The sequence below is a fragment of the Sinohyriopsis cumingii genome, unplaced genomic scaffold (assembly GCF_028554795.1).
Source record: "Sinohyriopsis cumingii isolate HCF-2022 unplaced genomic scaffold, ASM2855479v2 utg000426l, whole genome shotgun sequence".
Taxonomy (NCBI): Eukaryota; Metazoa; Mollusca; class Bivalvia; order Unionida; family Unionidae; genus Sinohyriopsis; species Sinohyriopsis cumingii.
In genome coordinates, this window is record NW_028315897.1 from 7863440 (window position 1) to 7935528 (window position 72089).

General features: G+C 35.7%; 1 protein-coding gene and 1 long non-coding RNA gene across 5 annotated transcripts; one reads left to right on the forward strand and one right to left on the reverse strand.

Annotated features, from left to right (window-relative positions):
• Positions 1 to 6730: 6730 nt before the first annotated feature.
• On the forward strand, positions 6731 to 14460 carry LOC149774136 (uncharacterized). Of its 3 annotated transcripts, XM_089945718.1 has the most exons (5): positions 6731 to 11766; positions 12618 to 12814; positions 13315 to 13472; positions 13668 to 13774; positions 14227 to 14459. In XM_089945718.1, the coding sequence occupies exons 2-3, from the start codon at positions 12638 to 12640 to the stop codon at positions 13408 to 13410; spliced, it is 273 nt and encodes a 90-aa protein (XP_089801844.1). In that variant the 5' UTR covers positions 6731 to 11766; positions 12618 to 12637; the 3' UTR covers positions 13411 to 13472; positions 13668 to 13774; positions 14227 to 14459. The 3 variants fall into 3 exon arrangements, with proteins under 3 accessions (XP_089801844.1, XP_089801843.1, XP_089801842.1); XM_089945717.1 differs by having other exon boundaries at positions 13315 to 13774; positions 14227 to 14460; XM_089945716.1 differs by having other exon boundaries at positions 6735 to 11766; positions 13315 to 13774; positions 14227 to 14429.
• Positions 14461 to 37058: 22598 nt separating this feature from the next.
• On the reverse strand, positions 37059 to 58876 carry LOC149774137 (uncharacterized). 2 transcript variants are annotated; one of them, XR_016417016.1, is made up of 9 exons: positions 58270 to 58876; positions 57633 to 57754; positions 53145 to 53356; positions 50443 to 50557; positions 40065 to 40190; positions 39631 to 39720; positions 37924 to 38779; positions 37622 to 37728; positions 37059 to 37169 (listed from the first exon to the last, which is right to left on the reverse strand). It is a non-coding gene; the product is annotated as an uncharacterized LOC149774137 (long non-coding RNA). The 2 variants fall into 2 exon arrangements; XR_016417017.1 differs by lacking the exons at positions 37059 to 37169; positions 37622 to 37728; positions 37924 to 38779 and having other exon boundaries at positions 38866 to 39720; positions 53150 to 53356; positions 58270 to 58861.
• Between the last annotated feature and the right edge of the window lie 13213 nt (positions 58877 to 72089).

The following is a 72089-nucleotide window of genomic DNA, read 5'->3' on the forward strand; positions in this document are numbered from 1 at the left end:
TCTACCTATAAATAAGCGCAGTTCAGTGCATTGATTCACTTGTTCTCGTCGCTTCAAGATGTGGACCGATGTGCAATCTTCTACGCTTGTGTCTTCCATGATGTTCCGGACGGACATACCCATGTATGTCCGATCCAAGTGGACTGTTGTCCACAGGACAAACACCAGTCTGTGGATACGTAGGATCTACGTAGAAAGACAAGGATGCCTCAAAAGAGTCCTGATTTACGGTCCTACAGTGAAACGCAGCCTAAGGACAAGAAGAAGATCAATGCGGTGCCCTTTATGTTAATGAATACATTAACATAAACCCAAAGGCCCTTTTCAGGGCCAGCCATATTTCTCGAAAAGAGATAGCCTTTCCATTGCCTACCCCCTTTTTTTTTTTTAAATTTAAATTTAAAAAATTTTTTAAAAAAATCCCAAAAGCCCAAACTCTATTCCCCATGTTAATTTCCCTTGTCACTAGACAGTCCCAAACTCTATGTTAAATTCCCATTGTCCCTAAAGTGACCCACGATTTCTCTCCATGTTAAATTTCCATTGTCTCTAATCTGACCCAGGGGTCTTTTTAATGCTAAGTCCCATTGTCCCTAATGTGCCCCACTTTACTACTATTATGATACACTTATCATACCTGTATATGAAATCTTAATACTAACACTTATACTTGCAATACTACTACTAATAAAAACACCTGCATTGATAATTTGATTATGTTCAATTGGACTTGTATCTAAATGATCACCAGCTGTATGAAAAGACATATTTTAATATATAGATATTGGATGGAATACTAGTTACCACAATTGAATAGTCATATGATAAATGATATATTATTTTAAACAATTTATATTTGCAGTGAAACATACTTTTACATTATTTTCACTTAAATTTCATTTATAGAACAGTATACTCTGCATTCATTAAATTACTGAAATGGTTAATAATACAACAACAAATACTGCAACTTCCAGAATCACAAAAATCAAAAGATATAAACAAAAACTTCCCTACATGTATCAACAGTTGTCACTTAATAGACAGAACTATGAAGATTTAGAATAGGATGTTAACAAATTAGGTATTCAAGTTAAAAAGAAAAAAAATACCAAGTAAGCTTACTACCAAAAAATCAAACAATAACAGTGAATTTTAGTACATTCCCAGGAAACAGAATATATGATTTTTCTTAACTTGATCTGATACATCTTAAATCTATAGAAAATGATTCATATTGTATGACTAAAATATTATGTAAACAAAAATTCCATCACTTTTTTCAGATGCAACATGCATACCCCAACCCATCCTTCTTGATCATAAAGTATACCAGCATTCCACTATAAGATGGGGAGCTGTAGTGGCTCAGTGGTTAGCTTTCTGGACCTGTGAAATAAGGTAGGTTCAAATTCTACCATCAGACCAACCTGGGTTAGCTACCATGGTGTGTCCTTGGGCAAGGCACTATACTTAAAGTGCCTTGGCACTAAATAACTTACTTGTGTTGGTTTACCATAAAAGGCCAAACCAATCACAAAAAACAACAACTTTAAAATATGAGTTTTGTCAATACTAAGTAAATGAAAATCATACTGAAGAAATGTTTTTGTTAATACAGTTTAATGGATCTAAAAAATCTCTTTCTTCTGCAGGAGTTTAAAATGTTAAATTAAAAAGGTCATGGTACACATTGCTTTGTTCGTACACATCAGGCTCCGTAACCCATATCCAACTAAAAAATTTAGTAGAGTCTGAATAAAACATATTTTAATCTGGATGATAATATTCTTTCTCCATTCATATATTACACCACCAAGATTGATCCAAATAAGATTACATTTTACTATAACACTGAGGATGAGTATGCCTCTTAACAACTGACAAATGTGGAGAGAATGGAGTTAAACTGAACTTTGATTTCTTTTCAACCATAGCACAAGATGATCATTTATTATGAAAAAACCTGAATAAAGTTGGAGTTCATAACCATGACAGTCTTGATACAATATAAATTCAATATATTATTGTTGTCTTGAGGTATAGTTCTGTATATTACAATCTCACACAAGATCAGGGTATATTTTAGTACCATACAGTTAATTCGGGATTGTATTAATACCTATTCTGGTGAATGAACATTAAATAAGATTTACTATTTTGGAACCAGTTGCAATAAAGTTTACTAAACAAGAGAAAATATGACTTTACTATAATATCTAAAATGTAAAATCTGCAAACAGAATACTTGCTTGACTTTACACTTCAACTATATCATAATATTTATTTGAAATGAATTTATGCAAATGGCATTAAATTGGGTTTCAGGCTGGTAATGACAATGGTAGTAGTGAATAGGGACGGTCTAGGGACTAGGGAACTTCCATGTTAAAAAGGGTATATCCACTCTGGGGACTATGTAATTTAACATGGGAGAAAAAAAAATATCCATTCTAGGGACAAGGGGAATTTAACATGGGAGAAAGAAAAAAAACTATTCACTCTAGGGACAAGGGAAATTGAACATGGGGAATAAATCGTGGGACTGTCTTGGGACTAGGGGAAATGGAACAGGGTCGGGACTCTATTTTAATAAGGTCCTGTCCTGATGGGTCTATGAAAATGGAACAGGCGAAAATTGAAACAGGGAGGGGTCTCTATTTTTTTCTTATTTTTTTAAACAAAAAAATAAAAAAGGGGTAGCCATTTGAAAGTCAAGATCTTTTCGAGAGATAGGAATGGCCCTGAAAAGGGCCTTTGGTTTTATGTTAATATACCCTTAACATAAAGGGCATCTGTGACATCTTCTTCTTGACCTTAGGCTGCGTCTGACTGCAGGACCATAGATTAAGACTCTTTTGAGGCATCCTTGATGCTCCACATAAGATTCTTCGCATCCACAGGCTGGTGTCTGTCCTGTGGATAACAGTCCAGTTGGATCGGACATACATTGATATGTCCGTCCGGAACATCATCGAAGACACAAGTGTTGAATATTGTACGTCGGTCCACATGTTGGGGTGCTGAGTAACAGGTGAAGGAATGCAGTGAACTGTACTTATTTATAGGGGGAGGAAGGATTGAAACGGATTGAGTTTGTTGACCAATCCAAACACGCGTTACAAAATTCAGTCAGCCCACGTCCAATCCGAAGAGAGCAGTCTGTGACGTCACATAGTCTATATAGATTCGCTAGCGCCTGTGCGCAGTCAATCTAAGCGACAGTTTTTCAACATGACGGAAACTCAGAAAACGATCAGTTTGGGTGCACTGATGGTGGAGACTACCCAAGGGAACCCAGACTTACTTTCAGAAGAGGTGAATTGGGATTTTGTGGATTTTTTTACCTTGCAAGAATTTGTTCCTGAACCTTCGTCACCTTCTCCTTCATTACCGCACATTGAAAATTTTAGACAGAGACAGAAAGAAGAATTTGAGAAATTTATACAACAGCAAAAGGAAGCGGAACAAGCTTTTCTGCTACAGCAACAGCAGCAAGAAGAAGAGGTAAGAAAAAAACAACAAGAAGAAGAAGCAGCAGCAAAGAAACAAGGGTGTCAAAATCAAACGGTCATGGTACTGTTAGACATTTTAGCGGAGTTAAGAAGTCTGAAACAATGTATCAGACTTCTTTATTACGGCCGAAGAGAATACGACCTTCCCAAGCTAAACACTCCAACCCTGTGACTACGCCTACTGCACCACCCTTAGTGATTTCAACGAAATCATCATCAACAGTACGCAGTCCAGAAGTAGGCCTTAGCCATGGCAAAGGCTTAAGACAGTTAAAGTTGATTGTTTAAACTCACCCCTTACACCAAAAAAGGCCCTTTTCAGGGCCATCCACGTCTCTCGAAAAGAGATAGACTTTCAATTGCCAATAACTAAAAAAAAACATTTTACCCAATAGTACCTGTCTGTGTATGAGTGTGCTTGAGTGTAGGTTCTTATTTTAAAATCAAAACCCAAAGACACTTACCTTTTATAATTAATTTATTCTTTTATAAATATTTACAATTCACAATTCACAACAGAGCACTTTAAAAAGTTCATAGACTTATTCTGTCTCATTGTTCACTCTCTGTTTTTTTAATTTCTTCACCGTCATAGTCTTTTCCTCCTCTTCCTCCTCACTTTCTTCCCTTCTTTTCTTCTCCTGTTTCTTTTTCTTCACCTGTCTGTTTTCTTCCTCTTCTTCTTCCTCTTCCTCTGAAGAATCTCTCTCTTCTTCTGACTCCTCTTGTTTCTTTTTTGGGCAGTCTGGTGACCAATGTCCTTTTTCTTGACAATAATAACAGGTATCTTGACTTTTGTCTCTTCTAACCCCTTTTTTTTCTTTTTTGACGGTCTGGACACTCTGAAGACCAATGCCCTTTCTTCTGACAGATATAGCAAGTATCTTGACTTTTATCTTGAAAGGAAGGAGAGTAGTCCCTCGGCTGGTCTGAAGAGAATTTTCTAATGACCCCTCGCAAAGCTCTGATGAAACGTTCGATCTTGGTAGTCTCTTCCATCGTTGTGCTCAGTTTGAGAGTGAAATGAATAGTGAAAGGACAAGACACATACCCTTTATATACGCTGGTCTGCTATGACTATAAATTAGTCCATGGTGTTTAAACTTTAGTCATTTGACTTTTTGCTATCGAGATGAAATGATCCAATTCATTTGAGAAGAAAGAAGAAGAAAGTAAGAGGCAGAAACGTGATCTATCGCCTCGTACCAGGGCTGAAGTCTTGGCACAAATTCATGCCAGTGATTTTGAAGAGGACATGAGTGAACCAGAATCCAAACCCTCTAAACAAAGTTTACCACCCTTAGTCAACCCTGAAAAGTACTATGACATTCGAGAGACGGAAAAGCGTCCCTCTAGAAAATTTAGAACTACGGCTTACAAATACACAGTGAAGTTTAAAGATTTCAAGTCTGAAGTACTGTTAGAGAAAGCAGAAGGGTTCATCACCGACATGTGGGATTCTTTGCTCACCACACTCAAGCGACAATGTCAACCCAAAGAAGATGATCGCTTGAGACTTTCCATACAACATGACGGCTTGAAATCCCCTGTTTGGATCGAGTTTAGCAGCCCTGCAGAATTGACCACTTCCAAAGTCATGGACAAGATTCAACACGTGCAACAATCTAATCACCAGTTTGACATCACCGATGGAAAAGCCACACTGGACATGACCCACGTCTCTCCTCCTCAAGGGACCGGACAATGCAGAAAGACCTTATTGGTCAACAACCTTCGCATTACCAAAACAAGTTTTGTCCAAATTAACAATTTTCAAGACCACATGTGTTTAACCCGAGCCATCATGGTGGGATGAACTTATGCCGACAAGAACGACACGGTAGAATGGAAAAGAGCCTGGGAGAACATTCGAAAATCGAACCGAGCCAAACAACGAAATGAAGCAGAACGTCTGTTACAACAAGCATGCCTGTCCAAAGACACATCCTGTGGCAATCCTGAGATGCAAAAATTGCAAGATGCCCTAGCTCCACGATACACCTTGAAAGTGCACCCTCAAGAAGTGCGCGGGTCTCTGTTGTTTCGAGGGAAAGACTTTAAGGATGGATTCACCTCTATCATCACGATGACCATTTCGATACCATTACCACTATCACTGGATTCCTGGGATACAAATATTACTGTGAGAAATGTGACTGATGATGGTTATAATAATCGAGAGCAACACAAACATTGTGGATCGAAATGCTCAGGATGTTTGGCCTCTCAACCCTGTCTGAGCGAAGGGCAAGAACCAGTGCATTGTCCTGCTTGTCTGCGCACATTTGTCAGCCCTGCCTGTTACCAACAACATCTGAAGATGCAAGGTTCACAGAAGAAATGTGCTTGTCAACTCCTGAGATTGTGCCCAATGTGTGGACAAGATCTATGTATCAACAGTACCAAGGCACACGTATGTTCAGGAAAGAAAAAATGTCACATTTGTCACTGCATCGTGGACTTGGAACACCAATGCTACATGCAAAAATACCAATCCCAACCAGAGAAAGAGGATGGTCACAAGAAGAAGAAAGGCAATTTCATCTTTTTCGATTTCGAATGCATGCAAGAGACTGGTATTCACATTCCTAATTTCTGCGTGGCTCATCGAGCGTGCGAGAAGTGATTCAAGAACCTATCTTGAGTTATTGCCCTCACTGCAGTAAGATTCCTGGAGGGCGTGAAAAAATCTTTCAAGGACCAAACACACTGGCCGATTTCACACAATGGGTCTTAGACCCAATCGACAAGACGTGGAGCCAAGAGGACATCGAACATTATTATGGAGAATGTCATCACCATGCCACGGTGATGGCTCACAATTTCTCCGGATACGATGGACAGTTTCTTTTGAGATGTTATACGGAACATGGCATCGAGCGTCCTAAAATCACTTTGAACGGAGCCAAAATCATTTTCATGCAAGTGGGACAAGTGCAGTTTAAAGATTCGATGAGCTACTTAGCCATGCCTTTGAGTCGAATGCCTAAAATGTTTGGAATGACAGAAATGGCTAAAGGGTACTTTCCACACTTTTTCAATACAGAAGCCAATCAACATGCCGTTCTACCCCATTTGCCTCAGGCTCACTATTACGACCCTGACAACATGCGTACCGAACGAGAAACTTTCTACGCTTGGTACCAGGCTCACGCCTCCGACCCTTTCGACTTTCAGGAGGAAATGCTAAAGTATCGTCGTTCCGACGTGGACATTTTACGGCGATGATGTGGAAAATTTCGAGAACTGTTCATGGAACACGGAGGGGTTGATCATTTAAAAGAGGCTTGCACCATTGCCAAAGCGTGTTCCTTAGTCTACCGACAACGATTCATGCTTGAAAACACTGTGGCTGTCATCAGTCCTCAAACGACCAACTATGTCAAACGTCAATACTCGGTCAAAGCCCCATGCTGGTTGCATTACTTGTGCGACAAAGAAGACAAATGGATTCAGCATGCCCGCAACGGACAGGGCGAAAAGATCATCGGAATGCATTCGGTCGATGGCTGGGACTTAGAAAACCCCAAGATCATGTACGAGTTTAATGGTTGCTTATTTCACGGATGTCCCGTCTGTTACCCTGACCGCGGCACTAAACATCAGTTCTTACAACAAACCATGGAAGACTTGTACCAGGCCATTTGTCAGCGACGCCTAAAGTTAGAACAGGAAGGATACCAAGTGGTGGAAATGTGGGAACACAAATACAATCACCGTTTGAACACCGATCCCGAGTTTAAACGCCTCATGGAAAGTTACCAGTTCATGGACCCCCTGAACCCAAGTGATAGTTTGTACGGAGGAAGGACCAATGCCACCTGTTTGCTGTACCAAGCTGACGAAGAGAAAGGAGAAGAAATCAAATACTTGGACGTGTGTTCACTGTATCCCTACGTGTGCAAATATTCTTGCTTTCCTGCAGGGCACCCACAATTGTTCACCGAACACATCGACCTAAAAAACATTCGACAATACGAAGGCTTGATCAAGTGCAAAGTTTTGCCTCCCACGAACCTATACCATCCCGTCTTACCTCACCATTGCCAAGGCAAACTTATGTTTCCTTTGTGCCGTACTTCTGCTGAAACGTGCAACCAAGATCAACCTTGTCATCACACCCAGGAAGAACGGGCCTTGACGGGGACATGGGTCAGCGTAGAATTGTTCAAAGCTCTGAACATGGGATACCAACTGTTAGAAGTGTACGAAATTTGCCACTTTCCCAAGACACAATAATTCCACAAGGGTGACCCCACGCAGAAAGGCATTTTCGCAGACTACGTGGATGCCTTTTTGAAACTGAGCAAGAAGCCAGTGGCTATCTGTCCTGGTGTCACACTCCCGAAGACCAAAAGACATTCAGAGAGAAATTCTGGGCACAAGAAGGCATTACTTAAGATCACATTGAGAAAAACGAAGGCGGCGATCGTTTGCCAGAGTGATGTTAAATTGCTTGTGGGGTAAAATGGCACAATGACCGTGTTTACCCAAGATGGAGTATTTGACCGAACCTTCCCGCTACTTTCAGATGATTCACAACAAAGCCAAATTCATGAAACACGTGGACATCGTTCGTGAGGATTTGATCTTGGTGAATTACGAAGAAGATCTGAACTTTGTAGAAGATGACCCCTTTGGAAATGTCATCATTGCAGCTTACATGACAGCTCATGCTCGCTTAAAATTGTACGAAGCTTTAGAACTGTTAGGGGAACGTGTCTTGTACTTTGACATGGACAGTTGCATTTATATCGATCACCCAAGTCAACAGCACCCTGACATCGAAGGAGACCGTTTAGGAGCCTGGACAGACGAGCACCCCGATGACAAGATTCTAAGTTTCGTCAGTGGCGGTCCCAAAAATTACGGCTACGAATACTGGGACAAACAAGGAGAAGTGCACACGAAGTGTAAAGTGAAAGGACTTACTCTGAATTATCGTACCAGTCGAGTGGTCAACTTTGGCGTATTGAAAGAAGCCTTGCAGTCTAGAGAAAGTGACCACCTATCAACCCAACAAGATTGTACGTTTACCCACACACCACATCGTCAGTCGACCCTTGGAAAAAGTCTATCAAATCGTGTAGCAGAAGCGAGTGCGGCTTCCCACCCACTTTACTTTGCCGTATGGACATGTCGGTATAAAACATTGGTTGTAAGAGGATAGCCACCCACCAGAAGGATGACTTCGCCACAGCAAGAATCGAGTGAGAAATCCAGTGAGAACTCCAAGTTCAAACCCTACCATTTTCCAGTCTTCTTACCTGACTATTGTGATTGTGCCCGTCGATTGGACACATTTCAAAAATGGCCTACGGATAGGGAAGGATTACCTTCTTCGTATGTTTTAGCTAGAACAGGATTTGTCTACTTCGGACCTGAGTCAGGATTGGGATACGAAGTACAGTGTTTCGCTTGCGGACTGAAGTTACGAATGGATCTATGTATCTACAAAGATTCAGCTATTCTGGAACATACTCGATGGTCTCCACACTGCCCTTACCTTTCAATGGCCTTTCCACCCATTAAACTACGGTACAATTATGACGGTACCTTAGAGATGGTACCTTCCAAAACTAGACGTAAACACATTGCATCCTATTTCATTGTTGTTTCTTTTCCACATAATAGCTTATTTTTTTATAAAATGTTAAACTTTACTAATCTTTTTTCAAGATCACTTTAGTTTGCAAAAATATATCTTGTCATTTATTGGCATTCTACATTGAATTTTGTAAACTAGCTATAAACCTGACCTAATTACTCAACTTAACTGCTGACAGAAACAGTCTACAGTAAATGTATTTCATTTCTATAGCTCGATGGATAAACATTACATCTTTTAAAGCTGTGCACAGAATAGGCCGACATATCACGAGTCAGGAAAACATGGGGGTGGTATCCCCTGTGTCCAAAATTAATATCATTTTGAATAGAATATTCTAGTGACAATTGCTTCTTTTCAAATGGTAAGCATTGCTTTTTTTTATTTTCGTCAATCTGTCAAATTCGGTATGCATTTTGCTTTAATATTTGAGATGGAAACCTTAGGTGCATAGAAATGTCAGACAGCATTATACATCATGGATGGTGTCCAACATACTTTTATGATCATAAAACAAAATCCCATTTTTTAGTTATGGCCACTGATTTAAAAAATATTCATCCAAGCTAAATATAATAATAATAATAATGAGGACTTTGTATAGCGCCTAATCTTTAGAGGCTCTAAGCGCTTTGCAACATTAGACAACATAAAAACATACACAATGATATGATTACAAAAACAAACACCATGAAATTAGAAAACATAAAAAACATGCTGAGAATATTTAAGGTAGTTAACATTATTAAGTCATTAAGTTTGTTTTTGTAGTCAGAATAAGTAGTTTTGAGAGCACTCTTGAATGGGATCACTGCGTCTTTGCGTCTAAGTTCAGTGGGCAATTCATTCCATGTTGCTGGGCCCTGGTATGCAAAAGAATGCTGTCCATGTGACTTTGTTTTCATAGTGAGAATAATGAGTATATGATTGTCGGAAGAGGAGCGTAAGTATCTTGCTTGTGTGTACACATAGGTGAGGTCGGATAGGTATGTTGGACTAGAGTCTGTCAGTGAAACGTAGCACAGAGAACTAATGTTGTGTTTGATTCTGGATCGAATGGATAGCCAGTGTCGGGTACAGAGCAGCGGGGAGGTGTGCTCTGATTGTGGTACTCTAAGTATGATCCAAGCAGCTATGTTTTGAACTTTTTGAAGTCTCTGCAGTAGATATTAAGATGAACCAGACAGAATTGAGTTACCATAGTACAGTCTTGAAAGTAGTAATGAACACACAAGTGTTTTAGTGGCATCAACTGAAAGATATCTGAGAATGGAGCTGATGCGTCTCAGCTCAAGATATGCAGCCTTGCATATGTTCATGACATGTTGGTGCAATGTGAGAGTACTGTCCAGAGTAACACCTAGGTTTTGTACTGATTGTGTGAATTTAATGTTGGTGTTGCTGATATTTATTGTGTGAGGTAAAGGATGTGAATGAGAAAGTCTTTGTGTTTTAATCAGAATGGCCTCAGTTTTATCATCATTCATCTGCAGCTTGTTACAAGTCATCCATGATTTCACATCAGAAATGCACATCTCTACACCTTGGATGGTAGCATCAACTTCAGTTGGGTGGCTAGATTTGTATATTTGGGTGTCATCAGTGTACAATTGGTGAGACACTGGATGATGATCTATGACACTTGAGAGCAGCTGAGTGTATAGAGTGTAGAGAACAGGTCCAAGAACAGACCCCTGTGCAACACCACAACATAGATCAACTGGGCTGGAGTGTAATCTATTTGCAGACACAATTTGTGTCCTGTGGCAAGGGCGATATGCAGATTGTACATTGCTAAAAAGACCGTTTGAATTCAGACAAGATGCAAGCTGGGATTGAACAACCTTTTGTAAGATTTTTTATATGAATTGGAGATTAGAAACCGGGCAGTAGTTCTTTAAATCCTTATGGTGTAGTGTTAGTTTCTTCAACAGAGGTTTTACAATGGGAGTTTTGAAAAATGATGGAAATTATGCTGATGAGAGAGAGGTATTAATAACATCAGTTAGTGAAGGCAATACTGGATCTAAGCACTCAAGCAGCAGTAATGTTGGAATTGGATCAAGTTCACATGACTTTGGTGCACTCTAGGATGATTATTTAAAGATGAAAATCTCAAGTGGAAACCTTTCTGGTCAGCCATCTCATCCAAAACCTCCTGAAATGGAGAGTATTTTGCAGACTCCAAGATTTCCTCTTATCCTGCTGGTATGTTCTATTTAGTTTATCTGGTCTCTTTTTATTTTTTATCAATTGCTTTTATACCATGCCACAATTGGAAATTCTTTATCAAAAGTATGTATAAATTTCATCATTTTTCTGTCTGTTTAATAAGATGTGTTTAAGAGTACTTACTTACTCATGATGCTGTATATATGAGATTAGATGTTTTGTTAAAAAAGAATGCATTTTGTGATATATTGTATCACTGCTTTATATACAGTGGTCATTGCAACCAGTATGCATTTTGTTTACATGCCAAAAAATCCAGTCTGATTTCTTTGTTTCTTTTTTACTGCAATTAAGGAGTAGTGATAATCTTTATACTCTTAGCTGCATCCAGAAGGACAACACCATCACCATCCCCATCCACTCTGGAGTGGAGAATATAAAGATTTCTCTCTGCCAGTTCCTCTGCAAGTAGTAAGTATTGAGGATGGAAAAAAATGTACATTATAGAATAATGAAACAAATACTACAGGTGTTGACTTTTATATAATCTCTTATTTCATTTACAGCTCTATAAATATGAGTAGGTCAATTATACACTGTATTTATGAATTTAATTCTCATCTAAGGTAGTAGAACTGTTTTATGTTTGACAAAATGTTGGGCAATTTGTGGCCATACACTAAAAACACATTTTGTAGCATTTAAAAATGCTTATGTTCAATGCACGTACAACTCATTGGTTTCTTGTCACTTCAGTTGATAATAGTCTTGTCATCTTGTAGACATTTTGAATGTTAGTGTTCAATGCTAAGGTCATATACATTGATTCAACATCAAAATTTGTTTGCAAAATGGAAGATTATGACATGAAAGCACAAGCTCTTGTAGCTTAGATACTGTTATTTCAGAACATTGTGAGATGTTAATTAATTAAATTATAGGTCATAAAACATACTGTTCAAGACTTATTTGTGCAAATAAACAATGAATTGTTTTTCATTGATGTGTCGACTGTTCATCATTCCATTGGTTTTTTTATTTTTCTTTCTGATGTATACCATTGTCTTGTGTAAGTCAGACGCCTAAACCATCTACATTGAATGCAGACTTTACAGACACCAGCAGTGAAACAACATATCCAGGGAATAAAAAAATAAAGGATTATAGGGAAAAGTTTTCATATAAACTGTACAAAAACCATGTATTTCATTTCATAAATATATTTCATTGTTAAACCCATGTTCACTGTACAGATCTTTTTAAGGAGTTTATAATAATGATCTTGATCTTTCAAAACTAATGTCATCACAAATCTGTTACAGATTTCCAGTTCAAAGTACTTATGAAACTGGACACAAATATTGAGAATTTGTTGGAGCAGCTGGCCCTCCAAGTTCATACACAAGGCCCAGACACAGAATATAGAGAAGAAATTCTTGCAATGCCATGTGATTCAGTGGAGGAACTAGAGGGCCTTTGCCAGAGGTTGGAGGAGAATCCCAAACTCTCCAAGAAGATGGTAAATTGGGGCTTTATTTTCTATTTAAAAAAACTGTTATAACCTTTATTTGCTGTTGTGAACCTCAATATGCATTATACAAGTTCTGCAGTGCCTGTATAATTATTTTTGGGGGTGGGGTGAACATGTAGTGGTCGGCTGTTTTGTCTTACGGATGTAGGCCAAAACATGTTTAGAGATGAACATGTAACAGGTATTTTACTACATATACACTATTACATATTATGTGGCTACTTTAATTCAATCCTTGAGTGAATGTCATTTATGAAGTTAATAGATTCACGGTGGTTAATTTGGTTTATAATTGCTATTAGTACATTGTGTTGCATAGTTAATGTTATCAAATTTTTTTCAAGTTAGAGAAATTAAATTTGCTTGCAAAACCATGGCAAAAAATAACTATATACAAGCATATTTTGTCACATCGATCATGAAATACTACTACTAATAATAATATCAAAATCAAAAAATAGTAATATTATTATTATTATTATTTTCAGATATGCTACTTGAGCTCCCTTGGCAGGTTTACAATTGGGGATAGTGTCTGCAGGATGATGAAAAAGCTTAAAACAAAAAGACTGGCCAGAGTATAATCCAAAGGGATGTAAAGGGAAAAAAGCATTTCAAGAGCTTGTGATATGTCAGGTTTTGATAAGTAAGTATGGCTTGATTTAAATTGTGTTTTTCATGTGACTTGCCAGAGATTTTTAAATGAATTGATAAAGTAACTTGAGACACATTTCAAAGTACATGTTTTAAAAATATTCCATTGATTATTGCTGGCATTTAGAAAAATGCAATGCATCCTTTGTTGTGAAACTTATTTTAAAACATTGTATTACTCTTGCAGAAGCCTGCTTGAAAACTAATGGCAAAGCAAAGGCAAATGGAATGGAAGAGACCATATCAGAGACCCTCAAATATGCACCCAACCAACGCAGAATGATAAAAAACAAGGTAATCCAAATGACTCTTATTTCATCAATATTGGATTCAGTTTCGTCTTTTAAAGCATAGTATTTGCAAAGCGGATGCATTTCTAAACTGATAACAAAATCAGCTTATCCTATTGCCCAGGACTATCAGAGCTAGAGTCCAGCTAACTACAATATGCATATATCTTGTCTGATCGGACAAGTGCCTCCATTTGGAATTTTTATTCACATGAAATATTTGGATGAAATAAATTCATCTTTGTGCAAATTGATTGCACCATCCACTTGCCAGAAATGACAAGTAAGTGCAAAGTTATCTTGTATCATGGCTTAACGATAGTAAGGGAAGCACAAGTGCAGTGAAGAAAATTTCATACATTTTTATAATGCTGATTAACATGACTTCTGCATATGTAACTAGTGCTGAGATGATATGACTTTATTTAAGCATTACAATTTTGTTTTAATTTGCAGGTGCCTGAGCAGAAGAAGTAATAGATAAACTTTACAGTGGAGTTGGAGACTGATTCTGATTCATAATCTTAATTAAATCTAGAAAATAAACATTAAAGTCATATTAAAATATCTGTTGTATTGTTTCCTTCTTTCATTTTTCTCTTAAAAACAAATGTCTGAACCTTTAGTCTGTAAATTCAGTGGATTCCTTATCAGCCCATCTACTTTTACTTTACACCATGCTACTTAAAAAAAAAAATGAATTATCCCCATTGGGGTAGGTCCCCCCAACCCCCCACTCTACTTTGTCAACTTACCTGCCACATTTAAATCTAATGGAAGGCCCTGCTGTAAAGCCTGTTAGTAAAACTACCCAACAAGAGGATTTCATACATTTGCAACTCCTAGATGGATGGTAATGTTTTCATTTTTGTAATGTAGATTTGGACATTCTTGCCACCAGTATGGAATATGTGTTTCAGAAACACAAGCAGCTTTCATCAGATTTGCATATAGGTTTTATATGTTGTGAGTATGTTGTAGGAAGTTTTTTTAAATAACATCATATGAGATGATGCCAGTGGAAATGGCAGAAAAGTGTCTGTATTGTTCACCAACTACACCTTGTTCTTACAAAATGTGGCTGTTACACATTCCCATGATGATGTCACTGACAGCCATCAGTGAGGAATGCCCCAACAAGCATAATACAAATTGCTTCCATTGTAATTGTTACAATTCCATTCTGACCACTCCGGTGTCCTAGTGGTTAGAGCGTCCGCCTCAGAAGCGGGAGGTCATGGGTTCAAACCCCAGCCAAGTCATACCAAAGACTTACAAAAATGGCATTAACAGCTACCTTGCTAGACGCTCAGCATTAAGAGGTTAGTGTTAGGACTGATCGGCCTGGTGTCAGGATAATGTGACTGGGTGCAACATCATACTACATGTTTGCAGCATGATGCCCCAGTGCTATACATCACTATAAACTGCCACACTGCAGACATCGTAGCAATATGACTGAAAAATTATTCAAGCTACGTTAAAAATCCAATCACACACACACAATTCCATTCTACGATCCAGAACCAACACTAATTCCGTACTACATTTCTTGCATTTCAATCCAATTTTGCTTTTGAAATGTAGTGCCACTCAATTCATAATGAACCCATTCATTTCAAACACTCACAAATACTTATTATTCCTGTCTACAACTGACAAATATCTATATAAAAAACGTGTAACTGTGTTTTATGCAAGGGCATGGAGATGCACAAAAACTTGCACCTGAAGCTTGAATAAAACCCCGACTGTGGATAAGACTTTACCCATCGATTACCCCAGCTTGGGGATAAATTCCGACCGTGGCGATTTATTATATATCCTATGACTGCTCCAGCTTGAGGGCAAAATCCAAGCACATCCCTAAAAAGATAACAAGTATAGCGGCTCTTTACCTTCTGTAAATGCCACTTGAGCTTCCTGATGCTGTTGTATCTGCCATTTCACAGAATCACGAATGTGGATATATTTCTTAATTGCCTCTAGTTGTTGAGCTAGTTTAGCTGTATGAAATTCCTTTGTGCAGACTCACTCATTATTAATATTACAACAGTGATTTAATTACACATCACCTGTCAGCACACCGATGATAAGTCAGTTATTTTATAACACACCAACAAGCTTGCCCCTTGCACCCCCCCCCCTTTTTTTTTATTTGGGCACCTGTGGACATGAATATGCAAGGCTCAAATTGTCATTTTTAATATAAGATCTCAACATTTTTAAGGCCTTAATTTTAAAGACATCCTTAAAACCCCCAAAAGGTTATCAACTGGATCACCAGCCTTCGTTTAGAGTAACAGCAAGTATATATATATATTTAGGTCTAAGGAAACACAATAAAAATGTTTGATTTAACAATGACATATTTGCCTCAGGTCTGTGATCCTGAAGTGAATATTAACTGTCCATTTATTTTCTTGGCTTTTCTTTACTAAGAAATTGATTATAGAGATTTCTGCAATGGTGAAGGCAATGTAAAAATTGGTTACTATAACATACTTTTTACGCCATGTTTGAAAAAATAAATCCAATGGAAAGGTTATAGTCTGAAAATCTTCATTAAATTAAGTTAATATAGGGGAAAAAACTTTAAGAGTTCATAAATATTTTTCAGTGCTGAATAAAGATATAACACTTTCTGCTGTGATTTTAATAGTTTCTGAGAGCATGAAAAATTTCTAGAACTATAATGTATAAATGTTTTCAAAAGATTATATTAATATGAGGGAAAAATCTGTTATGAAATAAACCGACAAGATCTTGTATGAATTCATGTTATCTTTAAATATGATATTTGTGTGAAAATATCTGGAAGAAAAAACAAGATGGTGCCACTCACACATACAATGTGGTTGCCACAGTAGCCATATTAAGAAACTTTTTATCGCTACTTCTGAATGGATAATTGTGTCAGCGTGTCAACATGTGTACAAAATGCTTATGTTGATGTCTAGCAGGTCCTGAATGAGAATTATGGTGCTGTACAGACATCCTATAAGGCCACCAATGTGGCCATCCTGAAAATCTTGGTATAACTACTTCTCCTGAATGAATCGTCATATCAGTGAAAGACTTCTTATGTCTAGTTGGACGTAAATGAAAATAGTACCAATCTAACCTCCAATATGGCTGTTTTAATGGGCATCTGGAAAACCCCTTCCTTGCTACTTCTCCTAGATGGCTGGTCATTTTGACATTGTGCTTTCACTAGATGACATATTTGATGTCTGGTTGGCCGTAAATGGAACTATGCATATGGTTTTGATGTCTAGTTGGTCCTAAATGTGGTTTTTGCTGCTCATAAACTTCTAATGGTATTATAGTTGGTTCCTTAATGAAACTGCTGTACAAAATTAAAAGGCCTTCTGACTTTCTATCAAGTTGGATACAATTATCTTTACCAGCTAGGATTTCTTGATCCTCTTTTTTATACATCAACCCTTCGCATATGTAGTTAGCTAAAACAGTATTTTGAACAATTAATTGCCCTCTTGCAAATACAATCCCAGTTGCATGCTTTTACCAGTGTGAGAGCTCCTTATATAAGTAGCTAAGTATTCAGTAACTGAATTTCCACATCCACATGCATCAACTCAGAATTAAAAGTTGCAAAACATATACAAATTTGAAAATCTTGAGACATGTGTCACTTTGCATGGTGGGTGTTATGATTTAAATGCAACAAGGAAATTGAATTAGGGTTAATTTCTTTAAGCTGTATTCAATCATGGGGCCCTGGATTATAGAATGGTCTAGGCATACACATCACTAATCAACTCTCTCTAGTCCAACCAATGTGTGGATATGAGAAAGCTTGCCAGTAGCGTTATGTGTGTTGATTTCTTCCAATAAATATGTTGGCTGCCATGTAAAGTCTATGATGTCCTGAAAAATGGTGTTAAGCTCCATACAAGCAAGCTAAACAATCAATGATATAATGGAACAGTAGACACCATTTTAGCTAAATATGCCAAGAATTGATTTAGAGACTTGGTTAGTGATGATGACTTAAAATTGGCAAGGGATTAAAAAGATAAAAGAAATGACCTTTCATGGCACTGTAATATAACAAATGAGGAAAAACAAAAGTTTATTGCATTTGAACCTTTTGTTTTTTCACAGTTTCAATTTAAGTCATAAGGCCCCTTATTTTGCCTTACCAAACATATAGCAAGTTATTACCTCAAGCCCTAGCACTAATAATGCCTCACAAGTAAGCAGTCTTTTATGAAGTCTCAGGTCTGAGTATATGTCTAGCAATACTTATGTCCAGTTTGTTTATAAAATTCTTTCTCACATGGTACAGTTTTCAAAGAGACACGATAAATTCAACAAGTGTGGTAATGAAGGGACAGACATTCTTTATTTATGCACACATCCCAAAGGGACATTGCTATGTTTGAATCAACACTGAACTGAAGAATGGAGCATCAGCTGCATCAATTAAAATATTGTGGCCCACACAAAATACTGCAAGGACTATAATCAATTTATGAGTGCAATGGGCATGAATTACTGTAGCAGACTGGAGGAAGTAATCCGAATTTATTAATATCTTGAAGCTAAATATAGTAAAGTTTTCATCTATAATCTGTGGAATCGTTTTTGCACACAGTTTGCAGGATTTGTCTTTGGGTCATTGTTTTTCTTTTTCTTCATCTTTCTAGCTCATGGTATCTTGATAAGTCTTATGGTGCCGTGCAACTGCACTTGATGATTACCACAGCCAGTGACATTGTATCAAATCTTCTGGGATCAGATGATTCAATGCAAATTCCACATAACCTATCACCATCCTCATGTTTGCCATCTGACTTACTAAGTTATTTTGCCTAAATAATAATAAAAACAATCTGGTCTGATGTATTGATAGCGTTCTGAATGACCATAATATATTCTCTGTATCTACCCTAGAAAATCCTGAGTGGATCGCTGTTTGGTTTTAATAAACCAAAGTAATCCAATGAAAGGCATTTTACAGACACAAGTGTCTGTTTCCTGTATGCAGTGATTAAATGATAGTATTATGTCTTTATTTTTTTAAAACTGATGATACATATGATCACCTTCAATGTGCAATATTAGTTATGTTAATTAACGAGTGGGCAATATTTGAATTTCAAAGATAAAAGTGTATGCCATGATCACTTTAGTAGGATGATTTGTCAAGTGAGGTTATCTTTTCTGTTTGAATAAATATTGTTAACTAAACTATTTTCGCAAGTTATGACATAAGAATGATTCAAAGAAAGAAAATTCATTAAATTGAAGATACAAAATGTAATACTGCAACAGAGTCTAGATGAACTATTTCTTCAGAGACACAATCCAGACTCTGTGGCAGCAAAATTATCAAATAGGACACAACTAAGAGACAATCACATTTTCAGTCACAATGGTTTGACAATTATCAATGGCTTGAATTCATTGACTGTGAAGGCAAAGTGATTTGCAGTTACTGCAAAAAAAGTTCCCAAACTGTCACAGATTTTAAATTCTACCAGTGGACTTGTAAGTGTAACTGACAAATTCAGGATTTAATCAAGCAAGTCTTATGATAGTATTATACCTAATAAAGCAAAATGTAGCACAGTATATTCATGACACTTAGGCCAGCATGTACAAAATATTCCTCAAGTTACAGTTGCTAGCACTCCACTAAGAAATGTCATTTTATAATAAATAAAAATGTAATGGAAAAAAAAAATCGATAAAGTGATTGCACTCTTTAACATAGCCTACTACCTAACTCAATAATGAAAATGATTTGGTTCATTATATCTTTGTGTTTTATGGAATAAATGCATACATCTGATTGAATTTTAGGCAAGAGACTGAACTTTTGGGTTAAGTTAAAATGTATGTGGAACAAATGCATTTTCTAAAACTACTTGTATCAGTGTGCATTGTGACTTTTCTTTAAGATAACTCTAAATGGTACTGGGTATATATCATTTTCTTCAACTGCACACTGTTGTCTTCCATTTGATTTGATGACTTACAGCTATACTGTCTACACAGTAGGCCTCAACATCAGGAAAAATTCTGTATACTTCAGTTACAGCTGAAATAAGTTTTGCATTAGTACCTGAATCAGACAAAAAAGGTTGTGTTCTGGTGTGTGAATAGAAATGGCTAAAAGTAATATAGACAAAAGCCATAAGAGTACACAAGTTACATATGAAAACCACCAATTCACTTGCATGTGTGGCATACAAGTTCAAAGATTTGCTTCATGTTTATTTGTGTACACACATTGTTCAACTCCTAAGATATTTTAAGAGCTATTTCTCTATTGTATGCATAATTCATTTACAAATGTGATTAGTGGGCCACACCGAAGGCCATACTATTAGTTCACTTGGCAATATGGTAACTTCAGCTGAAAAGCATAATCATCCATTAAAAGAGCATTATGATATGAACATTAGGTATTTAGGACATATAGATTTTTCTTTTCCAAATGGAGTCCAAGTAATTATTGCCCAATCCAGGTATAATTTTGTACACAAGAACAAAATAAGATAAATCTTCATTTATTTGCAATTGACAATACACTTCTTAATGAATATACACTTTTGCATTTATTTTGTATCACTTGAATAAACAATATTTCTTTCAGTTCATTTTAAACTTTTATTTTATATCACTTGAGTAAACAATATCTCTTTCGTTTCATTTAACACTTAGAAACAGGTTCTTCCAGTTACAATAATCAACTCTGGAAACAATAAACAAACTGGAACTTTTGACCTAATTATATTACATTTACTAGGGTTAAAACAATAAATTCCTTAACATAATAAATTAACAGTTCCAGTTAATCAAACACAAAATCATCTTTTATACAGGGTGTGAACTGTTAATATTTACAGGATAAAGCTTATAGTTTCCAAATTGATTGAAGCTTACATGTTGCAGTTGCTGGCACATATCTATTTCCAGCATGGTTTGCATACATTCCACCTTTAATAATTTTGTTACTTCCCTACCCCACCCCATTCAGTAACAAGTATCAAAAATCAGGCTCATTCTAAGGCAAAGTCTGTAACTTGTGTACCACAGTCATCAGAGAGACAAAGATGCAAAACTTTATGATGCCTGTCAAAGGAAGAAAACAGTTTGTTGTTTACCCAAGTTTTGAACCAGTTAACTTGAATTCTCAGACCATCAATTGCTACAGCCTCACTAATTACAATTGTTAGGGAATAATGAGAACTCACCTTCAGTTATCTGTGTATATATATAATTTTAATAACCAAGAATACCGGATGTCTGGGAACATTATAGCATTCAATGGTAACGTCAGAACTGAGATGAGAGAATTAAACAAGCATAGTACATGACATAATATATCCATAAACTATTGACTGGGAAAAATACTACAGAACACCATTTCTGCTGGCAGTAAGATGTTGAACCTATATGTCAAAAATATCAGGTTGGACATCTAGGACCAGTAATATTCATAATGGGCAGTACCCACCCCCCACCAAGTGAGAAGGGCCTGATTTGTAATCTAAGCCACCCAACCTATCACAGCCTTTATAGTACTTGAAACAAATATTGAGTAATAGTAAAACAAACTCTGAAAGTTATTAAAACCAATTTGTTATATTTCCATAACTCTGCATAGTTAACTGTGCAAGCAGACTTAAACATATCAGTGTATGACAGTTAAATTGAGCTATAGCATCGATTAACAGAAGCTACGAATTCATCAACAAGCAGTGAACAATCATCTTCACAATAAATGTCAAACATTAGCATCCATAAGCTGTCAAGACAAGTTGTTACACTGGATATATAATCATCCATTTATTTCAAACAAGCTGTGAAAAACGAACCTCACGTCCGCTATATGTACGCTGGCCATTGCAAAGGATGCTTTAATAGATTAATGTTTATCGTCGTGTCTTGACAACCATTTTGCGCGCGCACACCGGAAAGTCATGCTATATATTTGTTACTTGTGAACGTATTCGTGGGCAGTACGCTATATATTGTTCCCGTGGCCGTATTCACGGGCAGAATGCTATATGTTTGTTCTTCGTGAACGTATTTTTGGGCAGTTACTTTGTCATCTTCAACCTAAAGGTCAAAACTGCCCATGAAATTTATATATCTGCCCACGAACCGAAAACATGAATAGGACTATAACATAAGTGTATATACTTATTTTCAACATATACATAATTACTATGTAAGAAATACAACCTATGTATATGTATTTTGATTTGAAATGTAAACTATATCATGTCATTCCCGTAAACCCACTTTCGGGATGACTGCCCACAACGCACCTAAAACGTGTATATATATATATATATATATATATATATATATATATATATATATATATATATATATATATGATACGATGAAAATGATATGATACATCCTGAAAACCCCAAACAGGCTCCCACACTCCTATGTTGTGTACCAATGCACGATATTTGACAATATTGTTAGCCATTTCAGCTTGTATACGTTGTTGAAAATCAAACACTTACCATTTATAATAGAATTAGATAGCTTCCGCAAGGAATTATTGTATGTCCATGTTTCCAGGAGAGTAAAAATAAGTCTTTGAATGCAAAAATACTTCATTTTTATCTATCTATCTATTTATATATAATGAACATTTGTATCTGCAGAGAAAAGGACAGCACTGAGAGCCATCTAATTAGCACGTTATAACACACACGCACGCGCACACTCATAATATTGAGTATAAAGTAATATAATATATTTATTCAAGGTTAAATGTTCAATTGATCTGTAGGTCATATGTAAAATAATTGTAATAATTCCAGCAATAAGTCATGTGTTTCAAAAAGTGTATATAGGTAGAACTAGAGAAGGGAAACTTTTACACAGTTAGTAAGTAGGACGTGTACATATCCACAACGTCAAAAGTCTTGAAAATGTTTATTCTCGTACAGTTATAAAGTGCACATTATGTGTGGCTGCTACAAATTTAAAAAAGCAATAGTCCTTACACAGGTGAAGGTAAGATTGTGGTTAATCTACATGTCACTGACAAACTTTGTTTGGATCATAATATCGATCCTATTGAAAATGAAATCCCTAATTTATATCAAGCTTGTACAGTTACTAGAGCATTGACAAAGAACGTTCTTGAGAAAGATGCTGATTGGAAAAATATACCTTTAGCTGACAAGTGTTTTGCACAGGCTTTTGATGAGATCACTTCTGCTCCTCGTATTGATCAATAGACAGATATGGATCACAGTAAACATTTTTTAACATAATGTAGATTCCTAATCAACCCATTCTGATTAAGGGTCGAATTGTATGTCTGGACTTTTTCAGCAATTTATGCATGAGTGACTCATCCTTCTATTCAGTCCAATATAAAGAGAATTTCAATATAAAAACTTGTTTCCATATCTTCCTACAAGAACAACTAAACTCGACCATGACGTTGAACTGGTAGATTCCATGTTTGGAAAACAACACCTGTACATGATGAAACCTCTCAAGCAGGAATGCTTGAGAATGGAAGAAGCAATTCTGTATCTGCTATGTTATTATTTCATAGAACCAAGTACATGTAGCTAGAGTTCAACGTGTATCCTTGTACCGAAACCAGATAATAATCTCAGCATGTGCACATACATGAAAGTTATTAGTGTGATTAAATCAGATTTATTTCAATTGCCATGAATCGATGACAGCATTTATACTATTGGAAATGCAAAACATTTCACAAAAGTTGACCTTTCGAAAGGAATCTGGAAAATTAAACTGAAGAAAAGGAAATGTCGGAATGTATCACTCCATATCAACTTCATCAATATAGGCTGATGACGTTTTGGATGAAACGCTCTCCTTGTACTTTCCAACGTTTAGTGAACATGATTACATTTAGTCTACATAATTGTCATGCTTACTTATTCCATGCCATCATCTACAACGACACCTGGAAAGATCACTTAGAGACAATATTTTTGACAGACTTATCGATACAAATATGACAATTAATATATTAACAAGCGGGTTTTGTTGTGCTTTTGTTACATTCATAGAGGATAGTATGGGGCATGGACAGGTTAAACCTGTAAATAGTAATGGCATGGCTATCTTTGAACTGAGTGTTCCGATTAGTGAAAAGCAACAGATGCGATGACTGGATACTATCGGAATTTGTGCTTGAATTTCACTATCATTGCTGAACCCCTGAAAAATGTGTTGAGTAAGACAACCAGGCGTTATTGGTTTGAACAATACTTGTAAGTTGGTAAAAAAGCATTAGTTCAAACATATATCAAATGCAACATATACCAAACGTTTCTGATAAATTGAACAAAAAGCAAACATGATAAATATTTAATAAAAAGCATAAATGTATTGGAATTCAAACTGAAGAATGTGGTATTGTTCCAAACTCAGCAGACAATGTAACTTCAAGAAAGAAATCATATAAACGTTGAGCCACAATTGTAAAGCTACAGACGATTGTCCTTATATTACAGATGGTTAGTATTGCAAGTGTTTCCAGTGGAATTTGTGTTGTAGTTGCCACACTTAGTTTTTGAGTTCCGGGGACAGGTACACGATGTGGTGTGCCGCGAAATTGTATAGAGTTTGATGAAACCTTTCTTGGTTTGGCAGTAAATGTTGAAAACGATAAGGTACCATAAAATAGTTTCAACTCACTATGAGATTGTAACATCTGCATAAAGAAAGTTGGAGAATGCTAATGCAATGGTGAGTAAAATGATAAGCGATAATTTAATAAGTCAAGCAGAAGCCAATGCAACAGACACCGAATACAACACATGGTTAAATATGCAGTAGTATTAAAAGGGGCTTTTAGAACCAAGCTACAGCTCTGGGAATGGGCCTTCATTACCGCAAAATTTTCCCTGCAACATACAGCAATAAATCAGAGACAAGCTCGCGCGAGTGAGTTGAACTCGTTTTGGGCCATTGAATACATGCTCCTCGTGCGGCAAAAGCTCCATGCGCATGTGCTTTCAGAGTGATTACATCATTCTTTTCCATATATAGATTATTCGCGAATGCAGAATGTAAACAATATATTATACCAGAGCCGAAAGACAAACGACGTGCTAGTTTTGTAACCAAACGTCAAATGCCACTAGCATGCCAACAACAGTTATTGTCGTAATAATTATAGCATCTTCTGTGCCATAAGTGGTCGCTGTAGCAAGTAAACAAGTAACAACTACAACGTTAAATATGCGCTTATATTGTGCGAGTATAACGGTTCCCTTTGAGTTGGTGTTCCTCTTATATTGTCTATTTCACGATCAGTCTGTCATTTCAGATTAATATTCTTCATGATTTACTTAGACCCACATAAATAGTGCCCTTGCGTGGTGTTGTTAGTGATTGTTCTTGCTTTTGTCCAAGAACTTTTGAACGGTCATATGCGACTTTGGTGAATGGGTGTCTGCATTTTTCGTTCGCCAGTCGCGTTGATATTGTTAATTCGATATAGCTGACTTTGAATGTTAACACAGTGTCTTTCTTAGAATATAAGCAATTTTCAACTAAAAGATGTCATCTTTTTGCCGACGTTATCGGTGTCATTTGATAAATATATAAAACGATTCAATGTCTCAAGAAATAAAGTAGCTCTTTAAGGATGCTTCCGTGTACACACGTTAAAATAAAGGCCATGTAACCCCAGGGGTCCATATCCTACGGAAAGGCAACACACAGGAGTTTCAATTAAGTCTTATATGCTAATGATATGCACCGTATATACAATTTCCAGTGAAATAGTTATTTTCTTACCGAAAATAAAACATAAAGTTAGTGACTAGACTATATAAAAATCGGTTGATTTCTTACGGCCACTTTTTAATCCATTATTGGTCATATCATACCGGGAAAATGAAAGATAAAAGTAATTCCAAAGGACATAATAATGCAGCAGACTTGTGTTGCCTTGGATTGTTGTTGTTGTGATTTGGATTTTTAACGTAGCTTTAACAATTTTTCAGTCATATCGCTACGATGTCTGCAATGTGGCAGTTTATAGCGTCTGTGCAACTTGCAGTAAAGAACAATCAGCTCAAGACATGAATAAAGGTACGAGGTTCACGTTACTTAATATTGAACTTACAATAAAAACTTTGGAAAGACAAAGACATACGAGTTTGAAGGAAAGCAATTGAAAATGAGTGAAGTTTTATATCAGTTAGGTATCACATATGTACATACGTACTAGCATGCATTCTAGCGTGCGTACGTGCACGGATGCATGCATACGTACCTACATACTTGCATGAATGAATGCATGCATCGATCCATCCATCCGTACATGCATACAAACATGCATATAATCATTGCGTTTTAAATTTTCGTTTAGCCATGGTTGGTATGTCAAAAGATTCCCAGTAACTTCTCTTCGTCAGTAGTTTTTACTGGAGTTTTCCGGATTTTTACCTTCAGCAGTTACTCTAGCAACAATATATAACCTATCATACGCAGAAAAATGGCGATAAAAGCACAAACAACACATGCAGGCATACATAAATACATACATACCAAAATACATAAATCCATCCATACATACATATATACATCCATCCATCCGTACATACATACATACATACATACATACATACATACATACATACATATACACGTATGTACATTCATACATACATACATGCATACATACATACATACATACATACATGCATACATACATACATACATACATACATACATACATACATGCATACATATATACATAGATACGCATATACGTACATACTTGCATACATACATAGACACGTACGTACGCACATACATACATAAATACGTATATGCATGCATGATTGCATGCGCACATACATACATACATACATACATACATACATACATACATAAGTACATATATACATGCATACATACAAGGGGCCCCAAGTGGCCGAGTGGTCTAAAGCGCTCTCCGTTACGGATCAATGCCACCTCACCTGTGTCTGCATGGGTTCAAATCTCGGATTCGACCCATGTGGGTATGTGAGAAAGCTTGCTAGTAGCTTCTCGAGGGTCGGTGGTTCTTTCTGGGATTTCCCGGGTTCTTTCTCCACCATTAATACTGGCCGCCATGTATTGTGTGCTGAAAAATGTCGTTTGATCACACCAGTCATAGAACCAGCAAAAGCGGTTTTTCATTAAAGTAGGCCGATTCGTTTTAATACAAATATTTCTAATCATTAAACTGAAAATATTAAGTCCGTAAGAACACATTTGTTTGCACATCATTCCAATAATATAAGGAGGGAATGGAATTTTCAACTTTATGTCTGAATCACATCTCTTAGTATGGTTTTTGCTGTTGTTGGCACTTAGTGCATATTCCTTTACAATTTCTTGTTCGTTCGAGGTACAAAGAGAGCATTATTGATGGTTATAGTTAATCTATATACATACACAATCACAAGAGTGGGAGGGAGATATTTACTTTATCTTATGTGCCAAATGCTCACACAAGTAGGGCTTGTATTCTCAGTAGTTATAGTTTTAGAAACGAAAGAACTTGGTTTTTATATGTTACGCCTAGTTTTCAGCTCTAAACGTGCGCTACATATCTTTATTCTGAGACAGCAGAGAACATACACTTTAATATCAGCATCAACAAATTCCCTGTGATACCAAACTTGTCTTCAGGCTAGTTCTGTCAAAGAACTTAACTAATTGGCGACATTTGCGAAGGACAGTATATTCTCTTGATTTTCGTTAGACAAGATGGCACATGTTTTTAATCTTATCGATGAATTTCCGCTCACAAAAGAAAATTGGCAGTTTGCAACCAAACTTGACACAATATGGTTTATCTCAATCTTTAAAAAAGCAAATGTTGTGTTCACCCTGTTGAACAATATATTATCACAAACCATAAGCTTTGACTCTGTTCCTGCAACAGCCTTAACCTGATACTGGGTGTGATAGCATTTACTGATAGGTTCCTGCTTCAGCCTTAACCTGATATTGGATATGATAATATTTACTGATAGGTTCCTGATACAGCCTTAAATTGATATTGGATATGATAGTATTTACTGATATGTTGAGATTACACTGCTTCATGTTAATGGTTCACTAATTAAAATCTTACCTTGACAATAAAGTGTATTACAAATATTTTACATTGTACATTGCCCAAAAAGTCTATAGAGATGTGCATGTATTTTACAAATTGCATCAATTATACAAATATTAAGAAGTAAATGGTTTCTTTACTAAAATGTATCCTTAGTTTATGGTCATAGTAGAGGTAAAGAAGGTAAAGCTGTATAACAATAACGAGATTTGATTGCCATCGATTAATATCACAGATACCTAATGTGACTTAATTTTGACCGAAACAAATGCACATTTTCAACTGCCTTTTGTGAATATGACTGTAGGTAAAACAATGATTATTTTTCTTAAAAACGGTAGAAAGTTGAGAATTTATGAAACAAATCGTATGACAATTATCGAATTGAAGCTGTGCCACATAAGTGAAATATCGAAAAGTATCTACTGATATATCTGCCTTGTTGCATACGTACATGTTTATCTGGAGTTCAGTGTTCCAGTCACGGGCTGACTAGTCATACTGGCCGACTTGTATATATATTGCCTTATATTGTCACCATTGTTCTCGAAAACAGATTATTGTTGACTGAAGATGATTTCCGCGCTTTAATGATCCGTTCAAAGTATTTTTTCTTGTGAGATATAACTATTTACATCATTTTTGGTATAAGGACATTCTGACAAATGTTGAATGGTAACATTCCATACGTTTATGCATTGTCTGCAAAAACTGGATCACCATATTTTTTTAAATAAATGAAGAGATCAAGAATGTAATATAATTTATAGTGTACCGTGAATTTAGCAAAATGATGTTATGACTATTTCCATACGTTATTGTAATGTTTTCTAGTCCTTACTTAACAAACATGTATTTACTGTGACATCATCTCATATAATGTTGATAATTCTGGTAAGCAGTTATAGATAATATAAATATAGTAAATATCAATTTTAAGCCGAGGATGGAAAACATATATATTTTAAAGGGTAGAGTAATTGCATGTTTCTTTATAATAGCTCAAGTGTAGTTGGCATACCTTGCGCAAAGTACAATGTTTTTCGCTCAATATAAAAGAATGCTACAGTTATCAAGGTTTCGAACAAAATAGCATTGATACCCAAAATACATAAGACGTGTGAGAACAATAATTTCAAAAGATATAACACTATGAAGAGAACATGTAATGCTAAATAAACAATTGCGGAATTGTGCATCAAAGTGTAACAGAAAATATCCTGAATTTTCACTAGTGCAAAAGCAAATAAATGATAATAGGAACAAGTTTCAGATTGTGTGAATATATATATATATATATATATATATATATATATATATATATATATATATAATAAATGTATATATATATATATATATATATATATATATATATATATATATATATATATATATATATATATATACACACGTTTTAGGTGCGTTGTGGGCAGTCATCCCGAAAGTGGGTTTACGGGAAGGACATGATATAGTTTACATTTCAAATCAAAATACATATACATAGGTTGTATTTCTTACATAGTAATTATGTATATGTTGAAAATAAGTATATACACTTATGTTATAGTCCTATTCATGTTTTCGGTTCGTGGGCAGATATATAAATTTCATGGGCAGTTTTGACCTTTAGGTTGAAGATGACAAAGTAACTGCCCAAAAATACGTTCACGAAGAACAAACATATAGCATTCTGCCCGCGAATACGGCCACGGGAACAATATATAGCGTACTGCCCACGAATACGTTCACAAGTAACAAATATATAGCATGACTTTCCGGTGTGCGCGCGCAAAATGGTTGTCAAGACACGACGATAAACATTAATCTATTAAAGCATCCTTTGCAATGGCCAGCGTACATATAGCGGACGTGAGGTTCGTTTTTCACAGCTTGTTTGAAATAAATGGATGATTATATATCCAGTGTAACAACTTGTCTTGACAGCTTATGGATGCTAATGTTTGACATTTATTGTGAAGATGATTGTTCACTGCTTGTTGATGAATTCGTAGCTTCTGTTAATCGATGCTATAGCTCAATTTAACTGTCATACACTGATATGTTTAAGTCTGCTTGCACAGTTAACTATGCAGAGTTATGGAAATATAACAAATTGGTTTTAATAACTTTCAGAGTTTGTTTTACTATTACTCAATATTTGTTTCAAGTACTATAAAGGCTGTGATAGGTTGGGTGGCTTAGATTACAAATCAGGCCCTTCTCACTTGGGGGGTGGGGGGTGGGTACTGCCCATTATGAATATTACTGGTCCTAGATGTCCAACCTGATATTTATGACATATAGGTTCAACATCTTACTGCCAGCAGAAATGGTGTTCTGTAGTATTTTTCCCAGTCAATAGTTTATGGATATATTATGTCATGTACTATGCTTGTTTAATTCTCTCATCTCAGTTCTGACGTTACCATTGAATGCTATAATGTTCCCAGACATGCGGTATTCTTGGTTATTAAAATTATATATATACACAGATAACTGAAGGTGAGTTCTCATTATTCCCTAACAATTGTAATTAGTTGGGCTGTAGCAATTGATGGTCTGAGAATTCAAGTTAACTGGTTCAAAACTTGGGTAAACAACAAACTGTTTTCTTCCTTTGACAGGCATCATAAAGTTTTGCATCTTTGTCACTCTGATGACTGTGGTACACAAGTTACAGACTTTGCCTTAGAATGAGCCTGATTTTTGATACTTGTTACTGAATGGGGTGGGGTAGGGAAGTAACAAAATTATTAAAGGTGGAATGTATGCAAACCATGCTGGAAATAGATATGTGCCAGCAACTGCAGCATGTAAGCTTCAATCAATTTGGAAACTATAAGCTTTATCCTGTAAATATTAACAGTTCACACCCTGTATAAAAGATGATTTTGTGTTTGATTAACTGGAACTGTTAATTTATTATGTTAAGGAATTTATTGTTTTAACCCTAGTAAATGTAATATAATTAGGTCAAAAGTTCCAGTTTGTTTATTGTTTCCAGAGTTGATTATTGTAACTTGAAGAACCTGTTTCTAAGTGTTAAATGAAACGAAAGAGATATTGTTTACTCAAGTGATATAAAATAAAAGTTTAAAATGAACTGAAAGAAATATTGTTTATTCAAGTGATACAAAATAAATGTAAAAGTGTATATTCATTAAGAAGTGTATTGTCAATTGCAAATAAATGAAGATTTATCTTATTTTGTTCTTTACTTGTGTACAAAATTATACCTGGATTGGGCAATAATTACTTGGACTCCATTTGGAAAAGAAAAATCTATATGCTCTAAATACCTAATGTTCATATCATAATGCTCTTTTAATGGATGATTATGCTTTTCAGCTGACGTTACCATATTGCCAAGTGAACTAATAGTATAGCCTTCGGTGTGGCCCACTAATCACATTTGTAAATGAATTATGCATACAATAGAGAAATAGCTCTTAAAATATCTTAGGAGTTGAACAATGTGTGTACACAAATAAACATGAAGCAAATCTTTGAACTTGTATGCCACACATGCAAGTGAATTTGTGGTTTTCATATGTAACTTGTGTACTCTTATGGCTTTTGTCTATATTACTTTTAGCCATTTCTATTCACACACCAGAACACAATCTTTTTTGTCTGATTCAGGTACTAATGCAACACTTATTTCAGCTGTAACTGAAGTATACAGAATTTTTCCTGATACTGAGGCCTACTGTGTAGACAGTATAGCTGTAAGTCATCAAATCAAATGGAAGACAACAGTGTGCACTTGAAGAAAATGATATATACCCAGTACCATTTAGAGTTATCTTAAAGAAAAGTCACAATGCACACTGATACAAGTAGTTTTAGAAAATGCATTTGTTCCACATACATTTTAACTTAACCCAAAAGTTCAGTCTCTTGCCTAAAATTCAATCAGATGTATGCATTTATTCCATAAAACACAAAGATATAATGAACCAAATCATTTTCATTATTGAGTTAGGTAGTAGGCTATGTTAAAGAGTGCAATCACTTTATCGATTTTTTTTTCCATTACATTTTTATTTATTATAAAATGACATTTCTTAGTGGAGTGCTAGCAACTGTAACTTGAGGAATATTTTGTACATGCTGGCCTAAGTGTCATGAATATACTGTGCTACATTTTGCTTTATTAGGTATAATACTATCATGAGACTTGCTTGATTAAATCCTGAATTTGTCAGTTACACTTACAAGTCCACTGGTAGAATTTAAAATCTGTGACAGTTTGGGAACTTTTTTTGCAGTAACTGCAAATCACTTTGCCTTCACAGTCAATGAATTCAAGCCATTGATAATTGTCAAACCATTGTGACTGAAAATGTGATTGTCTCTTAGTTGTGTCCTATTTGATAATTTTGCTGCCACAGAGTCTGGATTGTGTCTCTGAAGAAATAGTTCATCTAGACTCTGTTGCAGTCTTACATTTTATATGTTCAATTTAATGAATTTTCTTTCTTTGAATCATTCTTATGTCATAACTTGCGAAAATAGTTTAGTTAACAATATTTATTCAAACAGAAAAGATAACCTCACTTGACAAATCATCCTACTAAAGTGATCATGGCATACATTTTTATCTTTGAAATTCAAATATTGCCCACTCGTTAATTAACATAACTAATATTGCACATTGAAGGTGATCATATGTATCATCAGTTTTAAAAAAATAAAGACATAATACTATCATTTAATCACTGCATACAGGAAACAGACACTTGTGTCTGTAAAATGCCTTTCATTGGATTACTTTGGTTTATTAAAACCAAACAGCGATCCACTCAGGATTTTCTAGGGTAGATACAGAGAATATATTATGGTCATTCAGAACGCTATCAATACATCAGACCAGATTGTTTTTATTATTATTTAGGCAAAATAACTTAGTAAGTCAGATGGCAAACATGAGGATGGTGATAGGTTATGTGGAATTTGCATTGAATCATCTGATCCCAGAAGATTTGATACAATGTCACTGGTTGTGGTAATCATCAAGTGCAGTTGCATGGCACCATAAGACTTATCAAGATACCATAAGTTAGAAAGATGAAGAAAAAGAAAAACGATGACCCAAAGACAAATCCTGCAAACTGTGTGCAAAAACGATTCCACAGATTATAGATGAAAACTTTACTATATTTAGCTTCAAGATATTAATAAATTCGGATTACTTCCTCCAGTCTGCTACAGTAATTCATCCCCATTGCACTCATAAATTGATTATAGTCCTTGCAGTATTTTGTGTGGGCCACAATATTTTAATTGATGCAACTGATGCTCCATTCTTCAGTTCAGTGTTGATTCAAACATAGCAATGTCCCTTTGGGATGTGTGCATAAATAAAGAATGCCTGTCCCTTCATCACCACACTTGTTGAATTTATCGTGTCTCTCTGAAAACTGTACCATGTGAGAAAGAATTTTATAAACAAACTGGACATAAGAGTTGCTAGACATATACTCAGACCTGAGACTTCATAAAAGACTGCTTACTTGTGAGGCATTATTAGTGCTAGGGTTTGAGGTAATAACTTGCTATATGTTTGGTAAGGCAAAATAAGGGGCCTTATGACTTAAATTGAAACTGTGAAAAAACAAAAGGTTCAAATGCAATAAACTTTTGTTTTTCCTCATTTGTTATATTACAGTGCCATGAAAGGTCATTTCTTTTATCTTTTTAATCCCTTGCCAATTTTAAGTCATCATCACTAACCAAGTCTCTAAATCAATTCTTGGCATATTTAGCTAAAATGGTGTCTACTGTTCCATTATATCATTGATTGTTTAGCTTGCTTGTATGGAGCTTAACACCATTTTTCAGGACATCATAGACTTTACATGGCAGCCAACATATTTATTGGAAGAAATCAACACACATAACGCTACTGGCAAGCTTTCCCATATAAACACATTGGTTGGACTAGAGAGAGTTGATTAGTGATGTGTATGCCTAGACCATTATATAATCCAGGGCCCCATGATTGAATACAGCTTAAAGAAATTAACCCTAATTCGATTTCCTTGTTGCATTTAAATCTTAACACCCACCATGCAAAGTGACACGTCTCAAGATTTTCAAATTTGTATATGTTTTGCAACTTTTAATTCTGAGTTGATGCATGTGGATGTGGAAATTCAGTTACTGAATACTTAGCTACTTATATAAGGAGCTCTCACACTGGTAAAAGCATGCAATTGGGATTTTATTTGCAAGAGGGCAATTAATTGTTCAAAATACTGTTTTAGCTAACTACATATGCGAAGGGTTGATGTATAAAAAAGAGGATCAAGAAATCCTAGCTGGTAAAGATAATTGTATCCAACTTGATAGAAAGTCAGAAGGCCTTTTAATTTTGTACAGCAGTTTCATTAAGGAACCAACTATAATACCATTAGAAGTTTATGAGCAGCAAAAACCACATTTAGGACCAACTAGACATCAAAACCATATGCATAGTTCCATTTACGGCCAACCAGACATCAAATAGGTCATCTAGTGAAAGCACAATGTCAAAATGACCAGCCATCTAGGAGAAGTAGCAAGGAAGGGGTTTTCCAGATGCCCATTAAAACAGCCATATTGGAGGTTAGATTGGCACTATTTTCATTTACGTCCAACTAGACATAAGAAGTCTTTCACTGATATGACGATTCATTCAGGAGAAGTAGTTATAACAAGATTTTCAGGATGGCCACATTGGTGGCCTTATAGGATGTCTGTACAGCACCATAATTCTCATTCAGGACCTGCTAGACATCAACATAAGTATTTTGTACACATGTTGACACGCTGACACAATTATCCATTCAGAAGTAGCGATAAAAAGTTTCTTAATATGGCTACTGTGGCAACCACATTGTATGTGTGAGTGGCACCATCTTGTTTTTTCTTCCAGATATTTTCACACAAATATCATATTTAAAGATAACATGAATTCATACAAGATCTTGTCGGTTTATTTCATAACAGATTTTTCCCTCATATTAATATAATCTTTTGAAAACATTTATACATTATAGTTCTAGAAATTTTTCATGCTCTCAGAAACTATTAAAATCACAGCAGAAAGTGTTATTTTATATCTTTATTCAGCACTGAAAAATATTTATGAACTCTTAAAGTTTTTTCCCCTATTTTAACTTAATTTAATGAAGATTTTCAGACTATAACCTTTCCATTGGATTTATTTTTTCAAACATGGCGTAAAAAGTATGTTATAGTAACCAATTTTTACATTGCCTTCACCATCGCAGAAATCTCTATAATCAATTTCCTAGTAAAGAAAAGCCAAGAAAATAAATGGACAGTTAATATTCACTTCAGGATCACAGACCTGAGGCAAATATGTCATTGTTAAATCAAACATTTTTATTGTGTTTCCTTAGACCTAAATATATATATATACTTGCTGTTACTCTAAACGAAGGCTGGTGATCCAGTTGATAACCTTTTGGGGGTTTTAAGGATGTCTTTAAAATTAAGGCCTTAAAAATGTTGAGATCTTATATTAAAAATGACAATTTGAGCCTTGCAGATTCATGTCCACAGGTGCCCAAATAAAAAAAAAAGGGGGGGGGTGCAAGGGGCAAGCTTGTTGGTGTGTTATAAAATAACTGACTTATCATTGGTGTGCTGACAGGTAATGTGTAATTAAATCACTGTTGTAATATTAATAATGAGTGAGTCTGCACAAAGGAATTTCATACAGCTAAACTAACTCAACAACTAGAGGCAATTAAGAAATATATCCACATTCGTGATTCTGTCAAATGGCAGATACAACAGCATCAGGAAGCTCAAGTGGCATTTACAGAAGGTAAAGAGCCGCTATACTTGTTATCTTTTTAGGGATGTGCTTGCATTTTGCCCTCAAACTGGAGCAGTCATAGGATATATAATAAATCGCCATGGTCGGAATTTATCCCCAAGCTGGGGTAATCGATGGGTAAAGTCTTATCCACAGTCGGGGATTTATTCAAGCTTCAGGTGCAAGTTTTTGTGCATCTCCATGCCCTTGCATAAAACACAGTTACACGTTTTTTTATATAGATATTTTTCAGTTGTAGACAGGAATAATATGTAGTTGCGAGTGTTTGAAATGAATGGGTTCATTATGAATTGAGTGGCACTACATTTCAAAAGCAAAATTGGATTGAAATGCAAGAACTGTAGTACGGAATTAGTGTTGGTTCTGGATCGTAGAATGGAATTGTGTGTGTGTGATTGGATTTTTAACGTAGCTTGAATAATTTTTCAGTCATATTGCTACGATGTCTGCAGTGTGGCAGTTTATAGTGATGTATAGCACTGGGGCATCATGCTGCAAACATGTAGTATGATGTTGCACCCAGTCACATTATCCTGACACCAGGCCGATCAGTCCTAACACTAACCTCTTAATGCTGAGCGTCTAGCGAGGTAGCTGTTAATACCATTTTTGTAAGTCTTTGGTATGACTTGGCTGGGGTTTGAACCCATGACCTCCCGCTTCTGAGGCGGACGCTCTAACCACTAGGACACCGGAGTGGTCAGAATGGAATTGTAACAATTACAATGGAAGCAATTTGTATTATGCTTGTTGGGGCATTCCTCACTGATGGCTGTCAGTGACATCATCATGGGAATGTGTAACAGCCACATTTTGTAAGAACAAGGTGTAGTTGGTGAACAATACAGACACTTTTCTGCCATTTCCACTGGCATCATCTCATATGATGTTATTTAAAAAAACTTCCTACAACATACTCACAACATATAAAACCTATATGCAAATCTGATGAAAGCTGCTTGTGTTTCTGAAACACATATTCCATACTGGTGGCAAGAATGTCCAAATCTACATTACAAAAATGAAAACATTACCATCCACCTAGGAGTTGCAAATGTATGAAATCCTCTTGTTGGGTAGTTTTACTAACAGGCTTTACAGCAGGGCCTTCCATTAGATTTAAATGTGGCAGGTAAGTTGACAAAGTAGAGTGGGGGGTTGGGGGGACCTACCCCAATGGGGATAATTCATTTTTTTTTTAAAGTAGCATGGTGTAAAGTAAAAGTAGATGGGCTGATAAGGAATCCACTGAATTTACAGACTAAAGGTTCAGACATTTGTTTTTAAGAGAAAAATGAAAGAAGGAAACAATACAACAGATATTTTAATATGACTTTAATGTTTATTTTCTAGATTTAATTAAGATTATGAATCAGAATCAGTCTCCAACTCCACTGTAAAGTTTATCTATTACTTCTTCTGCTCAGGCACCTGCAAATTAAAACAAAATTGTAATGCTTAAATAAAGTCATATCATCTCAGCACTAGTTACATATGCAGAAGTCATGTTAATCAGCATCATAAAAATGTATGAAATTTTCTTCACTGCACTTGTGCTTCCCTTACTATCGTTAAGCCATGATACAAGATAACTTTGTACTTACTTATCATTTCTGGCAAGTGGATGGTGCAATCAATTTGCACAAAGATAAATTTATTTCATCCAAATATTTCATATGAATAAAAATTCCAAATGGAGGCACTTGTCCGATCAGACAAGATATATGCATATTGTAGTTAGCTGGACTCTAGCTTTGATAGTCCTGGGCAATAGGATAAGCTGATTTTGTTATCAGTTTAGAAATGCATCCACTTTGCAAATACTATGCTTTAAAAGACGACACTGAATCCAATGTTGATGAAATAAGAGTCATTTGGATTACCTTGTTTTTTATCATTCTGCGTTGGTTGGGTGCATATTTGAGGGTCTCTGATATGGTCTCTTCCATTCCATTTGCCTTTGCTTTGCCATTAGTTTTCAAGCAGGCTTCTGCAAGAGTAATACAATGTTTTAAAAAAGTTTCACAACAAAGGTTGCATTGCATTTTTCTAAATGCCAGCAATAATCAATGGAATATTTTTAAAACATGTACTTTGAAATGTGGTCTCAAGTTACTTTATCAATTCATTTAAAAATCTCTGGCAAGTCACATGAAAAACACAATTTAAATCAAGCCATACTTACTTATCAAAACCTGACATATCACAAGCTCTTGAAATGCTTTTTTCCCTTTACGTCCCTTTGGACTATACTCTGGCCAGTCTTTTTGTTTTAAGCTTTTTCATCATCCTGCAGACACTATCCCCAATTGTAAACCTGCCAAGGGAGCTCAAGTAGCATATATGAAAATAATAATAATAATAATATTACTATTTTTTGATTTTGATATTATTATTAGTAGTAGTATTTCATGATCGATGTGACAAAATATGCTTGTATATAGTTATTTTTTGCCATGGTTTTGCAAGCAAATTTAATTTCTCTAACTTGAAAAAAATTTGATAACATTAACTATGCAACACAATGTACTAATAGCAATTATAAACCAAATTAACCACCGTGAATCTATTAACTTCATAAATGACATTCACTCAAGGATTGAATTAAAGTAGCCACATAATATGTAATAGTGTATATGTAGTAAAATACCTGTTACATGTTCATCTCTAAACATGTTTTGGCCTACATCCGTAAGACAAAACAGCCGACCACTACATGTTCACCCCACCCCCAAAAATAATTATACAGGCACTGCAGAACTTGTATAATGCATATTGAGGTTCACAACAGCAAATAAAGGTTATAACAGTTTTTTTTAAATAGAAAATAAAGCCCCAATTTACCATCTTCTTGGAGAGTTTGGGATTCTCCTCCAACCTCTGGCAAAGGCCCTCTAGTTCCTCCACTGAATCACATGGCATTGCAAGAATTTCTTCTCTATATTCTGTGTCTGGGCCTTGTGTATGAACTTGGAGGGCCAGCTGCTCCAACAAATTCTCAATATTTGTGTCCAATTTCATAAGTACATTGAACTGGAAATCTGTAACAGATTTGTGATGACATTAGTTTTGAAAGATCAAGATCATTATTATAAACTCCTTAAAAAGATCTGTACAGTGAACATGGGTTTAACAATGAAATATATTTATGGAATGAAATACATGGTTTTTGTACAGTTTATATGAAAACTTTTCCCATTATCCTTTATTTTTTTATTCCCTGGATATGTTGTTTCACTGCTGGTGTCTGTAAAGTCTGCATTCAATGTAGATGGTTTAGGCGTCTGACTTACACAAGACAATGGTATACATCAGAAAGAAAAATAAAAAAAACCAATGGAATGATGAACAGTCGACACATCAATGAAAAACAATTCATTGTTTATTTGCACAAATAAGTCTTGAACAGTATGTTTTATGACCTATAATTTAATTAATTAACATCTCACAATGTTCTGAAATAACAGTATCTAAGCTACAAGAGCTTGTGCTTTCATGTCATAATCTTCCATTTTGCAAACAAAGTTTGATGTTGAATCAATGTATATGACCTTAGCATTGAACACTAACATTCAAAATGTCTACAAGATGACAAGACTATTATCAACTGAAGTGACAACAAACCAATGAGTTTTACGTGCATTGAACATAAGCATTTTTAAATGCTACAAAATGTGTTTTTAGTGTATGGCCACAAATTACCCAACATTTTGTCAAACATAAAACAGTTCTACTACCTTAGATGAGAATTAAATTCATAAATACAGTGTATAATTGACCTACTCGTATTTAGAGAGCTGTAAATGAAATAAGAGATTATATAAAAGTCAACACCTGTAGTATTTGTTTCATTATTCTATAATGTACATTTTTTTCCATCCTCAATACTTACTACTTGCAGAGGAACTGGCAGAGAGAAATCTTTATATTCTCCACTCCAGAGTGGATGGGGATGGTGATGGTGTTGTCCTTCTGGATGCAGCTAAAGTATAAAGATTATCACTACTCCTTAATTGCAGTAAAAAAGAAACAAAGAAATCAGACTGGATTTTTTGGCATGTAAACAAAATGCATACTGGTTGCAATGACCACTGTATATAAAGCAGTGATACAATATATCACAAAATGCATTCTTTTTTAACAAAACATCTAATCTCATATATACAGCATCATGAGTAAGTAAGTACTCTTAAACACATCTTATTAAACAGACAGAAAAATGATGAAATTTATACATACTTTTGATAAAGAATTTCCAATTGTGGCATGGTATAAAAGCAATTGATAAAAAATAAAAAGAGACCAGATAAACTAAATAGAACATACCAGCAGGATAAGAGGAAATCTTGGAGTCTGCAAAATACTCTCCATTTCAGGAGGTTTTGGATGAGATGGCTGACCAGAAAGGTTTCCACTTGAGATTTTCATCTTTTTTCAGTTCTTCATTTTCATCTGAAATGTCAATGAGAACTTGTAAATACTGTACGAGTCCTTGAATACACTGACTCCTTGTGACATACAGGGTTTGCAGAACAATCACTAGCAATATTCACCACTTTTAAATCCAGCTGGTGAATTTTCACCATGAAATGCATCCGAATGCAGTGAATAATCCTGGATTAAAGACAAAATAGTGTACAGAAATGTGCAATAAATTAGTCAAGCTCCAGACAAAACAAAAATATGATTTATCTCTGATTCATAATGACTTTTCTTGTGCTACACATTTTACCAATGCAAATTACATTGAATTTTGTAAATTAAATGGTACAATTAAGATATGTATGTCAAAAGATTACTAATCTTCAGCTTTCCAATTAATGCTATACACAAGTATCAAGTCATGTATTTAGTCTCTCACCACCAATAAATGCATTTTTAAGTAATCATCCTAGAGTGCACCAAAGTCATGTGAACTTGATCCAATTCCAACATTACTGCTGCCTGAGTGCTTAGATCCAGTATTGCCTTCACTAACTGATGTTATTAATACCTCTCTCTCATCAGCATAATTTCCATCATTTTTCAAAACTCCCATTGTAAAACCTCTGCTGAAGAAACTAACACTACACCATAAGGATTTAAAGAACTACTGCCCGGTTTCTAATCTCCAATTCATATAAAAAATCTTACAAAAGGTTGTTCAATCCCAGCTTGCATCTTGTCTGAATTCAAACAGTCTTTTTAGCAATGTACAATCTGCATATCGCCCTTGCCACAGGACACAAATTGTGTCTGCAAATAGATTACACTCCAGCCCAGTTGATCTATGTTGTGGTGTTGCACAGGGGTCTGTTCTTGGACCTGTTCTCTACACTCTATACACTCAGCTGCTCTCAAGTGTCATAGATCATCATCCAGTGTCTCACCAATTGTACACTGATGACACCCAAATATACAAATCTAGCCACCCAACTGAAGTTGATGCTACCATCCAAGGTGTAGAGATGTGCATTTCTGATGTGAAATCATGGATGACTTGTAACAAGCTGCAGGTGAATGATGATAAAACTGAGGCCATTCTGATTACAGCACAAAGACTTTCTCATTCACATCCTTTACCTCACACAATAAATATCAGCAACACCAACATTAAATTCACACAATCAGTACAAAACCTAGGTGTTACTCTGGACAGTACTCTCACATTGCACCAACATGTCATGAACATATGCAAGGCTGCATATCTTGAGCTGAGACGCATCAGCTCCATTCTCAGATATCTTTCAGTTGATGCCACTAAAACACTTGTGTGTTCATTACTACTTTCAAGACTGGACTATGGTAACTCAATTCTGTCTGGTTCATCTTAATATCTACCGCAAAGACTTCAAAAAGTTCAAAACATAGCTGCTTGGATCATACTTAGAGTACCACAATCAGAGCACACCTCCCCGCTGCTCTGTACCCAACACTGGCTATCCATTCGATCCAGAATCAAACACAACATTAGTTCTCTGTGCTACGTTTCACTAACAGACTCTAGTCCAACATACCTATCCGACCTCACCTATGTGTACACACAAGCAAGATACTTACACTCCTCTTCCGACAATCATATACTCATTATTCTCACTATGAAAACAGAGTCACATGGACAGCATTCTTTTGCATACCAGGGCCCAGCAACATGGAATGAATTGCCCACTGAACTTAGACACAAAGACGCAGTGATCGCATTCAAGAGTGCTCTCAAAACTACTTATTCTGACTGCAAAAACAAACTTAATGACTTAATAATGTTAACTACCTTAAATATTCTCAGCATGTTTTTTATGTTTTCTAATTTCATGGTGTTTGTTTTTGTAATCATATCATTGTGTATGTTTTTATGTTGTCTAATGTTGCAAAGGGCTTAGAGCTTCTAAAGATTAGGCGCTATACAAAGTCCTCATTATTATTATTATTATATTTAGCTTGGATGAATATTTTTTAAATCAGTGGCCATAACTAAAACAATGGGATTTTGTTTTATGATCATAAAAGTATGTTGGACACCATCCATGATGTACAATGCTGTCTGACATTTCTATGCACCTAAGGTTTCCATCTCAAATATCAAAGCAAAATGCATACCAAATTTGACAGATTGACAAAAATAAAAAAAAAGCAATGCTTACCATTTGAAAAGAGGCAGTTGTCACTAGAATATTCTATTCAAAATGATATTAATTTTGGACACAGGGGATACCACCCCCATGTTTTCCTGACTCGTGATATGTCGGCCTATTCTGTGCACAGCTTTAAAAGATGTAATGTTTATCCATCGAGCTATAGAAATGAAATACATTTACTGTAGACTGTTTCTGTCAGCAGTTACGTTGAGTAATTAGGTCAGGTTTATAGCTAGTTTACAAAATTCAATGTAGAATGCCAATAAATGACAAGATATATTTTTGCAAACTAAAGTGATCTTGAAAAAAGATTAGCAAAGTTTAACATTTTATAAAAAATAGGCTATTATGTGGAAAAGAAACAACAATGAAATAGGATGCAATGTGTTTACGTCTAGTTTTGGAAGGTACCGTCTCTAAGGTACCGTCATAATTGTACCGTAGTTTAATGGGTGGAAAGGCCATTGAAAGGTAAGGGCAGTGCGGAGACCATCGAGTATGTTCCAGAATAGCTGAATCTTTGTAGATACATAGATCCATTCGTAACTTCAGTCCGCAAGCGAAACACTGTACTTCGTATCCCAATCCTGACTCAGGTCCGAAGTAGACAAATCCTGTTCTAGCTAAAACATACGAAGAAGGTAATCCTTCCCTATCCGTAGGCCATTTTTGAAACATGTCCAATCGACGGGCACAATCACAATAGTCAGGTAAGAAGACTGGAAAATGGTAGGGTTTGAACTTGGAGTTCTCGCTGGATTTCTCACTCGATTCTTGCCGTGGCGAAGTCATCCTTCTGGTGGGTGGCTATCCTCTTACAACCAATGTTTTATACCGACATGTCCATACGGCAAAGTAAAGTGGGTGGGAAGCCGCACTCACTTCTGCTACACGATTTGATAGACTTTTTCCAAGGGTCGACTGATGATGTGGTGTGTGGGTAAACGTACAGTCTTGTTGGGTTGATAGGTGGTCACTTTCTCTAGACTGCAAGGCTTCTTTCAATACGCCAAAGTTGACCACTCGACTGGTACGATAATTCAGAGTAAGTCCTTTCACTTTACACTTCGTGTGCACTTCTTGTTTGTCCCAGTATTCATAGCCGTAATTTTTGGGACCACCACTGACGAAACTTAGAATCTTGTCATCGGGGTGCTCGTCTGTCCAGGCTCCTAAACGGTCTCCTTCGATGTCAGGGTGCTGTTGACTCGGGTGATCGATATAAATGCAACTGTCCACGTCAAAGTACAAGACACGTTCCCCTAACAGTTCTAAAGCTTCGTACAATTTTAAGCGAGCATGAGCTGTCATGTAAGCTGCAATGATGACATTTCCAAAGGGGTCATCTTCTACAAAGTTCAGATCTTCTTCGTAATTCACCAAGATCAAATCCTCACGAACGACGTCCACGTGTTTCATGAATTTGGCTTTGTTGTGAATCATCTGAAAGTAGCGGGAAGGTTCGGTCAAATACTCCGTCTTGGGTAAACACGGTCATTGTGCCATTTTACCCCACAAGCAATTTAACATCACTTTGGCAAACGATCGCCTGCCTTCGTTTTTCTCAATGTGATCTAAAGTAATGCCTTCTTGTGCCCAGAATTTCTCTCTGAATGTCTTTTGGTCTTCGGGAGTGTGACACCAGGACAGATAGCCACTGGCTTCTTGCTCAGTTTCAAAAAGGCATCCACGTAGTCTGCGAAAATGCCTTTCTGCGTGGGGTCACCCTTGTGGAATTATTGTGTCTTGGGAAAGTGGCAAATTTCGTACACTTCTAACAGTTGGTATCCCATGTTCAGAGCTTTGAACAATTCTACGCTGACCCATGTCCCCGTCAAGGCCCGTTCTTCCTGGGTGTGATGACAAGGTTGATCTTGGTTGCACGTTTCAGCACAGGTACGTCACAAAGGAAACATAAGTTTGCCTTGGCAATGGCGAGGTAAGACTGGATGGTATAGGTTCGTGGGAGGCACAACTTTGCACTTGATCAAGCCTTCGTAGTGTCGAATGTTTTTTAGGTCGATGTGTTCGATGAACAATTGTGGGTGCCCTGCAGGAAAGCAACAATATTTGCACACGTAGGGATACAGTGAACACACGTCCAAGTATTTGATTTCTTCTCCTTTCTCTTCATCAGCTTGGTACAGCAAACAGGTGGCATTGGTCCTTCCTCCGTACAAACTATCCCTCGGGTTCAGGGGGTCCATGAACTGGTAACTTTCCATGAGGCGTTTAAACTCGGGATCGGTGTTCAAACGGTGATCGTATTTGTGTTCCCACATTTCCACCACTTGGTATCCTTCCTGTTCTAACTTTAGGCGTCGCTGACAAATGGCCTGGTACAAGTCTTCCATGGTTCGTTGTAAGAACTGATTTTTAGTGCCGCGGTCAGGGTAACAGACGGGACATCCGTGAAATAAGCAACCGTTAAACTCGTACATGATCTTGGGGTTTTCTAAGTCCCAGCCATCGACCGAATGCATTCCGATGATCTTTTCGCCCTGTCCGTTGCGGGCATGCTGAATCCATTTGTCTTCCTTGTCGCACAAGTAATGCAACCAGCATGGGGCTTTGACCGAGTATTGACGTTTGACATAGTTGGTCGTTTGAGGACTGATGACAGCCACAGTGTTTTCAAGCATGAATCGTTGTCGGTAGACTAAGGAACACGCTTTGGCAATGGTGCAAGCTTCTTTCAAAGGATCAACCCCTCCGTGTTCTATGAACAGTTCTCGAAATTTTCCACAGCATCGCCGTAAAATGTCCACGTCGGAATGACGATACTTTAGCATTTCTTCCTGAAAGTCGAAAGGGTCGGAGGCGTGAGCCTGGTACCAAGCGTAGAAAGTTTCTCGTTCGGTACGCATGTTGTCAGGGTCGTAATAGTGTGCCTGAGGCAAATGGGGTAGAACGGCGTGTTGATTGGCTTCTGTATTGAAAAAGTGTGGAAAGTACCCTTTAGCCATTTCTGTCATTCCAAGCATTTTAGGCATTCGACTCAAAGGCATGGCTAAGTAGCTCATCGAATCTTTAAACTGCACTTGTCCCACTTGCAAGAAAATGATTTTGGCTCCGTTCAAAGTGACTTTAGGACGCTCGGTGCCACGTTCCGTATAGCATCTCAAAAGAAACTGTCCATCGTATCCGGAGAAATTATGAGCCATCACCGTGGCATGGTGATGACATTCTCCATAATAATGTTCGATGTCCTCTTGGCTCCACGTCTTGTCGATGGGGTCTAAGACCCATTGTGTGCAATCGGCTAGTGTGTTTGGTCCTTGAAAGATTTGTTCACGCCCTCCAGGAATCTTACTGCAGTGAGGGCAATAACTCAAGATAGGTTCTTGAATCACTTCTCGCACGCTCGATGAGCCACGCAGAAATTAGGAATGTGAATACCGGTCTCTTGCATGCATTCGAAATCGAAAAAGATGAAATTGCCTTTCTTCTTCTTGTGACCATCCTCTTTCTCTGGTTGGGATTGGTATTTTTGCATGTAGCATTGGTGTTCCAAGTCCACGATGCAGTGACATATGTGACATTTTTTTTTTCCTGAACATACGTGTGCCTTGGTACTGTTGATACATAGACCTTGTCCACACATTGGGCACAATCTCAGGAGTTGACAAGCACATTTCTTCTGTGAACCTTGCATCTTCAGATGTTGTTGGTAACAGGCAGGGCTGACAAATGTGCGCAGACAAGCAGGACAATGCACTGGTTCTTGCCCTTCGCTCAGACAGGGTTGAGAGGCCAAACATCCTGAGCATTTCGATCCACAATGTTTGTGTTGCTCTCGATTATTATAACCATCATAAGTCACATTTCTCACAGTAATATTTGTATCCCAGGAATCCAGTGATAGTTGTAATGGTATCGAAATGGTCATCGTGATGATAGAGGTGAATGTATTTTCCATCCTTAAAGTCTTTCCCTCGAAACAACAGAGACCCGCGCACTTCTTGAGGGTGCACTTTCAAGGTGTATCGTGGAGCTAGGGCATCTTGCAATTTTTGCATCTCAGGAATGCCACAGGATGTGTCTTTGGACAGGCATGCTTGTTGTAACAGAAGTTCTGCTTCATTTCGTTGTTTGGCTCGGTTCGATTTTCGAATGTTCTCCCAGGCTCTTTTCCATTCTACCGTGTCGTTCTTGTCGGCATAGGTTCATCCCACCATGATGGCTCGGGCTAAACACATGTGGTCTTGAAAATTGTTAATTTGGACAAGACTTGTTTTGGTAATGCGAAGGTTGTTGACCAATAAGGTCTTTCTGCATTGTCCGGTCCCTTGAGGAGGAGAGACGTGGGTCATGTCCAGTGTGGCTTTTCCATCGGTGATGTCAAACTGGTGATTAGATTGTTGCACGTGTTGAATCTTGTCCATGACTTTGGAAGTGGTCAATTCTACAGGGCTGCTAAACTCGATCCAAACAGGGGATTTCAAGCCGTCATGTTGTATGGAAAGTCTCAAGCGATCATCTTCTTTGGGTTGACATTGTCGCTTGAGTGTGGTGAGCAAAGAATCCCACATGTCGGTGATGAACCCTTCTGCTTTCTCTAACAGTACTTCAGACTTGAAATCTTTAAACTTCACTGTGTATTTGTAAGCCGTAGTTCTAAATTTTCTAGAGGGACGCTTTTCCGTCTCTCGAATGTCATAGTACTATTCAGGGTTGACTAAGGGTGGTAAACTTTGTTTAGAGGGTTTGGATTCTGGTTCACTCATGTCCTCTTCAAAATCACTGGCATGAATTTGTGCCAAGACTTCAGCCCTGGTACGAGGCGATAGATCACGTTTCTGCCTCTTACTTTCTTCTTCTTTCTTCTCAAATGAAGTGGATCATTTCATCTCGATAGCAAAAAGTCAAATGACTAAAGTTTAAACACCATGGACTAATTTATAGTCATAGCAGACCAGCGTATATAAAGGGTATGTGTCTTGTCCTTTCACTATTCATTTCACTCTCAAACTGAGCACAACGATGGAAGAGACTACCAAGATCGAACGTTTCATCAGAGCTTTGCGAGGGGTCATTAGAAAATTCTCTTCAGACCAGCCGAGGGACTACTCTCCTTCCTTTCAAGATAAAAGTCAAGATACTTGCTATATCTGTCAGAAGAAAGGGCATTGGTCTTCAGAGTGTCCAGACCGTCAAAAAAGAAAAAAAAGGGGTTAGAAGGGACAAAAGTCAAGATACCTGTTATTATTGTCAAGAAAAAGGACATTGGTCACCAGACTGCCCAAGAAAGAAACAAGAGGAGTCAGAAGAAGAGAGGGATTCTTCAGAGGAAGAGGAAGAAGAAGAGGAAGAAAACAGACAGGTGAAGAAAAAGAAACAGAAGAAGAAAAGAAGGGAAGAAAGTGAGGAGGAAGAGGAGGAAAAGACTATGACGGTGAAGAAATTAAAAAAACAGAGAGTGAACAATGAGACAGAATAAGTCTATGAACTTTTTAAAGTGCTGTGTTGTGAATTGTGAATTGTAAATATTTATAAAAGAATAAATTAATTATAAAAGGTAAGTGTCTTTGGGTTTTGATTTTAAAATAGGAACCTACACTCACGCACACTCATACACAGACAGGTACTATTGGGTAAAATGATTTTTTTTAGTTATTGGCAATTGAAAGTCTATCTCTTTTCGAGAGACGTGGATGGCCCTGAAAAGGGCCTTTTTTGGTGTAAAGGGTGAGTTTAAACAATCAACTTTAACTGTCTTAAGCCTTTGCCACGGCCAAGGCCTAATTCTGGACTGCGTACTGTTGATGATGATTTCGTTGAAATCACTAAGGGTGGTGCGGTAGGCGTAGTCACAGGGTTGGAGTGTTTAGCTTGGGAAGGTCGTATTCTCTTCAGCCGTAATAAAGAAGTCTGATACATTTGTTTCAGACTTCTCAACTCCGCTAAAATGTCTAACAGTACCGTGACCGTTTGATTTTGACACCCTTGTTTCTTTGCTGCTGCTTCTTCTTCTTGTTGTTTTTTTCTTACCTCTTCTTCTTGCTGCTGTTGCTGTAGGAGAAAAGCTTGTTCCGCTTCCTTTTTGCTGTTGTATAAATTTCTCCAATTCTTCTTTCTGTCTCTGTCTAAGATTTTCCATGTACGGTAATGAAGGAGAAGGTGAAGAAGGTTCAGGAACAAATTCTTGCAAGGTAAAAAAATCCACAAAATCCCAATTCACCTCTTCTGAAAGTAAGTCTGGGTTCCCTTGGGTAGTCTCCACCATCAGTGCACCCAAACTGATCGTTTTCTGAGTTTCCGTCATGTTGAAAAACTGTCGCTTAGATTGACTGCGCACAGGCGCTAGCGAATCTATATAGTCTATGTGACGTCACAGACTGCTCTCTTCGGATTGGACGTGGGCTGACTGAATTTTGTAACGCGTGTTTGGATTGGTCAACAAACTCAATCCGTTTCAATCCTTCCTCTCCCTATAAATAAGTACAGTTCACTGCATTCCTTCACCTGTTACTCAGCACCCCAACATGTGGACCGACGTACAATCTTCAACGCTTGTGTCTTCGATGATGTTCCGGACGGACATACCAATGTATGTCCGATCCAACTGGACAGTTATCCACAGGACAGACACCAGCCTGTGGATGCGAAGAATCTTATGTGGAGCATCAAGGATGCCTCAAAAGAGTCTTAATCTATGGTCCTGCAGTCAGGCGCAGCCTAAGGTCAAGAAGAAGATGTCACAGATGCCCTTTATGTTAAGGGTATATTAACATAAAACCAAAGGCCCTTTTCAGGGCCATTCCTATCTCTCGAAAAGATCTTGACTTTCAATTGCCTACCCCTTTTTTATTTTTTTGTTTAAAAAATAATAAAAAAATAGAGACCCCTCCCTGTTTCAATTTTCGCCTGTTCCATTTTCATAGACCCATCAGGTCGGGACCTTATTAAAATAGGGTCCCGACCCTGTTCCATTTCCCCTAGTCCCAAGACAGTCCCACGATTTATTCCCCATGTTCAATTTCCCTTGTCCCTAGAGTGAATAGTTTTTTTTCTTTCTCCCATGTTAAATTCCCCTTGTCCCTAGAATGGATATTTTTTTTTTCTCCCATGTTAAATTACATAGTCCCCAGAGTGGATATACCCTTTTTAACATGGAAGTTCCCTAGTCCCTAGACCGTCCCTATTCACTACTACCATTGTCATTACCAGCCTGAAACCCAATTTAATGCCATTTGTATAAATTCATTTCAAATAAATAATTGAAGTGTAAAGTCAAGCAAGTATTCTGTTTGCAGATTTTACATTTTAGATATTATAGTAAAGTCATATTTTCTCTTGTTTAGTAAACTTTATTGCAACTGGTTCCAAAATAGTAAATCTTATTTAATGTTCATTCACCAGAATAGGTATTAATACAATCCCGAATTAACTGTATGGTACTAAAATATACCCTGATCTTGTGTGAGATTGTAATATACAGAACTATACCTCAAGACAACAATAATATATTTAATTTATATTATATCAAGACTGTCATGGTTATGAACTCCAACTTTATTCAGGTTTTTTCATAATCAATGATCATCTTGTGCTATGGTTGAAAAGAAATCAAAGTTCAGTTTAACTCCATTCTCTCCACATTTGTCAGTTGTTAAGAGGCATACTCATCCTCAGTGTTATAGTAAAATGTAATCTTATTTGGATCAATCTTGGTGGTGTAATATATGAATGGAGAAAGAATATTATCATCCAGATTAAAATATGTTTTATTCAGACTCTACTAAAATTTTTAGTTGGATATGGGTTACGGAGCCTGATGTGTACGAACAAAGCAATGTGTACCATGACCTTTTTCATTTAACATTTTAAACTCCTGCAGAAGAAAGAGATTTTTTAGATCCATTAAACTGTATTAACAAAAACATTTCTTCAGTATGATTTTCCTTTACTTAGTATTGACAAAACTCATATTTTAAAGTTGTTGTTTTTTTTGTGTTTGGTTTGGCCTTTTATGGTAAACCAACACAAGTAAGTTATTTAGTGCCAAGGCACTTTAAGTATAGTGCCTTGCCCAAGGACACACCATGGTAGCTAACCCAGGTTGGTCTGATGGTAGAATTTGAACCTACCTTATTTCACAGGTCCAGAAAGCTAACCACTGAGCCACTACAGCTTCCCATCTTATAGTGGAATGCTGGTATACTTTATGATCAAGAAGGATGGGTTGGGGTATGCATGTTGCATCTGAAAAAAGTGATGGAATTTTTGTTTACATAATATTTTAGTCATACAATATGAATCATTTTCTATAGATTTAAGATGTATCAGATCAAGTTAAGAAAAATCATATATTCTGTTTCCTGGGAATGTACTAAAATTCACTGTTATTGTTTGATTTTTTGGTAGTAAGCTTACTTGGTATTTTTTTCTTTTTAACTTGAATACCTAATTTGTTAACATCCTATTCTAAATCTTCATAGTTCTGTCTATTAAGTGACAACTGTTGATACATGTAGGGAAGTTTCTGTTTATATCTTTTGATTTTTGTGATTCTGGAAGTTGCAGTATTTGTTGTTGTACTATTAACCATTTCAGTAATTTAATGAATGCAGAGTATACTGCTCTATAAATGAAATTTAAGGGAAAATAATGTAAAAGTATGTTTCACTGCAAATATAAATTGTTTAAAATAATATATCATTTATCATATGACTATTCAATTGTGGTAACTAGTATTCCATCCAATATCTATATATTAAAATATGTCTTTTCATACAGCTGGTGATCATTTAGATACAAGTCCAATTGAACATAATCAAATGATCAATGCAGGTGTTTTTATTAGTAGTAGTATTGCAAGTATAAGTGTTAGTATTAAGATTTCATATACAGGTATGATAAGTGTATCATAATGTTTAAATGATGCTACTTGTTACAACATAAAATATGTTCATTGAAACAAATGGTTCACTGGTAAATTGGCAGCAAAGGTCTTCACTGAATTATGTTGCATAAACTATTTTACAATAAAACATATATGATGCATCTCAATTATGATGAATGTGAGGAGGAGGATTAATAATAATGCAATTTAAGTTATCTTCATAACATAAGTTCTAGCAGATGTGTAATTTTTATGTGGTTCATCATCAGTTTGAAACTGGTCTATGATTTCTGGATCTGGACATATCTGGTCCCCTGCTGTTGTGCTGCTATGGTCTTTACAGTTCATTAGGATATCAGTTACACTTGGTTTACATTTAGAACCCCATGGGATAGAATGCCCAGTTTGAAACTGAGAGAATGGTTAATTATCCATAATATAACTCCTGCAGTTATTATTAGGTTTGATATCAAGGACTTTCTTTAAAAGCTTTTCAACTCAGGTTCTGTTTTACCATACAGATAAATAAAGTCAAATTCAAGGCTTTCAGATTTCTCCAGTTTGTTTCATGTGTTGCAGCAGACAGACTGTATATTGCCACTGTACCATATAAATATCAGTGCTTAGTCTGTTCTCAGTTGCTGTGGTTTGATTAGTTACAAGTGTCATCACATGTGACTAATTATTGACCAATGTAATGAAACTTGTATAATTAGAAGGCTGGACATAGTACACAATTAATTTTACTATATGTTCTCTACATTTGTTTCTCAGTACTGACCTTTCCACTGTGTGACAATCAATGCAAATCATATGTTAATCTAAAATACCTTCAAAGATGACTTCACGGTGAAGTTCTTGTCAAAGGTTGACCTGATCTTTTTTTAGATCATTGACTGTCAACATAACAGCATGTAACCAGAACACGTATTTCACTTCCGGACCATCACCAAGGCCTTATTACTCACTGTGCACTGTCGCCAAAATACATACAGACAACACCCTGAGCTCATATTATCAAGAATAAACAGTTACCTTTAAATCCCTACCAAAAATGCATAAATAAAACTCTTCTATCACCCCCAAAATTAGAGAGGAAAAAATGTTCTAAAAATAGACTAGAACTACATTCGTGGGTACTGAACTGGAAGTATTAATTGTGATGTAATTCCTGACAGGCTCCATGTTTTACGCCAATTTTAGTCAAACTTTTATATTTGCATGCTATACCTATTTCAACTTTATACATGAAGTCTTTTTGAATTTCCTTGCAAGGAAAACATGTGACACCTGTCAGAAAGTATGTAGTGCTGGTGTTCCACAGGGTGCAAGTTCTGGTCCAAGTGCTCTTGAGAAACCAAAACTAAATTTGCTATATCTTCCTTAATTATAGGAATTTTTCAATGCAGTAAAAACCTAATTGTGATACAAGACAAGCCCTGTCTGAAAATATGTTTGAAAGTTACAAATGTTGATAAATTCAGTTTAATTGGCAAATTAAATAAACGTTTAAATTTTAAAAACTAAATTTTATTGAAAACTTAAATTTTCATACAAGTTTTAAAACACAGTTTGACAAATTTTAGACAGAAAAGTTGACTAATGAATGATATTTAAAACAAATGGTAGTTTGGGTCTGTATAACTGATAACATTTTTCCCAGGGGTAGTGAAGCATCATAGCTCATAGTGATTTTGGCAGCAAACCGCAATATGCCTGTCCAGATGCATATAGGTGTACACACTAAAGAAACAATGACAGGTGCTATGTTCCACATTTATTGTGTCAGGTACTTAGGCAGTTGTTTCCATAACTAATAGCACATTCAGATTTAAAGTTCTAATGGGACCACTACCATCTTTTATAGCAAAAATGCATTCCATTTCAATGTCGATAACAACAAAAGGTGGCAATGGGATAGGAAAATAGTTTCTAAGGAGGTTCTACCTTACTGAAAAATGGTGCTGATCTCTCTCATGAAAACCTAAGCCATGTCTTTGAGGTGCCATATATCAGTGTGGTGATATGAACTAATCTTGGTCACTTATGGCAGTACACTGCACATGCCCTTATGAAACCATGCTATTACCACCAGACTACTCAGGAGAGCTTCCAAGCTGATCCAACTCTAACACTTTGTTCCAGATACCAGGCTAGACCTGAAAAGATACAATATGTTTCACTTAATTCTAGAAAACAGTAAGATCTATGTAAATGAAGTTAAAATGTGTTAGATATGGTGATTTCAAATTAACATTAAGGTTGCAAGCATGGGGGAAAATATTAAACTTGACAGAGTGACACTCAGAAATGTGAAGCAATGGCCATGTATTAAAGTGTTAAATTCATCCTAAAAGTATATGAGGTTTCTAGAAGCACATTTAGCCATTTACAAGTTAAATAACTAATCAGGTAGACTATGTATCATAAAGTTTAAGGCAATGTTGAGGTGGTGAGGTTTGATCATTGGTGTAAACATTATTACATACCAGTATACAGGAAAGTCAAGTGACAATGTACTAAATTAGAATGTGTTACTATAAGCATTCTTATTCATGAGGGAAATAACAATTTTGGATATTGCAAGTGAATACAGCCAAATGTGGTCATACAAATCAACTATAAGCACCAATAAATCCTATATCATCAGCTAAATGTGAAATTCTCATCCCCAAAACTTGTAAACAAGGATGGAAATTTGCATATGTGGGACATATACAATGTACTTGTTAAGATCAAATGTGCAAACATAATTCAAATGATCTATTTGAACATTTATATGGTATTTTGAAGAGTGTTGGTTACCAATTATTAAGCTCATTGATTGAGTGGAATCAGATATCAGCTGATGTTTCAATACCGCACGCTGTCAAAGTACTAAATTGAAATATGTTACCATACATAGGCATATTCATGATGAAAATAACATTTTGGGATATTTTCAGTGCACATAGCCATAAATGTGCTTTACAGGTTCACTATAAGTACAATGTCAGCCTATATGATGTACTGAATGTGAACTTTTGATCCCAAACATTCTAAAATGGATGGATATTTGTACATGTGGGATATGTAACCATGTACAAAGTTAAATTCAAATAATTTGTTTGAATGCTTCTTATGTAATCTTTAGAGTGTCAGTTAACAAATAGTATTAGTAATTAATAATGCATAAAGCAAGATGGATCATTAGAATTCCCATAACATCATATAGGCCACAATGCCGCACTACACCAATAATATCTTAACCTAACTGAACAATGAAATGGAATGCATTTTGTATTCAACTTACATCATTTTGCTTTTTTCTTACATCCAAGGGTAAATATACCTGGGGGAAGCATATTTTATCCCTTTGACCTGTATTTCATTCTCAGACAGCTTAAAATGATTTAGTACAGAACTTGAGTAGGTTCTAGTATAAAGTTTTCATCGCTGTCCTCTCACTAAATACCTTATAACTATGTTTATAAAGAATTACTGAAGGCTATACAAGCAGATGTTTGTTACTCAGGAAGTGACCCCATCGTAAACACATAAATTAACTGATTGGACCCCTAATAAATAGTCTGAATGGCCAATACAAATTATAATTTTGTCTTCATGTATTTTTAATGAAGGTCTCATTTTGACTACAAAGATATTTTCTCTGACAAAATGTGACAAAAATCCAACATTGGAGCTTTTATATGGTGTAGGAATACATACATGCTGATAACATTTAATATGATTCCCAAAAATGTTATATATGTGCATTTTAGGGGTTTTTTAATTATTTTTTTTTAATTTTTTTAAAATTTTATTAAAACTTTTAAAATAAAAATTAATTTTTTACTTTTAATTTCATTTTTATATTTTAAAAGTCAATATACATGACATATTAAAATTTCATGTGTCTATCATTAATAATAAAGATTTTATACCAATTTAAACTTTGCTCTAATACTGCCCTGACAGGACATAGTACACAATTTTACTATATGTTCTCTACATTTGTTTCTCAGTACTGACCTTTCCACTGTGTGACAATCAATGCAAATCATATGTTAATCTAAAATACCTTCAAATATGACTTCACGGTGAAGTTCTTGTCAAAGGTTGACCTGCTCTTTTTTTAGATCATTGACTGTCAACATAACAGCATGTAACCAGAACACGTATTTCACTTCTGGATCATCACCAAGGCCTTATTACTCACTGTGCACTGTCACCAAAATACATACAGACAACAAAACCCTGAGCTTATATTATCAAGAATAAACAGTTACCTTTAAATCCCTACCAAAAATGCATATATAAAACTCTTCAATCACCACCAAAATGAGAGAGGAAAAAATGTTCTAAAAATAGACTAGAACCACATTCGTGGGTACTGAACTGGAAGTATTAATTGTGATGTAATTCCTGGCTGTATTTAAAAACTCTAAAGATCTTAAATGTGTGCTAGAGGGTAGGGTTAGCAGTTATACTCCCAATTATGTTTGTGATGAGCAAAAGCAGCTGCACAAATTTGAGCTTTTAGTTTGGTTCTGGTAGGGTCAAAGGATGCAGGTACATTTTACATTCATTTTTTACTAGAAATAGCTATTTTCAATATTTTTCTGTGACAAGGCAACTAAAAGAATCAGTATGTGCCTTATGACTGAATAAAGTTCACTTGTACTATAACAAATTAGCATACTTTTCATCACCCCTCTACCATCAAGATTATTTTATATTTACCTCTGTAGCAGACACAAATAAAAGTCGGCAGCTCATTTGCAGACTAAGTTACGCATATGATCTCCAATGCTCATCTAACTGTGACAGGCAGTCACCAACAAGCCAACCTATTTCCATGCCTAACTCAAAGTAAATCTGAACCACATTATAGATTTAGCTTATGTGTAAATTTATAAATGCTAGGCTTGTGATAATTAGGTTCATGCCTTCTACCTTAAAAATTAGAGGGATGTCAAAATACGAAACTATCCAGTGAGACCTATGATGTTAATTTTAATCCCTATGGGATTTGTGACATAAAAAACCCAAATGCTTTATGTATTAAAAGGTAACTAATGGGGGCAGGATCTGCAGTGAATCAATGGTTAGTATGCTAGACTCCTGATAAAAATGTTTGTGTTAAAATCCTGTTATCAAGTCAACCAGGTTACCTACTGCAATGTACCCTTGCCTTACTCCAATTCCCTCAGTACTCAGTAAACAACTAGTGTTGCTGTACATAACAAAACCAGTCCATATTGATTTTACATATTTTACTAAATCCTGACAAAAATAATTCTCTAAATAAAGAATGATTAATATGTGATGGTCTCGCATGTAATCAAACTCTTCCAAGCTTTTAATGATATGAACCGATTTATCAATGTTTATCAAATTTGCATGAAAAACTATTTCTTATTTGTCATCAAATATGTTCAATGTTTTGATCATATAAGCATTTCTGCTACATTAGATCAAAATAATCTTTTTGTCAGAAATAGAGCCCTTATAGTATTTGCAAGGTCAACCAATCAGATGCAGAATTTGAGTTTAATATGAATGAATATTTTTTTTACAAAATTGCTCTTTTGCTATATCTTGATGAGATAAATCTATTCACCAAGTCTGATAAAATTAATGAGAAATAGTTTTAAGAGCAGTAGCAAGAATGGATAGTGAGATGTAGAACCACCACATTATATGCATAGATTTTGCTTATAGCCTCAGACATACAAGCAAATAATTAAACAAGTCAGATCTAAATTGGATCATAAACACTGTTGTGCAAATCATAAGAAACTCTGCCAATCAGATGCAAGGTCACTTCACTACCATACCTTTATCACACTCATAATAAGCATCATTGTGAAACTTGACTATATAAGCCCAATGGCCAAGCATGATCAAACTTGAATCAGCAGTAGTGGTTATAACCTCAAGTATTTGTATGCATCTTCACTTCTTCAATCTAGATCTCATTTATATAAGCATGTATTCTAAGTTTAGTAAAAACTGCACTACATGTATAAATATTGCATGCAGTGGTAACATACTCAGATGAAAGATCACCTTATTATTATTAATGGTTAACACTCATCAAACTTCAAGGACAACTTAATGATTTTAGCCTATATTGTGGAAGTATGGCTTTTAGGCTGGTTAAAAAACTCAACTAATCTTATACATGATCACATGTATATACTTGGATTTTGCTCATTATTAGATTTATCCAAGATGTTGATTTAAGCCCAAAACCAAGTTTTATATAAACAAATTGATCAGAACTATGGACTCCAAAGTAGCTAATTTCTTACTGTTGAAAGACAGAAGGGGATGTGAAATAAATAACACACTCTGGACCATTACATAAACCCACTTAGCCTTTTGACCAGTTGAGATAAAATATCAACAATATGTTAAATAAGATTGATAAATTATGTTTTCTCACATTACCTCTAGCCCTTTTCAACATGGATGGTATTTTTCTTCCACATATGTCAGCTCTTAATTAGTGGCCCTTTCCCATCATGAATGTTGTAGGTGAAACTCTCAGAATTAGGCTTTTTAATTTATATCTGTAGAAGAAAAAAAAACTATTGGTCTGCATATATCAATGTCACCATTTCTGTATTAGATTAAAATACCATGTGTGTGTGTGTGTGTGTGTGTGTGTGTGTGTTAATTTTAGAATTTAAGCAAACTTGTCTCCATGTGTTTATTTTAAAACTGATGATGATAACACATAACAGGTTCAATGGATAAAATGTTATTTCTTACTTCTTACAACTGCTCATTATAACTGAATTTACATTCAATGTTTGTTTTAATTAACATATTTGGGATAATGGGCAAATTATTTATTTTGTAGTTTATCATTATATCATTTACCAGTCTTTTATCATTCAAATATGTAAAATATAGAACCATTATACTGACTTCATATTCTATATGATATCCCAGCAATACATATTAAGCAGATAAGTGCAAATAAAAATGTTCAGAATGTAAAATTTACTCCAAGCTCAAAGAAGATCAGCAAAAGATAATATCCAACAAATTACCAAACAAAAAGCGAAGTTAACGCAGTTACCTTTATTATGATGTCTCCAACACCAACGGTACTGTACAGCTACGTCTTCTGAGTTTTACCGTCATCTTGTCTTTCAAACCAGAATTAATTTCTTGAGCTCTTACAAAATGAAGAAACTTTTAAATACTATAATTTAAGCAGCTTCTTTACATCCCATCAGATAAATTATGGCACAGTGTTATGTCTGTCAGCAAAACGCAACTTCACATTTGGACGGCGCGCTGTGTGAGCATCGCCGACACAGCAACTGACATGAATTCTCTATTAGCAGACAATGATTCGGAATAAATCCTTCGCAAATCTAACATTCTCGATTTGTCATAGTTCCACTTTTCATTGTTGCATCTGTTTGATTGTACAATTGCTAATGATGTTCAATGAATCAACTTCAATTCATCTGCTGTCTGAAATCCCGGTTCAGTTGGTATTTTCTTCCGCGCATGATGCCGTGTAAATAAAAGATACGGTCGACATTCAAAGTGGTTTAGGTTAATTTATTATTTTTCTTTATTAAGGTCATTTGCAGAAAGTGTTTCGCTAGGGTGAGAAAAAAAATATAACAAAAAGAAAACTTTCTTTTCCAACGCTAATACTGTATATATTTCAATTTGTGATTGATGCTATAAAAAAAAAAAAAAATGATAATAAAGCATTTTAGCCCGTGGCTTTGGCACGGCACTCGTTTTTGTGGGTTTTTTAAAATGTTGTTAGTGTTGTTCTGGGGTTGTTTTTTGTGTGTGTACCACACTAAAAAACATACCAGGTATTAGGCCTAACGTAGGAAAAGAAATTATCCTCTATTTATTACTATTCTTACTGTCAAATGACGCAAAAGTGATCAAATTGCTATTAAGATTTTGTTTTGTATAACACTTACCGCTCGTTTTCCTCGAGATAAAGCAGCTACTTCAAAATGATTATAAAATCTGTGACAGATGAAAAACGTGGTTTAAATAATTCGTAATCGCCTGCCTTAAAATACTGTAGGAATTTGCTAATGTATTTCATGGCCCTCGTTTGAATAGATACCAACGATCATGTATATCGACCAAAATTTGTATATTCCTGCCCACAATCATGTATTTTGTATTAAACCGTATATTACACGAGCGCTCTGTGGCAAACTCGGTTGGGGGGTGGGGTCTCTATTATACCCAGAGGCGTAGCTATGATAATTTGTGCCCGGGGACGAACTATAAAATTGGCGCCCCAGCCCCCTCCCCGTTTAATCACATTTTTGAATATTACCCTTGTTTACTTATTATAATGTAACGTTGTAAGCCTCATTTTGGCGCCCCTGTACCTTGGCGCCCGGGGACATATGTACTCCCCTCCCCCCCCCCCCCCCCAGCTACGCCTCTGATTATACCTGCTGTATCAGTTGAGAAATATATTGAACAGATCAGGCCCCAATACTCTCGCTCTGAAAAACATTAAAATAATTATATGCAGAATATCGGTAGGTCTCCCTCTTGCCGAAAATGTCAACACCGTATATATTTTGCAAGTAATGTAATGGGTATAATAACACACACACATACACACACTTTTTGGGGAGTGGGGTGGGGGCAACGGACAGATGCCCCCATTTCCAAAAAAAAAATAAAAAGTATTTTATATTTGTGTATTTCCCCCTCAGATGTGTTCTACGTTTTATTAAAACAAAATTTTATATAAAAAATTTAGTTTTTAGAATGTTTGATGGGGTATTTATGTTTCCATAGTGTTATCTAAAGGGTTGTTCGTCCGAGTCTGGTTTCCCTCACCTTGCTCGAAGTTCCTTCCCTTGAAATGTTTTGTAACCTTTGCTATATGTCGCCTAGGTCTCAGTGTTTGCTATATGTAATGGTGTTATATTGTGTGTATGCTATATTTTCTTTATGTTTGAGACAGCAAGTATAGATCAAATATCTTTCCCTGTTGTATTTCTTCCTTTATGATGTTATATTGTATCTTTTAATTTGTTTTATGGTTTTCTAATTTTGACGATGGAATGGTGTACTATTTAGATTTTGTTTAAAAAAAATAATTTCCTATTTTATTATTCGAGTGATAATATGTGTCGTTCCTCATAATAGTCTTTAAAGATGTTGATAGGTAGGTTACGCTCGATCCAAGGTTCACGCTTCTTTATTCTCTATGTGTTTTTCCTGGGTCGCGTTAGGCCTCCTTTATTTAGTTTATCTGATTATGCTTTATTGAAAGATCCAAACGTATTTATGAGACCACATTATTCTATAGTGGTCAACCATGCAGTGCGGGAGAAGTTAGTAGGGTTTTAAACTAAGTGTTATACAGTATGTATTTGTGTCTTTATTTTGTCTGTTTATGTTCTACATTGGGTGTTTTCAAAGACTCATGATGGGCCTGTGCACTTCACTGAGCCCTGTGACTTAGCCCCATGATGTCATCGCCATTTACTTCCCCCTTATATTTTCCCTGTATCCCTTCCTATATATGTCTTTAGAATTTTCTTTCAGAGCAAGAAGAAAAAAAATTAAATTACAAAATTCTTTTATTTTTTTCTTTCTTCCTTTCTTCCCTTTTCTCTTTTAAAAAAAAAAGTTATATGGGTTTCTTTGAAATATTTGAAATAGAATTTGAAATTTTCTTTGAAATATGGCTGTTGTGGGGTGCGAGGAGGGGGTATGGGTATGGCATCAGCTCGCAATTGCGCTACACGACCCTTCGGTCTGTAATACCTATTCCTCCCTCCCCCTCTCTCCCCCAATTCCAACATCAATTGCGTTATATCAACCTGACGGTAAGTATCTATTCGTCGTAAGACGTATTGAGTTCTTGTTGTGGTTAATATTCTTATTTTTACCACGTATCTTATTTAAAAATCTTTATCACCTGTCCACAGGATATCATCGTAGTTACTATATAGTCTATACATTTTAGAACGATTTTGTTTTCGTAGTCTAAATCTATGAATAAAATGTTATTTTTGTTATACTTATATTTTTTGCAAATTTTCATTATTAACTTTATCCTATTATGTTTAGTTTTATCACATTGGACAATCGTATGTAGTTTGGTGAAGTTCGCTGTTTTACATAAAGGGCATTTCGGCATTATCCTCAGCATACGATGTTTGATTGTTTCTTCGCCTGTTAGCCAGGTGTTGTGCAGGTATTTAAAAATTATACTTTGTGTTTTGACAGATCTTATTTTCCCCTATTTTTCCAATTTTTTGTCCAATTTACCCCCTCAGTTGTCCTGCTCTACTCTACATTTTATATTTTTGGTTACCTCCTCCCTAATCCAAGCGTGACTTTTACTTATTAAATTTTGCATAAATCTGTTTTGTCTCTATATTTTAAAATTAGTTCTCATATGTTTGCGTGGCACTTCGATTTTTTTATATTAATTTGTTATTTTTGTATATCTCTGGTCGGTTTCTCAAGGTGAAGCCGAACCAGTAGATGTACGGTGCTTCTCACGCTGTAACCGGGTCTGAGTGCATTTTTTTGTTTTATTCTATTGATTATGTTAGTTAATTATAGTAGTAGAGGGCTCGGCAACCCCAAGCCCCCTCTACTTTTGGCCCTATATAACACCTGAGAAGATAACCCTAGGGTGTACCATGATCAAGAAACAGAACATCATGATCAATTTGCACTAGTTGTATCAGTTTTTTTTACAAATCTTCATTCTTTTTTCTTTCTTTCTTTTCACCCTTTTCTCAACTTTGTGGTGCCCCCTTTGGCCCTGGTGTCCTATGCACGTGCTTAGTCTGCTTAATGGTTAATACGCCCCTGCTTGTATATCTGGATTGTTTCTTATCGTGTGACGTAGGATTTATATTGCCATTACGTATTCTAGCATTGATAGTGGACATCCTTGTATCACTGATCGTTGTATTTCAAATTCTTTCGTGCATTTCCCGTTTAATTATCCCAGTGTGTAGGATTTTGGTCCATTTTGGAAATTGGGTCCGAAACCAAATTTTTTAAAAACATTCTTTATACAGTTTTGTTCAAATCAGTCGAAACCTTTCTCCTGGTCGAAGAGTACCATAGCACTCATCATACCAGTTTCATTTATGTAGTTAATTGTAGCTTTAATGTTTAAAATATTGTTTTGTATATCCCTCCCCCACAAGTTTGATTTACATTAATTATCTTGTTTATCCTACCCTTTACTGTATTTGTTAAAATCCTACTTAAAATCTTATAGTCCGTGTTTAAAAGTGATATAGGCCTCCAGTTTTGAATCTCGTCTCTATTCCCTTTCCCTTTGTATATAATTGTGATAACTCCCTCCCTCATAGATTTAGTCATTTTATTTTTACTTAAAACTATATTATTATACAAAGCGTTTAAGATCGGCGTCAGTTCACCGTGGAACTTTTGGTATAATTCCACGATGAGTCCATCTTTCCCTGGTGACTTTTGTGAGTGTTATATACTTTTTGTGATTTCTTCATCTGAGATGACATCATCACATTGGTCTCTATGTACTGCTGATGTCATCTCACAGTCGACATTTTTTAATAGCTGTCGATTGTGCTGAAGTATATGTTCTGTGTGGTGTGTGGTGTATAGTTCTTTATAATATTTGGAAATATTATTTAGGATATCTTCTTTTACAGTATGGGTTACATTGTTTATTTTGATATTGTTTAAAATTGTATCACCCCCTTTTCTAAATTCTTCTCGCTTATATACGTTTTTTGCCTCGTTGTAGATCTCTGTAAATTTTCCCGCCCTTATTATTCTCCCCTGATTTTCGTCTTCTTCAACGATTTTAATTTTGTCTGTCAATCGTTTTTTTTTTTCTTTCTCCATCGTCGTTTGTTGTTTTGCTTAGTTCTAATTTGAGTTCGTGTTTGTCTTTTTTTTTTGGGGGGGGGGGGTTTTCCACCCTCTATTTGAGTACTGAATATTTATTCCTTTTATTTTGTTTTTTAAAACATCCCAATCAATTATTATATTAATATTTTCTTCATTTTTGACGGTTTCAATTTCTTTTTTTAATTATTATTTCGACATATTCTTTGTCATTAAAAATCTTATTATTTAGTTTCCATAGTCCTGGCCCACATTTTTCTATTTTTTTCATTTTTAGGTCAATAGTGAGCATGAAATGGTCTGATAGCTTTTGGTTGGTTATAGCAGTATTAATATATATTAATGGATCATAAAAATTTCCGTAAAATTTATCAATCCTGCTAGACTGGTTTAATTTATAGTTACCCAGTTGAAATCTCCCCCTATGATTAGATTTTCCATCGAATATTGTTGTAGGTAGGTATATAAGTTTTCTTTAAAATTAGTTTCTTATTTCTATTAGCTGGCATGTACACATTTATAATATGCCAATTAAACATTTTAACATGTAGCAACCGTCCCTTAAAAAATTCCCCCCTCCTCAAACCTTTCCCAGCTTTTTAAAAATATTATTGTTGCAACCAACTCTAATATCATTATTTGCAAAATTGTTGCATATCTTTATTGCGTTAAGTTTGTCTTCTACTAAAATTTTGAACTCTGGCTTAATTCTATAGTGTGTTTCTTGTATCATTATTACATCAAAGTTTGTTTCTTTGGCTACTTTGTCTGCTTTCGCTTTGTCTATCCCATTGCTGTTGATAGTAGCGATCCGGAAATTTGTTTCTTCCATTTTTGCTTTACTCCCAGGTGCCGCATCACTTTTGTATTGAATTTAATTGTATATATTTCAGTTAAAGTTATTATATTCCATTTTTTTTTTGTACACACACACCAGCACGCTCGACTAAGAGCGCTTGAGTAATATACAGTTTGATTCATCCTACATGGTAGTGGGCAGGAATACATATATAGGTCGTTATCCTTCTCGACCGAAGTAGTAACATTGTTCCAATGCTAACACTCGACGTCCTCGATTTGTGCTTCATCGTATTTGCAGTCTATACACTTAAAGTTACAATGGAAAAGTGTACATGAACATATTTATACCATAGACAGAGCCTTGAAGTACTACTTTTTTCGGTCTAAAACTGTCCAAAAAAAAAAAGAAAAAAAAACCAGCATGTAATAGTTCATTTCGATACAGTTGCACAGAGCATTTGACGTTCATTTTGATGTCAATATATATTGATATCGATTAAGTGCGATTTGTTTTCAAAGCTGCTTTATTGCTGGTAGTGCTTCTGTTTTCAAGTTCGATATATAATATACCCATGGAGCAGTAGTAATACAGAAATCAGAACAACAACCATCATCATCATCATCGGGAGTATTATTATCGTATATGTTGGTCACATCGATGATCATTAATAAAAAGCGGTTGAAATATGAACAATATTCCATCTCTTCAAATAGCAAATAACCAAGCAAAGTGTGTGTGTGTGTGTGTGTGTGTGTGTGTGTGTGTGTGTGTGTAATTTTTAACGTAGCTTAAAAAAAAAATGCAATCATATCGCTACCATGTCTGCATTGTGACAGTTTATAATGATGTCTAGCAATGTGGCATCATGCCACAAACATACAGCATTTTGTCCCACCCAATCACATTATCCTCACACCAATATCTTAATGATGGGCGCCAAAAGAGGCAGCTGCTAGTACCAATTTTATGTCTTTAGTATGATTCGGCAGGGGTTTGAATCCGCGACCTCTCGCATCCAAGGCGGACGCTCTGTACAGACACTGCACCACCTGAGCGATCGCTTAGCAAAGAATGTATGATACTGTTTCCTGTTGTTCATAACAACTCGACCTGGAGACCTATCTGACGGAAAATGAAAGCGCATTATAACGTTATAATATACGAATCCGGAATTTTTTTGATTATTATAATTTTCAAGAAAGTTAGTGCCTTTTAGCATTTGACAAAGTGTGCTTGCAGTTGCATACTAAGGGGAGGGGGAGTTTACAACATACTTCGATGCTGACTACTGATTTGAAGCATAAAATTAAAACTAAACAACAGCATAACATGTTTATATATCTTATTAAATACGTCTTCATTTGTCTTTCCGTGCGCCAAAATGCCTTCCTACACGAACATGTTCCATATAGGTAAATAAGTTGTACCAATCGTAAACAACCACCGATTTCGACATATATGATATCAATTTATAGGTTTCTCATCAGTTTAAATCGATCTGTGCAACAAAAAAAAAAATAATGATAATTAAAAAAAATGTGTGAAAATGAATAATAAAAATGTTGCTATTTGTGACTCATTGTCGCTTGCGACTTTACCGATCTTCGTATCCTTGATGCTTCCATCCTTCCCGTTTAGGGATGGTAGCACTACTTGGATGCTAATACTATAGATTTGAAGCATATAATTAAAGCTGTACAACAGTAAATAATATGTTTATGTATCTTCTTATTAAGTACGTCTTCATAATGTATGTTCGTGCGCCCAATGCCTTCCTCTACGAACGGTTTCGATATACACGAATAAGTCATACCAATAGTAAATAAACACCGATTTTGACAAATTTCATATTAATATATAGGTTTCTCATCTGTCTAACTCGATCTGTGCCAACAGACATGTGTGAACATGCAGAATACAAAAAAGTGTACTTTTTACTGAATATTGGGTTCGACTTTACTGATCTTCATATCCTTGCTACGTTCATATACCGTTCCCGTTCTGCGATGGTAGCACATACTTCCATACTAATACTATAGATCTGAAGCATAGAATTAAAGCTGTACATAATTATAAAATATGTGTATGTATCTTATTAAGCACGTCTTTATCTGTCTTTCCGTGTGCCTACATCTGACCTATACGAAAGTTTTCCATATGGTCGAATAAGTCATGCCAATCGCAAAGAACGATTTTGACACGTTTGATATCAGTTGATAAATTTTTATCAGTCTAAATAGATCTGTGCCAATATAAATGGGTGAAAATGCAAAATAGAAAAGTTGGTATTTTTCACTCAGTATCGCTTGCAACGTTACCGATCATCGTATCCTTGCTACGTCCATCTGCCATTCCCGTTTTGCGATCGTATCACATTTTTTCGATGCTAATTCTATAAACCTGACACATATAATAAAAGCTGTTCAACGGTAAATAATGTGTACGCGTCTTATGAAGTACGTCTTCATTTGTACGTCCTTGCGTTTAGTGCCTTCCTAACCGAATATTTTCCATATAGGCGAATAAGTCATACCAATCGCAAACAACCAACGATGTTGACAAGTTTGATATCAATTGATACGTTTCTCATGATTTTAAGTCGATCTCTGCCAATAGACATGTGTGAAAATGCAAAATAAAAAAGATTGTTCTTTTTACTGAATATCGGGTGCGACATTACCGATCGTCATATCCTTGGTTCGTGAAACTACCATTGCCGTTTTGCGATTGTACCACATATTTCGATGCTAATACTATAAATTTGAAGAATATAATTAAAGCTGTACAACAGTAAATACTATGTGTGTGTATCTTATTAAGTGCATCTTCATTTGTCTGTCTTTTCTCCTAATGTCTTCTATACGATCGTTTAACAAACAGGTGAATAAGTCATTACAATAGTAATAAACACCGATTTAGCAAAATTTGATATCAATTGTTAGGTTTCTCGTCAGTCTAAATCGATCTGTGCCAACAGAAATGTGTGAAAATGAAAATAAAATAGTTTGTATTTTTGACTCGATATCGGTTGCGACTTTAACGATCTTCATATCCTTGATACGTGCCTCTACCATTGCAGTTTGCCACGGTACCACATATTTCAATTTTAGTATTATAGATCTCAAACATAAAAGGAAAGCTATACAACAATACATAATATGTGTATGCATCTTATAAAGTACATCTTTGTGTGTCTGTATGTCCGCTCAATGTCTTCCTCAATGAGCGTTTTCCATATAGGCAAATAAGTTATAACATTAGTAATTTTTTAAAAAAGCGATTTAGACGAATTTGATATCAATTGATAGGTTTCTCATCAGTCTAAATTGATCTGTGAAATATATAAATGTGTGAAAATGCAAGTAAAAAAGTTGATATTTTTTACTTGGTGTCGCTTGCGATATTACGGATCATCAACGGATCATCATATTCTATATTCTACCTATGTGCCTCTACCCTTGCCGCTTTGAGATGGTACCATATAATTCGATGATAATCATTTGAATGTTAGTGCTCCTAGATCTTTACAACACGAACGTTTATCTTAGAGTCGAATAAGTCATACCAATCGTAAGCATACACAGATTTTGACAAATCTGGTATTATTTGGTAGGTTTCTCATCAGTCTAAATTGATCTATGCCTACAGAAATGTGTGAAAATGCAACCTAGAAAAGTTTATATATTGTACCCAGTATCCTTTGCGACTTTACCATTACCAATCTTCATATCCTTGTTACGTGCCTCTAGTATTGCTGTTTTGCGATGGTATCACATACCTCGATGCTGATACTAGTGATATGAAGCATATACTTAAGCAATAAAACAGTAAAAATTATGTGTATGTATCTTATAAAGTACATCTTCATTTCTCTGTCCGTGCGCCTATATCCTTGCAACATGATCGTTTTCTATAAGGCTAAATATGTCATGTTAATCGTAAAAAAAGCTACAAAGATTTGGACCTATTTGATATCCAGTTATTGGTTTCTCATTAGTCTAAAACGACCCGTGTCAATATAAATGTGTGAAAATGCTACCTTGAAAGTTGCCTTTTTTGTCTCGGTATTGCTTGCGACTTACCGATCTTCAAATCTTTGCTACCCGCTTCTACCCTTGCCGTTTTTTGATGGTTTGTATATAACCAAATAAGTCATGCCAATTGTAAAGAACCACCGATGTTAACACATTTGATATCAGTTTATAGGTTTCTCATCCTCCAAATCTTTCTGTTTTTAAGAAACGTTTTTCTAATTCAACTAACGGGTCATCACGCTAAAATTACGCTACTGACAAATGTCACCTTAATATCCTACATACTAAACTTAGACAAGCAGGTAGTCTCCTGAAATCCGACCTTTACATGGTGAATTTAGTTAACTCTTTCACGTGTGCATGTGCTTATGATAATGAAGAAGTTGAACACTTTGTCTATTGCCCCTTACCTAATGCCAAAGATCCCAGCTCTTTCGCTCCACCTTTCAATACACTTCTTGGTTAAGTCTAGATTTATCATTGAAAAGTGACGTGACTACTCACCTACAATAAGATGTCTTTCTGCTTGTGTAATGACACGTTAGTTAAATTAGAGAAACGTTTCTTAAAAATAGAAAGATTTGGAGGATTTCGGATATCATCAGGCAGAGAGTTCTAAAGACGAATCGTATATGGTAAAAGGTCGTGTGAAAATATAAAGTTTGGTTGAGATTGGTGTGATACTTTGAGAGTAATGTAGACGATAATTAGATGCCTCATATCTCCTTTGTGGAAGAAATTCGTTTAAATAGTTAGGTACTTGAGTATTTATACTCGAATACATAATGCATAATCTCTTCCTTTTCCTTCGTTGTGCAAACCAAGCAGTTTCCGCATAAAGAGACTATCTAGAAGAATTAATGGGTATAGATCTGGAACGATCCGTGCATCTTCCATCTGATTTTCCCCCCTTTATTCTGATCTTTCCGAATCTTCAATAGAACAATTATCCCAGACTCCAGAAGTATATTCTAAGGTTGGACTTATGAATAGTGTATATAATTTAGCTGAAGTCAACAATTAGTCTGCATTTAGACGGTAGTGTTTTATCTCCTTTCTTATACATCGGTATGTCATACGCTAGCTTGCACTGTGTTAGGAACACGCTGGCTGGGAGTGATTTATTTAAATGTATTTGCAATGGAACATACATTTCTTCAACTATACTTGTACAAGTTTATTACTTATTGGATTGGTTCCAGCGGTTTTGTTTAGGTCAAGACTAGTTACTACATCTATAATTTCTTGTTTATATATAATGATGGCAGAAATAAAAGTTTCATTTCTAACTTCAAAATGCGGTAACTGTTTATCATAATTTTTTAAACGTGTAACATATCAAACTTCCGAGTTCAACAGGTCGCACTTCTCCTGATCACTTGTTGCAAATTTAGATGATCATTTCGTACGTTTCAGTGGAGGTAATAGGTTCCATGTCTTTGTAGAATGTACTTGTTATCTCATTATTTTCCAATAAGGTCGAGGATTTGATCCGATGGCAGGGGTTGAACCTGCATCCTTTCGGTCGCAGGTCTGAGACGCTAACCACTGAGCCAATGTTGCTCCTCTTAAGATTAATATACCCATATGATATTTTCCAGTATCATACGTAACTATATGATACGTTTAATAACACCCAATAACTCAGCAAATGCCGGCATGACGACATATGAATTGAAGGTGTAATGACGAATGTAATTTAAAGTCAATTATGTAACCTATTTTTATGCTTTTTATTGAATATCATTTCTGTCATGTGATACACATAACATAATCTTACATTTAAGATTATTTAAAATGAAATTTATGAAATTCGTTAAATAGTTTCAATCTTTTGCGACTCTCGTGAAAAGATCCTTCATTGCTGTTCATGTAATTTTACATGTCATTATATTTCTTTATTGATTTGCACTTTGGTTACAAAGGAGACAACTTTTGCAATTTAAAACTTATTTCATCTATACTACACTAGTATAGCTCATGAAATGAAGGCAGTTTACTTGGCCTCTAATTCATCTATAGGGAATGATACCTGCGGGAGACTGCTCTATCTGACCAGTGTGTAACTATGGAAACTTTAATTTAGTGACCTCTTCTCCAGCCTCGAGCTTTAGGTTAAGACTGAAATTCGCTGTCTTATGTAATGTTCTGTATCTGTAGTTTAAAGCTGGGAGAATTATACAAAGAGAGTAGCAAGTAAACCCTTCTGTAAATGGAGCAAACTCGCACTTTTACATTGTAAAACTAATTTATCTTACAATCATTTATGAATAATTAAAAATTACTGAGTAGTAACTAAGAATATATAAATTCTTTAGATGGAGACCCAAATTTCATTTTTTAAATTATCGTATTTTTTATGTTTACTTTCCAGATACATTTTTAAAAAAATTCTCAAGAAAATATGAAATCTAACAAAAGATGAACGAAAGTCTTATTATTTTGATTTTTTGTAAAGAGCAAAGAAAGAAAACTATTAATGACATAAGCTTTCATCATGCCATATACACACTAGCCTCCACAGAAGTACTTTTATGACAGTACGGTTAAAATAGAAATAAATATGCATATACAGTTGTAAACTTTCCCGATTTATGACTAAACATTTATACTGTGATAGGGTATTCTTAGTAAGTAAAATGTGTATTATACAATGAATGAATAGGAGGTATTCGATGAATGGACTGCACGCATTTCAGGTGCAGTGGCTACTCAAGATTATTTACTGATGCACAAACTAGTTATAGTTGTCATACTGGTTGTCATTCCAGGGATACTGACAGTCAGTGATTTCCACCTTGTAAAATCTTTCCTCTAGGGCGGACAATAATAATAGTTTCTGAAGCTGATTTTATTAGCAATGGTTTGCAAAATAACAACAAATATCCTTGTGTTTTATCAACTCATTATGGTTCCGCTGCTTTGGTAGAACAAAAAGGAATGTTCTTTATTGTTTTATGAATTTTATGCCCTGTGACAATGGCCAACATTTTGTAGGTCACGATCACTTTGGCATAAACTTATTTTATGCATGGCAGTTGGAAACTACGAAAATCTTCTTAGAGGCGAGCTGTATAATCGGCAGTTACATTGTTATTCTGAAAGAGTTCTGATAACTAAATAAATAAGTAAATAAATAAAAACACCATCTTTTATCATTAAAAGTTGCCAAGTGTTGTTTGTACATTGTACGTGGCGTAATTCGTAAGTTTACTCGGCATATTTTCAACTCGGTAACGCCTGGTAACAGTCATACTTTTACCTAAATATGTGGGTCCTTTGAGAGCATCGTAAATGTATGGAGGAAAAGAAATAATTGTATTTTATGCTCATCTCAAAAGATTTGTTTGTATTTCTGCGAAATAGTCATGCCTAAACAGACCCCCCCCCATTGTAACTACAAAGCCTTGAGCAAGTGCGAAGTTACCAGTTAATTTTATTGTTTGTTTATATTTTTCAAGTTGTCTTCGTGTGTGCGCGCGTAAATTGAAAGCTTGTTATTACTAGTCAATATCGTCAATCATATTTGCTCCATTATTCCATGCAGATAAGAAAGGAACTAATTTTGTGTTGAATTTGTGCCCCCCCCCCCATCCCACCCCGCCCCGGCACGGTACAATAAACAAACACTTGATTGAAAATAAAATAAAAGAAACTAACCTTGCATTGTTATAATGTATTCCTTCTTTTTTCATCATGCGAAATTTACAGAACGAAATATATCAACGAACTCCGTAAATGTAGCGGATGCCGGCATGCGTATGCATCCTTACTGTGTGTGTATCGCTAATGTCAGATAAAAAACATATCGCAAAAGAGACGAAAATATCACCAGATTGCTTGAAGGCGCCTGCCATTCACGCATGATAAGTTTCAAGGTGCAAACGGACCAAGATTATATTGTATCCAGGTTAACTATACGACGATATCTCGCAAATAAAAAAAAGAAATCATTATTTTAAAGAACATACAATGTGAGTGCAAATGATAATCTTTCGCTAGTATGAGTTACGAAAGTATCATGGGGGGGGGGGCACCAGACAGATGACCCCCCCCCCCACAAAATATAAAGTGTTTTCATGTACTCTTGTATACCCCAAGATGTGTGTGCTTGTTTAAAGTTTAAAAAAGGAATTTTGATCAAACTTTTAGTTTATAATTAGTCCTAGTGTTTTCTAAAGGGTAGTA

What these genes read in the sequence shown, in the direction of transcription:
- LOC149774136 (XM_089945716.1), top strand. Translation starts at nt 8,011, where the DNA reads ATGGAGTATTTGACCGAACCTTCCCGCTACTTTCAGATGATTCACAAC.